Source organism: Crotalus tigris, unplaced genomic scaffold (assembly GCF_016545835.1).
Source record: "Crotalus tigris isolate CLP2741 ecotype Arizona unplaced genomic scaffold, ASM1654583v1 scf7180000018101.4720394464:4744507, whole genome shotgun sequence".
NCBI lineage: Eukaryota > Metazoa > Chordata > Lepidosauria > Squamata > Viperidae > Crotalus > Crotalus tigris.
The window spans coordinates 792,936-858,129 of NW_024096823.1; the positions used below are offsets into that span (position 1 = coordinate 792,936).

A 65,194-nucleotide genomic window follows, 5' to 3' on the forward strand; every position below is an offset into this window, starting at 1 on the left:
CTGTCTCACTTTTAACATCTTCACCCTAAAACCTCTATGATTTAAAATGCCTTTACCCTCTTTGAAAGCAAGTAGGATAGATTTCATAATTAAAGAATACAATTATTTTACAAGAACTATGAGATACGAGTTAGCCCTTGATCTGTTTCACTTTATATCACCACCATTATTTCATTACTATGCCATGAATATGAGATTGAACAGAGCTGGGAGGGAAGAAAATGCAGTCAGCCTAAGAGGAGACAAGAAAGCTGACAAGGCTGGTTTATAGTTCTGGCTAGAGATCAAAGAGGGAGAATCATCCCCTTCTCACTTCAGTCCCTCCCTCCCTCTGTCCTCACCCTTATCCAACGAGATCCTCATCGGAATTACCTGCTGCCTAAAATCAGGAATTCTCCAGCGGTTCTGCTGGCATCTTGCCTTGGACAACAGATATTTGCAGAATCAAGTATGCAAGACCACCAAGTTCTAAGCTACAAACAGCAATTAATATTTTTCAAAAGGATGTGGATTTGGAATGGAAAGCCTAGCATCTAGAGGTTTTACAGAATGATAGATTAAAAGCTTTTACTCGAGGGAAGAAAAAGAGAGACTATATTAATAAGTAAATTTTCATCCCATTTGTCTTTTTTTTTTTTTTAATAAAAGTTTTTTAAGGACAAGCCATTATTTCCCACTCAGAAAATCTCTGGTGCCTGGACAAGATTGAGAAGGAATGTTGGTACACTGATACTGCAGGCTAAAACTATTTTCACCATAATAGAATTCAATACAACTTGTCCTCACAGAAAATATAGCACAGGAAAATTGCAATAAACAACAAGGCCGTCATAAAACAAGTCTGCAAAATGTCTGCAATAAAGGCAGTCATTGCCCGAGAACTATGGATTGGCAATGGTGCTCTGATTAGTGAACCTGAAGCTGCAGAGAGGGGAAGAAAGCCAATATAGAGTGATTACAACGCTAAAAAGAAATTCACAGTCAGCCAGATCCCAGAATGTTGGACAAGCACCATCCCTGCAGGATACTCTGGTTAATAATTGTCTCTTTGTCTCCTGCCCTAGCCCAATAACAGAGATCAAAAATGGATCTATATTTTCTGCTTGTTCCTCAGCAATAGCCAGTGTCCAACTAACATTAGGAAAGCCTAGGATTTCCATAAACTTTTCCTTGGGGTGATATTCTAATCTATTATTTGTCAGAGGAAAACAAGAAATAGCCACTCTTCAGCTTTTCTCATGGTACAGAAGTGCAATAATATGCCATTTTATACTATTAAGAAAAATCTACTTCCCTCTTTTTCTCTCTTTTCCAATAAACTTTTTTTAAAAAAAGAGATGTTGCTATATTTTTCCTTAAAATATTCCCCACAAACAAAATTGCATGTTGCACAGCTATCCTTTGTGCTTCAGGATTTCCGCAAGGTTTATTTTTTGAATTAAACTTAATTCAAAAATGGTGTCTTTTTAAATTTTTCTAAAACTGGGCTGAAAGGAGAATCTGAAATGGAAGGGCTAAAAATCCACCAGCTGGATAAACTAGGTGGGATCAGAAAGTTCAGTCTCACTGCTTGGCCTCTATCTTACAGTAATGGGTTTTTTTTTTTGGTTTTTTTTTAACTGAGGAATCCTTGAAACAAGAGTTGCATCAGTACTACTGGAGATTTAAATTATCCTTCCTCTCTCAGCCTGTAACACCTCCCTAAGACTCTATGGTCTCAGTTTCAAAACTCAAAAGAAATCACTGAATATAGCTCCACATTTTTGTTCCAAGTTCCAGACGAATTTAGCTAGCTATTAAAGTCAACTCCCACTTGGCAAACAAAGGGCTAAAAATTGTCTCTGTGACACCTGGCTTCCGTTGAAAGGTATGTCATTTAAGCAACCATGATCAGGAAGAAGAATGTCGGCAACAAGAGAGACTGATATTTAGATACTTAAGATTTTGCAATAATGAAACAACTACAAACATGTCTTATCATTTGGGAGGCAGAAGAGAAACAACAGTTGTAGACTCGAACACTGGGACAGACTTCTCTGTCTCCCAGCTTCCCCATTCTTTTCCCTTCAAGAGGGACAAACCCTGACCTGCAGCAAATGAGGAAAGTCCATCCCACACCCGCTCAGTCTGTGCAAGGCTAAGATAAAACTTCTGCATCCGTTCTTTTCTTGCAAACTCCCTTCCTGCTACTGATTAATAAGACAGCACAGTTCATGCATAACCCCAACCTTGCAAGGCTCCTGGGCCTTGAAGATTCACAGATATCTGGCTTTGATCAGGTGTTCCTGTTTAAACCAGAACAAAGCTGCCAACCCACAAATTCCAATATCAGATAGAAAGATGAGGGAGTTCTCTCCCTACATACCACCTTCCTATCAGCAGCTAAACTCAGGCAGCAAGTTCCAAGGCGGCATCTCATCTGAGCTAGAGTGGGAAAGAAACATAAGGAATTGTGTGGACATTTAACACAAACAATACATCCTTGTTTGGACATGTCTGGCTTGAGAGGTTGTCCTAAAGGAATTATTTGAGTCCCAACATCAACCTATTGATACATTTTATTACTAATTACTGCGTTTATATTTCACCTTTCCTCTTCAGAGCTTAAGGTAGCATATGGAATATCCCTGCCTTCCATATTATCCTCAGGATAACCCTGTGAAGTAGGATGGGCTGTGAGAGAATGACCAACCCAAAGTCAAATTCTGTAATAGAAAGGATGTGAGGAAAGGACAAGCTAGCAAGGTGGGGGGAAAGTGTATGGCCGTTTTGAAAATACCTACCAAGTGAAACCAACCAGCTGGCAAGGAAAATGGACTGCCCACAATTTCTTATAACAAAAGGGTGAGAGAAATACCGTAAATGCCGGCGTATAAGACGACTTCTGCGAGCGCTGAAATCGGCGCCAAAGACGGGGGCCGTCTTATACGCCAAGTCGTCTTATACGCCAGAAATACTGGTAGTTTCCGGCGTATAAGACGATGTTCTAGGAATGCGGCCCGGCTATAAAGACGGGGGTCGTCTTATACGCCGGGTCGCCTAATACACCAGCATATACGGTAAATTCACAATTTAAACTTTAGTAAGGTGACCAACCGTTCTCCTTTAGGGAGGACAGTCGTCCTTTTGTGAGTTCTGTCCTCCCTTGAAAAGTGTCCTCCTACATGTCCTCCTTTTCAATATTTGAAGACTAATCTGCAGGGCTTTTTTTTTCTTAATAGAACGCTCAGAACGGCGTTCCGGCACCTTTTTTTTGATGTTTGTTTTTTTTCAACTTTTGCATGAGCTGTGCTACTCCCCCTATTGGCTTTCGAAAGCCAATAGGAATTGCTGCTGAGCGCGCCAAAACACCCAGCCAGCAAACTTCGCACATGTAAGTTGTCTACAGTGAAGGCGAATTGGCAGGAACTTTGCACTCCTCCATGCTACCCAATTAATCTCCTAGTTAGTCCCGAAGTTACCTGGAGGAGACTGGAGCGATGACGCCACGGTAACTTTCTCTTGATCTTCATCCCTGCCAAGATAATAATGGCTGCGGGCGCAAGAGGCAGGGATGGCAGGGCTGCTGCAGATGGGGGTGTGAGGGGTGGTGGTGGCTGGCTGCCCCCCATGCTGTAGGAGTCACGGGGCCTGCTCTACACGGGGCTGCGCAGGGCAGCTGCAAGCAGGGTGTGTTGACGGTGGGCTGCCCCCCGGGGCTGGAGCTGGCACAGCTGGTGCTTTGGGAGCCGCAGCACCCGCTCTACATAGTGGGGCAGCAGTGCTGGCGGGGCGGCTGCAGGCAGGGCGCAGCATGTAAGCATAATTACAATATAAAATGTTATTGTTACAAATGTTTATTATGCATTTATCATATTATAGTGTATTCTGTATTATTGTTGCAATGAATAAAATGTTTCTTTTATTTACGATATTTTTTTCTTCAATTTATTTGTGTTCTCTTTTTCATTGTAAAAAAGTTGGTCACCTTAACTTTAGGGAGCTCTTTTAGAAAACCAAGCACTTACCTTCCTGTCAGAGCATCATATTCCTAGAGCGGCCTTTCTCAGTGAGCAAGGCCACCTCTGTCTCAGAGCTCATCCTATCATTTCCCTAACTCAGCGGTTCTCAACCTGTGGGTCGGGACCCCATTTGGGGTCGAACGACCATTTCACGGGGGCAGTCCGCCATTTTTCCCCCTTTTCCTTAGCTGTGCTACTCCCTTTCAAAAGCCAATATGAATTGTCCAGGCTGTCTCTGCTTTGCTGAGCCCGCCAAAAGTCCCATTCTCCAAACGGTGCTGCAAGTTGCCTGCAGCGAAGGCGAGCTGTCTGGAAGTTTCCACCCCTCCCTGCTGAGCAACTACTAAAAATGTAAGTAAAAGAAGGCCCAGGGGTGGGAGGTGGGAGGCCGGCGGGCGCCGGGAGGGTTGCTGGCACACGTGGGGCCCGACGGGTGGCTTACCTCCCTTGGGCTGGGCCAGCTGGTGGCCCAGCCGGTGGTCGGCCTGCTCCTTCTCTGCCGCTTGCCAGCTACGCCTCGGCCGGCGCAGAGGGCAGCACCACGCATGCGTGGTGCTCCCGGGCAGGGAAAGTCCTCGACTTACGACCGGTTGGGTAGTCCTCAACTTATGACCAGTTTAGTCGACTTATGACTGGTTGAGTAGTCCTCAACTTATGACCGGTTGGTGATCGCGGCATTAAAAAGGTTGAGAACCACTGCCCTAACTGTAAACCCTGGTAATTTTCTTTATACAACAGGCCTTCACAATGTTACCTTTGTTTCATCCCCAGCTCTTGCCTGAGGAAACTTAAAATTGTCTTCAGCTGTGAAATTTTAGTTTTTGCTTTTCTCCCAACACAATTTTTGCCATTTATGCAATTGAGCACACTTTATTGACCATGTGGCTAATGACACATTGGGATTGGGATCTGCCTGATTCTTTTGGTAATTTTGGGCTGCTGCAAATATGATCCCTCAACTCTAGTGCTGGGCACTTCCCTCCACAACCATTTTGACTAGGCTGCAAGAGAAATGAGACATCAAACTTCCCTAGAGGCATCTGCCCATGTAATGGCTGACTTTGCTTTCCAAAGATCTGCCAGAACTGCTGTTTCCTTGCAACATTATTTGAGAGAATTCACTCATTATATTGGTTGCTTCTATGTATGGCCTTCCTGGGTAACTGTTGTAGACTCAGCCTGAAGAAGGAGCATAACATGAAGACATGCTTATTGTAAGAATGGATGGTTGCTTGCTTTACAAGAAATAGGGGCCCCAAGAAATGGGGAAGCAAACGTTTTATAGAAATTGAGAGTTACAAGACAGGATATCCTGGGGATCTGATTTGCTGGCCAATTTACTGAAGCTAGGCTTCAGTTCCTATACTTGGGTTTACTTCTATCATTAGGCAAAGTGGGCTTTTCAAGAGGGCAGCAGTGCTGAGGAACTTCATTGTTAAAGATGATGAGACTTTGAGGTGTGATTGAGGATAGAATACTTACGTTGCAGTTCCATTATAAGGGCTGCCCTTGGGATGTGCTGTGAGCTGGTGAGGCCTTTATTCTTTGGTTTAGATGGGGTCACAGGAGAGAGTTGTCTGGGGACAGAGGGGATCAATTTAGAGCTGATAGGATTAGGCAAAGTTATGAACCAAGTTTGACCCAGATCATATCTGAAAGGAGGGAAAAGAGTGAAACTTCCATTTTGTTTGTTAGATTTATTTTTTTCACACTATACCTGTGATTGTATCAAGTGCTTTTCGGATACAGATTTAGTGCCTACCTATCTCTCCCTATCCCAGTTAAGGAGACTGACTGGTAACACTTTGTGAGAGTGGAAGCCAAATCAAAGGAACTCACCAGTTATTTTCCATAACTTTTCCCGCCTTAAAATGGTAAGCACAACACGTCTTGGAAGCTTCCCCCTTTCCCTAATGCAAGGAGTGCCCTCTGCTGATGTGCAAAGACCAGGGCCTCCAGGACTAGAAATATAGGTAGTCCTCAGTTTACGATCACAATTGGGGGCAGAGTTGTTAAGTCTTGCCCGATTTTTTTGAGGTGGTTGTTAAGCAAATCATGCAGTTGTTAAGTGAATCTGGCTCCCCCCCACTGACTTTGCAGAGCAGAGGCTGGCTGAGATGGGCACAAATGGTGATCGTCATTTGTGGGGGGACATTGCAAGTGTCATAAATACCTGCCAGTTGACAAGTACCCACACTTTGATTGCATGATCTTGGGGATGCTACGATGATCGAAAGTACACGGACCGGTTATAAGTCACTTTTTTTCCCCAGTAGTATTGTAACTTCTAATGTTCACTAAATGAATGGTTATAAGTCAAAGACTACCTGTAAGGCTCTTGTCCCTTCACCTCCAGCAGATACCCATGGGTCTATTAGTTTGCAGTGGTATCATGCTGATTTTTATGCTTTTATGATGAATAGCTTGGTGTCACTTTCTGAATCCAGGGGTATGTAAACAAACAGATAAATGAATAAATAAAGAATATAAAAATAGGATATTCAGACTCATGTCAACTTAAAAAAAGGCATGACGGTCTTTGTGTTCACCACAGCCATTGAGAAGATAGTCATTACTTCGCAACGTTTGACTATTACAGAAATTACCTTCCACCTTTGGAAGCCATTGGCTGAATTTCTGCAATAGAATTTGTCACTGCCTTTCCAATTTTATGTGGCAATATAGGAAGTACCATATGGATTTTATTCTGTCCTGCAGAAAGAGCTCTGCTCAAGATGCTAAAATGGCTTGGTCGTATTTGATAGGTTACTGCAGGATATTCTCTTTAAAGCTTATCCCTCCTCTTATAGCTGGAAATGAATAGAAAAAGGTGGTCAAATTGATAATATATTGCCAATAACTCTTCCTCCCCAAGAATGAAAGTTCATAGTCCACTGGCTTGTCTAACGATACTTCCAAAATTGAGCCCAATTCTTAAGAATTGATTACAGCTTAAGCCCCAACTCACATTAAGCCTTCAAATAATATTTGGTAGGCATATAATGCCACAGCGTAATAACTTCTCTTATTTCAGACTGTTGACCTGGTAGTCCTAGCACCAATGAACAAACACAGGCCTGTGCCTGCTGGAGGAATCCAGCTATTCTACCCTGGCATTCTGCTTCTGATGGCGTGCTGGCTACGCCCTTTTCTTGTGCTTGAAAAGGTAACATTACCAAACAGCTGCTTGAAATATCTTAGGCCACCCAGTAGTTGCTAAGCTATATCTGCAAGTCTCACAGGACAAGTTGGAGCAGTTCATGCTAACAAAAGTTAGCAACACCTCTGTGGGTGCTTCACAGACAGTGTTCAACCCAGTTCGTCCCTCGTCACTCCCAACTTGCATCAGAAGGAAGATGAGGTTGGGGCTGTTTCATGTAGGTCATGTTTCCTCCTTGGCAGGTTTAGAAAGAGAGTCATCTCATATGCATAATGAACTGCAGTGATTAGTTGATCTTTGCTAGTTCTGAGCAAGGAAGAGGTCACTCCCTTGCTATGCCATTATAGGACCGAGAAAAGCAAATTTAGAATTTCTTTATATAAGGACCTGGAGGTAGGAAACTGAAAACATCTTGAATGTATTAATGAAAATTCCAGCTCTACTGTGACTTTCTTAGCTGTCTTCTATGGTTTTCTCCACATGTTGCCTGAGCACATAGAAAGGGAGAGCAGAATTGTGCCTATCAGCTCCATCTGCAAACCCCTTTGTAGGCAGTGGGAGGAGATATGCCTTCAAACACGTGGTGTCTCTTTCTACCTTTTGCTACAGGCACAAGGAACAACAATGATGAGCAGACATAATCCTCCATGTATTAAGCCAAGGCATGTTTTTATAGCCATGTTGTCGGTCTACTTTTGCACAGATTTGTTCTACAGGAAGCAGAGAAAATTACCACTAATGCTCCTAGTTCAATACCGCTTTCGTAGACTAAAACATTTTCTGCTGGAGAGCACATTTGGCATACTATGGAGAATCATATAAATCAGGGGTGTCAAACTCACAATGTCACATGACGTGTTGCGACGTATCGTGACTTTTTTTCCATTGCCGGCAATGGGGTGGGCCGGCAGTTTGACACACTTGACATAAACTGTTTGCCATGGGTGGAGCCACTAACAAAATGGCTCCAATCCAGTGGAGAACATAACTAGTTGCAAAGCTTCAGGATCCCAGAACATTCCCTATCCTCCATCAAGCTCTCTATTCCCAGGAATGGTCATGTTTGGGGGTTTTTTTTCTGGGTAGGCAAAATCGAAAAACTCAGGAGCATTTTTGAAATAATAATAACAACAACAACAACAACAACAACAACAACTGGTGGGATCATAAAATAGAGAAAGTCATAGAAAATGATAAAATTAAACTGCTCTGGGACTTCAGAATTCAAACAGACAAGCACCTGCAACCTAACACCCCAGACTTAACAATTGTCGATAAGAAAGACAAAAAAGTCTGGATAGTGGACGTGGCAGTGCCTGGAGATAGCAGAATAGAAGAGAAAGAACTGGAGAAGATAACAAAATACAAAGACCTACAAATAGAAATAGAAAGACTGTGGCAAAAGCAAGCAAGGGTAGTACCAATAGTCATAGGCTCCTTGGGTGCAATCCCAAAACAACTGGAGCACCACTTGAACACCATTGGCATTGACAAATTTGCTATTAGTCAATTGCAAAAGGCGGCCTTATTAGGAACTGCTTCCATCCTGCGACGATACCTGTAATACCATCAAACATCCACATCTGCCTATCCCAGGTCCTGGGTAAGGACTCGATAGGTAGACAAAATGCCAAATCCAGTCTGAACATCTGGCTGACTGTGCGATGATCAATAATAATAATAATAATAATAATAATAATAATAATAATAATAATAATAATAAAGTTGGAAAGGACCTTGGAAGACATCTAATCCAACCCCCTGCTTAGGCAGGAAACCCTATACCATTTTGGACAAAGGTTAGGCTGGAAACTGCTTTGCTTTGCAGCATTCAATGTCCTTATTCCATTTTTTTTTTTAATTAAAGAGCCACTTTGGTGTGATGGTAAAGATGCTACATAGAAACCAGGAGATTGTGAGTTCTAGTCCTGCTTTAGGCATGAAAGCCAGCTGGATGACATTGGGCCAGTCACTCTCTCTCAGCCCAGTCTACCTCATAGGGTGATTGTTGGGAAAGTAGGAGGAGGAAGGAGTATTATGTACGTTCACCACCTTGAGTTACTTATAAAATAATAAATGTGGAATAAAAATTAAATAAATAGACAAGAAATCGAGTGGGCTCAGAGGCATCTATGAGCACACTGGAATTCCCAAGATTACCTGTTTCCAGGAAGGAAGGAGTTTTTCACAGCTTTACTAGGAAATCATATGAAAAGCTTTCCTTGATGTTGTTACATATCACACTTACATGTAAAACTGCCTAATAGGGCCAATTGGATGGCATCACAAAATTGATTTTTTCCCCCTAGATTATTTCCTGGGAAAGAACCTAAAAAGTGTCTCCACTCACATGATTGAGAGCCAATAAATTGCTAGAGCAATTTATAAAATGTTCTAAAGGACAGTTTATATAAAAACATTTCCAGTGTTTTTACAATTCACATGTACATGTTCTTCTAGTCTCAGGCTTCCAAGTGGGAAGAATGGTAACCTATTTTACAGATCAGTGAGGAAAAGGAACTTTATCCATTTATTTATATATTTTAAAATGCATATGCTGCCTTTCAAAATTGAATTTTCCCAAGGTTTTTTTGTAATACATTTAAATTCACAACATACAAGCCCTGAATCATTAATATGCATAATTAAAATAAACTTAAATACTTCATCTCCTGTGTTCATCATCTTTTATGATTATCTTTAAAAAGAAAGGTAACGTATCTGTTCTAAAATAAATGACTATGCAGAAATCAGTAACATAAACATGGCTAAACTAAAATATTATAATTTCAGCACAATTAGGATAAAATTCTACATATTTACTAGAAAACAAGACAAAATGAACTTAATGGGACTTACTTCTGAAAAGCAATGTTTAGAGTGCTGCTATGGGAACACAATTGAAATTGGGATAAAATAAACTTCTAATTAAATATAGATTTTGGTTCATACAATTTCACTGTAATTTAGCATAACTGTATGCAACTGCTTGGATTGATTGGATTCAAGAATTACAAAATAAGTCTCTTTCTTGTCCCCATGGAAATGAACAGGATATGGTTCTATTTCCATTCCTTTTTCACAAACTATATCCTTCCTCTCTCCCCAATTATAATTATTTAATGCAATAATAACAGAGGAAGGCATCTTAACTCTGTTCTGTCGCCCCAGGGAGATATAATTGTTGTAAAAGATGTTAGGTAAAATCTGTACTTTTAGTAAACAGGCAATTATTTGCAATTATGACTCAATAACTTCAGACTAGTCAAATGCTTCTGAACAGCCATCTAGTTGACAAAATCTGTGGTGAGCCAAACCCTGCTGTTGCCAAACTAGAACTGGAAACAAGCAGCAGTTCTAGATGGATTGGCAGATCCAGATCTACAGATCATACTTGGATCTTCCAGAGGCAGTTTCTACTTACTCCAACTATTCTTTCTCATACTTGTCTACTTAAGTAGACATTTTGCAGTAGTCAACAAGACAGAGCTTGGATTAAGGTTACTTTTGAGTTATTACCATGTCCAATCCAGTTTTAGCTTGCAAGCTCTTAAAAGCAATTCCAAACTACAAATCTGGAGATTGGTTCCAAGAATCTGCAAGGCAACCGACAAAGGTCCTACAGTACTCTCTTTTTCAAAGAAGGGGAGGAGCAAGTGCTTATTTCCCCCCCCCCCTTGTTTTTCTGGGAGTGACCTCTGCCTTTATAAACTTCACAACTAAAACTATTTCCTGAAAGAGATGCAATACAGTAGCTGGAATTGCTTCATCTGCTGATGGTTTGGCTGAATTGTAAATATTGCCACAAAACAGCCATTTTTTTTAGGGAATGCAATCCCGCCAGCCACTGGTAGCTCAGTCAGAGAGCTCTTCTACAAGGCAACATCAAAACAGAGCTCTCCAGTGCAGGAGACAGTAAAAGGTATGCACTGACCACACTGCCAAACTGTTCTGCCTCAGGGGTGAAGCGAAAGAGGGCCCCTGTTCATGCAAGAGGCAGAAGGGAGGAGAAAGGGAGGCCAGGCATGTCTTCTCTGGTGCCAGTTACTGGAAGCAGATGATTGCCATGTTTTCCGCTGTCACTTTTCCAGCCCCACACACTGATCATTCAGACATGCATAAGAGAACTGGCAGCCAGAGTGGTTCTCTGGCAGCTTTATCCCCCACTCCACGCAAAGGGAACCAAGTCTGTTTGGTGCTAGCTCTTCCAGTTCCTGAAGGATGGGGGGGGGGGAGTTTTATTATGTGAAGTAAAGAGCCGGTTCCCCCTTTCCTCAATAGTCCTCCGATCTCACAGAGCATATCAATCAGATTGGAGAACTGGGGTACAGCGATGTAGCAAATGAAATGGGAGAGAGGGCTCTTTTCACAGTGGGAGAACCCTGGTTGAAAAAAAGCAAGTGGCCAGGCACTAAAGGTAAAGTTTACTGAAGTTTACTGATCCATGTGTCAGAAAGAAAAAACAGGTCCTGTTCCAAGCCGGGAAGACACTGTAGAAATTAGTTGAAGGCGGGCATTTTGGAAAGGAGGTCTCTTTATTTAGTTGCCAGCAACTTCAGTGATAGCAGCATGTTTCTGGGGTGCCTGACCAAATGGAGTTGAGAGTGGGTGGGCTTTTATACCTTTTTTGGGCTTTGTTATTGAGGTGCCTGTTGACCTGAGCTTGAGTGTGCCCTTTTGGTATTCTAATGGCGATGGGTTAATCCTATTATGTCCTAAAGGTCATGTCCTGTCCTTGGATTTTGGGTTGGGGAATGTAAATTCTTAATCCCATCAACTGTGGAGGCTGATGGCATTTTGCTAATGAATAGTGTGCACCAATCTTTCTGAATGGATTACCAAATCTGCATTTCTAAAGAATGGCCTCCTTGGGTTTCTGCCTGGGGAAAGGGAGACTGGGGGCTTTTTCTGCCTAAGATTTTACCTTCATTTCTCCTTCAGGGGAAATATTCTATCTTGCCTTTTTAAAATATTCCCCAAAATATTTCACTCTCGGGGGGGGGGTGCTGACTCCCTACACATATATACCTACAAATTATACTGGATCAGCTCTGCACATCCTAATTGCCATGAAGATTCTTTGGCCTGTTTTTGGAAAGGATTTGATATCTTTTATGGAAGATGGCATTGCTTAATAGATGGAACGTGGAACATGTCAAATCTGTCAGATCTTACAGGATGGGTAGGAACAATGAGGAAAAACAAACCTTCAAACAGTCAGGCCCTGTACCATAAAGAGCTTTGTGGATGACAACCATCATCTTGCACCACACATAGAAGCTTGCCAGTAACAAGTCCAGCTTGCTGAGCAACAAAGGTTACATTGGCATACAGATGCATACCTGCAACTGCTCATGCTGCTGCATTCTGGATCAACTATAATTTTCAAATGTTCTTCAACAGGAGCCCCACTTAAAGTGTGTTGCAATAAGGTATAGGAAGAAAAGGGAACGTGTTCCAGATGGATCATATGAACAAAGGGCCTTCTGACTTTTCAGGTAAAACAAACTGAAATACGGTTACTGATCCAAAGTTATCCCAAGTTTCATTAGGGAATTCTGAACCTGGATCTCCACACTTAACTCTGACATTTAACTACTGTACTGAAAACACTGCAATTACAATCCTAGTTTATATGGCACAGGGCCAGCACGTTTCCCCATGTACTGTATTATGGAAAAATTCCCAACCGACCTATGTACTACCTATACTGGCAGGTTATTGCTTTTCCTATTAAATATGTAAACTTTTTTTGAAGCTGTGTAGCCACCTACCATCTATTTTCTAAGAAGCCCTTTGAGATCTATGAGGGCTCATAAAACATTATTGGAAATACAGGATAGGCTTCCGGAGAATGCTTTGTTTGTAGCATTCTAAGTTCCTATTCACTTTAAAACAAAAACAAAAACAGGGCAGGAGTTTGGTTTGAAAAGTGTCAGCAGGCACACTTTTCTGAGGCTAAAGGAACAGTGGTCTTAAACCAGAGTTCCCCAACATTTCTGGCTTTGTGGACTGGCAAGGGAGGGGATGGTTCACGCAAGCGCCCGGTAAGCAACCACACAGCTTGATTTGCATGAGTGGTGTGCATAGGTGCCTGCCGCTCACGCAAATGGAGCACACGCACGTGTACGCTGCTTATGTGAGGATGCACATGCATGCGTGCATGCTCACCGGCCGTTTCTGCGGCCAAGTTACAAACCCCTTGCAGCCCAAACCCCTTGCAGGCCAGGGCACACAGGTTGGGGACCCCATCTTAAACCACAGTACGTCAGGCTGCATTCAGCATCCAAAATCATTTTCTGTAACTTAAAGTAGTACTTTGTAGGCACTGAATTTGAAAAAGTATTATATAGCTATTGCTAGAACCAATATTAAAATATTGGTAATCTGGTTAATGGAAAATGTACACATATATAGCAAGGCAACTATTGAGCTAGTACATTTGGGAAGATTTTGCCATCTGATTTATAGCATTTATATCCGGATAGATAGATAGATAGATAGATAGATAGATAGATAGATAGATAGATAGATAGATAGATAGACAGACAGACAGAACAGACCTTTATTGTCATTTTTTACTGTGGGCACAATGGCACACATTAAAAATGAAATTTAGTCGCTTGCTCTCCAAGTGTACATATACATAACACACATTTAAACATACGTATAGACCTACAACCTTACATGTAAGTAACATATAAATATTAATCACTGTCTATCTTGAACACATAACGGAAGGAGGAACCTTTAAAGTTCACAAGGTTAATACTATACTGTTATGGAACAAAATTGTGACTGAAACTGAGTGTTCTGCTTCTGATACCAGAGCCTCCTCCCAGAAGGTAACAAGGAAAACAGGTCATGAAGAGGATTGTCCCAATCTTACAGACCCTGCTCAAGCAATGCTTATCTGTTATGTCCTGGACCTGGATAGAAGGGGGGGAATTGCCAATGATCTTTTCAGCTATTCTCATCACTGCACCGCCTTCCTGTCTGAAGCAGATGCTTCTAAACCAGACTGTGATGCTGTATAACAATCTGTTGTGTATCAGTGAACAAGAGGGAGAGAGGGTGTGTTTAGGGCTAGCATTTATTTCCAACTAGCCTAGAGCCAATATGGAGCCAATAATGCTGAAGTACTACAGAAAAGAAGTGGGACCTATTTCTCAACGGATTTGTTAGAATTACGGTGCCATTGTACCGTAATCAAATAGGATCGTGCACCTTAAAAGTTTTCATTTTTAAAAAATGAACTGTAGTGGCAGCGAATGACGCATTAAACAGTATCTTCCAAAATGTGGAAAGTGCCCCTTCAAGAGACATTGTTTTTCTGAAAATGTATGCTTTACTGACAGAAGCAAGCAAAAGCTTCAGTATTGTATACGCCAATCGCTTTTTTTTACACCTTTCTTGCACTGACAGGTACGAGAGGGAAATTCTAGCGAAACCACTGAATCGGTGGCCTGATGCCAACCCCATTTCACCAATTCCCAGAAAAAAGCTCAAGCGTCACTAGCCGTTACACAACACCTTCATTAAATGGAGGCAAAAGCGGAACCTCGCTTTTCACATCCGAGCTAAAATGGCACCACATCCGTCACTTTTTGCTAAGGCCCACGAGCTTCGTCATCCCCATTGGCCAATTTAAGGCCGCCCGCGTCCCTCATTGGAGTAGGCAGGTTTCCGCCTCCCTGTTGTTGCTGCCCTTCAGCTCAACGCTTAATCACTCCGAAAGGCATCTTTCCCTCACTACTTGATTGCGCATGTAATTTCCTGCCCTGTCTCCGCCTTCTTTTCTTTCATGGAAACCTCGCGCGGCCTTCTTGAGCTCTGATTGGGTTACAAGCAGGTCGGTCACGAGTCAAATTGGACGATTTCATCATACGCGTGAAGCTTCCGAAAACTTCGCGCGACAGCCGATTGGCAGACCGCGACGTCAGTTATTCCTGTCTCTTCGTCCTTTCCTCGCCCGTGTTACTCGAACTCTCGGTCAAAAGCTCCACCTCTCTCCATTGGGTGGAGCATCCCTCAGAGGCGTTTCCTGGAAGGGGTGCCACCACCGAACTCTTCGTAATCTGTTTCAATTTTCTTCACCCCCCCCATCATTCCTGCGCCAAACCCCGCCTTGCTTTGCTTGAATAGTCGGAGGACACATCATTCACTGGCAGTACGGCCTTCCGGAGTTTCCTTCGGGCTTCGCGATTGGGCAGAACGGCAGGAGGCGTGTTCCTGGGCTTGGGCCGTGTCGGCACAGCTCCCTCCCTTCGCCAACCCTTTGGCGGTCACCGGTGGGGTTAGGCTGCCTCGTCACCGACTTCGCTGCCCCCGCCCCGCCCACCCCTCCGGCACCACTTAGGTTAGCCTTCCCCGTCAGCCAACATGAGCGGTAAGGAAGGGACCATCGTGGCCGGGCGGGGGGCGCCGCCTTCTTTCCCTTTTCCCGCCCCGCCCCGCCCAGCCCCCCGGGCGGGGGGATCCGAACGGGGGAGGGGTAACGATTCTGGGGAGGGGAAGCCAGCCAGGAGCCGTGGTAGGGGAAGCCTTTGGGGGGAGGGGCCCCGAGGAGGGGAGCGGGGCTTGCGATGGAGGGTGGAGGAAGCGGCCATGGGAGGGCAAGTCGCCTCAGGGAGGAGGAGGATCGGGCGGGACCAGGTGGGGGCTGGAATTTCTCCGCTGGAAAGAAGCGGCGGAGCCGGATGGATCCTCCGTCTACCTCTCTCGGGTGGCGCTGCCCGAGGTTGGGAGGGAAACGCAGGCGATGCCGGAGAAGGAGGCAGGAGAGAAAGTAGCAAGTTAAAAAGAAAAGCCCCTGTGTGTGTGTATGTATGTATGTGTCCCTATTCCACGACTCCCCCCTCCTCCCCACTCTTGAAATCCTTGCTCCATCGCCTCAAAGCTTCCAAAAGGCCAAGGAGAGAGAGCTTCGGGCCATATGCAAAGTGCCTTTCTCCCGGCTGAACCTGGTTAAGCCGTCAACTACATGTGGCGGGGGGGGGGGAGGGGAAGGGGCGAAATTCGTAGTTCCGGAGAGCCGTGGCGCTTCCAGGAAGGCCGGAGGCAGTTCTGAGAAACGATAAAAGTAAGGCCTTGTTTGGTACCATGCCCCAAAATATGAAGAAACCCACTTTTCCGTAGGTTTGCCTCTGCTCTTAGGGAAAAAAGAAGGAAAAAGGCAAACCCCCCCCTTAGGGGCAACAACTCCAGATTTGCTAGGCCTCTTTCCTCCCTCTCCGGGATTCTCTCAGATTCCGACGCAAAGGGAGGCGGGCTACGTTTTTGTGAACATTGGCGCGTGGGAGGCTGGAAACTAGTTAAAGAGTCCTTAAACTTAAGAGGAATTTAAACTCGGAAATCGTTATGTTTGGCAGGCCTTGCTTTGTGTACATTTGGTGCAGAGCTCCGTATTGAACCAGCTGCAAGTCAGAAGTTTGCATACTCCTACGCCCCTTGGGAGTGACTCATGTAACTACTTCCCCTTTCCTCCCAGCAATCCGATGCGTTTTGCATTGCTTTTACCCAGAGAGCCCCTTTCATAGCCCCGGACTGCTCTGTCATGCAGAGATGGAGTTATAAAAGAGAGCTGCCGAAGTGGAGCTGTTTTTGTTGTTGTTGTTGTTTAATAATAGCAACGCTTCAGAGAAAACCTAGTATTTTCATGACATAGGTTTTTAAAGACGTCTAGCCACTTCTACCACAGAAAGACACTTGTTAGGGACACTGCAAACAAAAAAAAAGTTGTAAACAGATCTCGGGTATTTCTGAACCTTGAAATCCGGTTGGTTTTGCATCATGGGTGAGGAAGTGGCGCCAAGGCGGTGCAGGGTGAGGGAAGAGGCTGTAAATATGATGCAATACCCATATCCGCCTAGTAGCAGTAGTTTTGATCAGTACCTTCCTTCTCCCGGGGTGTTTTCTTTTTATGAATGTTGTGAATGTATATAGTAGCAATTAATAGTAAAATCTGATTTGTTCATAAGAGACCCTCTTTTGATATTTTATTCCTAGTCTTAACAACTCTTGATGGTCACACTGCCCCATTTTATTTTTATTTGTTGATGTGCAGTGCCTACAGTTTATCCGGTATGCTAATGCAAAGTTGTTCTTTACATTTTAATCATAGTTTTTGTTGTACTTACCGTATATCTTGGCCTTTAGATTGGAGAGTGGTATATCTTTTCTCATTCTTTAAACAGTTATGTAAGATGGCTTGGCTTGTTCACTATTTATTAAAAATGTGAGCGTAGGATTTTTGTAGGTACATTTGAATTGCTCATTGGATTACAGTGTCTTTATTGACACTTTTAATTTTTGTTTTCTCTTTACCACTTTTCCTCTTAGAGATCTTAACTTTGGTGTAGTTCATTATGGTGCTAGATTTACTTTAAAGACAAATTCTAAATGCAATATGTGTATATGTATATTTTGTGTGTGTGTATGTATATGTGTGTGTATCTGTGTATATATATGTGTGTGTGTGTATCTCCAAAGGCTATCACTAAGTGCATAATCTATAATCACAATGCTTTACTTGGTATTATCAGTAATACCACTTGGCAATACCACTTTACTTAGCGTCTGCTGAAGGCCTTCATTTTTAAATCTGTATTTTTAAATAAATCAAAAATGCTGGCGATCTCTTGCTGAACAGTATGTTACATAGCATGGGAGGATCTAATGCTAAATTAGTTCTGTGCCTTTCTCCTGCTTCTTGAAAAACTACATGCTTTATATTATTTATTTAACTCTTTTTTATTCTTTTTTCTTGTCCTCTAATTTCTATGCAGATCATGATATTTCAGAAGGCATGGTTGTTATCAAGACTGAGAAGGTGGATGAAAGCTGCAGTAATGATGGAGGAAACTGCGAGGCCCAGGTAAGTAAGAATTCTGAGAAGAAGAGATGGGTTGGGGGGGGGGAATCACATTTTGCAGTAGAAAGATACCTTTGGTTTTTAATATATGTGGTGATGCAACGTTCTCTTCTCTTTGAAAAAGGTGGATTACTTATTTTTGCAGTTTTAAAAAATCTTCAGTATTTTTGCAACCCTCTATAATTAAAGTCACACTTGGAAAGTGATAATAATAATCTTATGGTTCTTGAGTTAAAGGGGTGAGTAAATTCAAAACAGGTTAGATTATGGGTTCATCAAAATTTTATTAGTATTTCTGTGAGTAGTGTTGGAATTTGTATTTCCTCCTGAAAGATAGTTAGAGTGTAAAATTGTTTAACCCAAGTTCAAAGTAAACATTTCTGAGTAAAATAGTCTAACCTGAGTGATGAGGAATGTATTTCATTAGACGTTGGTTGTTGATGTCTTATGTTGGTTAGACCAGAGTGTACAATCCCTGCTGTAGGAGATTGGCAAATCATCTATTAATTGGCTGCTTTCTTGTGCTCCTTGTTCTTGTTTTGTAAGGTCATCTGGGATGGCCAGATGCTTGACTCCTCCTCTCTTATTGTTTATTTCCTGACAGGAGTCTCAGCCTTCTCCTCTGGCCCTGCTAGCAGCCACATGCAGCAGGATTGAATCTCCCAATGAGAACTCTGATGGTTTACAGGGGCAACAGGGAGGCTCAGGTGAACTGGACCTTGCTGCTGCAACTCAAATCTCCCAAAATGCAAATGGCTGGCAAATAATTTCCACTGCTTCTGGAGCTTCCGATTCTCCCAAAGATCTGGGGAATAACAGCAATGAAGAGAACGATTCATCATCCAAAAACCGAGCTGCCACCACTGGGCAGTATGTGGTTGCTGCCAACCCAAATATGCAGAACCAGCAAGTTCTGACAGGGTTATCAGGGATGTTGCCTAATATTCAGTATCAGGTGATTCCCCAGTTTCAAACTGTGGATGGTCAACAGTTGCAGTTTGCCACTGCTCCCACTCAAGTTAGTGTCCAGCAAGATGCCTCTGGCCAGCTGCAAATAATTCCAGGAACTAACCAGCAGCTCATTACAAACAGGTCTGGCACAGGCAATATCTTGGCTGCCATGCCAAATCTTTTGCAGCAGGCCGTCCCCATTCAGGGAGTAAATACTCTCTCAGGGCAAACACAATATGTCACTAACGTCCCACTGGCTTTGAACGGCAATATCACCTTATTGCCTGTTAACAGCCTTGCTGCCAGTTTGGCCCCCACGTCTCAGTCAGTCACTCTAAGCAATTCTAGCTCTCCAGAGAATAACTCTCAACCAGTTTCAATCAGTTCCTCCAGCGTGGCCGCGACTCAAGCCAGTACTGTCTCTTTTTTCACCAATGCTAACAACTACAGCACCACTACCACCACAAGTAATTTGGGCATCATGAATTTTTCTACTAGCGGCAGCGTGGGAACAAATGTTCAGGTGCAGACACCACAGAGGACGAACAGCAATCAGAATGCCGACGCCGTGCAGGTTGCAGGGGTTGCGGTCCAACAAGGACAACAGAAAGATATTGATCAAAACCAACACCAGCACCAACAGCAGATCCTGGTGCAGCCTCAACTTGTTCAGGGAGGGCAAGGCAGCCAGACCTTTACCCAAGATGCTCTGCAGAACCTGCAGATCCAGGCACTCCCCAACACTGGTCCAATCTTTATTCGAACGCCCACTGTAGGGCCAAATGGACAGGTCAGCTGGCAAACTATTCAACTTCAGAATCTTCAGGTCCAGAATCCGCAAGCTCAGACAATCGCTTTGGCTCCCGTACAGGGGGTGTCCCTGGGGCAAACTGGGAGCACCAGCACAACACTCACACCAATAGCTTCCGCCTCTCTACCCAGCGGCACAGTCACTGTAAATGCTGCTCAGCTATCTTCCGTACCAGGCCTTCAGACCATCAACCTTGGGGCCCTGGGATCTGGCATCCAGGTTCACCAGCTGCAAGGGCTTCCTCTCACCATAGCCAATGCCACTGGTAAGTAGGAGGTTTCCGTAGTGCCTGTTGTTGGTTTCCATGTATGTTGTTCACTTTAAATTGCTATTAAAACAAAAGTTTTCATCACGGAAGGAATAAATTGGAAGATAAAGAATGCATACTGAAGGCTAGACATGAAAAAAACAAGCTAAAACCCGCATTTCTGGTTCTTAAAATTTTCGTGTCAAATAACAGGCTTTTCAGATTTTTCTTTTAAGGTTATATGAATCTGTCAAAAGCTGAAGGGACTGCCTTAAGAACTTTAAAAGTATAGGTAGTCCTTGACTTACAACTGTTCGTTTAGTGACCATTTAAAATTACAACGACACTGAAAAAAGTGACTTGTGACCATTTTTCACACTTATGACCTTTGCAGTGTCCCCATGATCATGTGATCAAAATTCAGATGCTAGACAGTTGGTTCATACTTAACGATTGTTGCCGTGTCTCAAGGTCATGTGATCACTTTTTGCAACCTTTTGACCAGAAAAATCAATGGGGAAGCCAGATTCACTTTACAACCATATTACTAACTTATCAGCTGCAAGTGATTCACTTAGCGATTGTGGCAAGAAAATCGTAAAATGGGGGCAAAACTCACTTAACAAATGTCTCACTTAACAACAGAAATGTTGGTCGTAAGTCAAGGACTACCTGTATAGTGAAGAGATATATCTGTAATAGCTACTGTATTTTTTTTAAAAAAATAATTCTTTTTAAAAAAATTCTTTTTAAAAAAAAAAATTCTTCAAGAACTGTCAGTTATAATATTATATGCTCCTGTTGGGTCCTTAGAGCAGAAGTAGGGGAAAAAAAACCTGTGCTCTATTTTACTAGGAAATAATGTTCAAGCTGGATTTAGATGGCCATTCACGGTATGAATGGTAACTGACTGTCACTGTGTTCTATTTATCACTTATGTGAAGAGTTAGTCATCTAGCATGATTAGGTACTGTATGTAGAAAAGCTAATTGATCCCAGAACCATTTTGAAATAAGGTCTTGTGCCAATGTGCCAGAAGGCTCCCACTTTGCTTGTCTTGGGGTAATTCCATGAGATTTTGGCCACTTCAAAGAAAATGTTTAAATATTAAATTTTCATAAAGGTTTAGGATCCTATCAACGTCAACTGGTGGAGGGACCACGTACAGTATACTATGGCAACCTTGTGCACTGTGTGGCCAATCCCCGATTTATGTATGGAGCCTCAAAATTCATTTGGTGTAGTGTGTGTAGTAACCTGCATAGAGGGCTAGATTGGCATCTGCTAATCTAACTGTCATACACCTTCCCAGTTGGATGAAACATATGGAACAAATTTTAAGGCTGTAACGTTGTGACACATATTATTGCAGCCATATAGAATAAGGCCCGTTAGGCAGCAGCTTCTATACATTTGCCTCCCATATGTGAATATCTGAAAGGATTGCGTGAATGGTGGATGTGAGAAATTGAAAAAACAGGTCCTCTGGGATCTGTTGTAGCCTTTCTTAACTAGTTATCTTCCAAATGTATTGGAATTACGACTTTCAGAATCCCTATCTGGCAAATCCCTTGGAGTCAAAGTCATAACACCAGGGACATCAGAGTAAAGAAGACTGAACAAAATATATTATGTCTGTAGGGTCTTATGGTGTTGTATTCTCCCAAATGTCAAGTGATTGGATCTGCAAAATGTTCATTAATCATATGAGGTCTTTTTTCCCCCCTTCTGGTCTTTATTATTGCATAGTGTAACACAAGATGATTAAACCATTAGAGATCATTGAGTTCATAGTTTGCACAGTTCAGTTGAAATAGTTTATGCTTTGCTGATTCCCTAATTCAGTAATTCTGGGGGTGGAAGAGTAAACACAAGTAAAACTCTTGTGATTTGAGGATTGCACATACAAAATGGGAAAAAAAGATAGGAAAATGCAAGAAATAATTTAAATCAGGGGTTCTCAACCTTGGCAACTTTAAGACTTGTGGACTTCAATTCCCAGAATTCCTCAGGGAGTTAAAGTCCACAAGTCTTAAAGTTGCCAAGGTTGAGAACCCCTGATTTAAATGAAGTAGGGAAATAACGCATACACATTGACTCAAAAGAGCCATTGATCTCAGGGTAATTTCTGGATAGGCAACCTAAGTTTTTATTCTACAATGCTAAATTGGAACTCCCACTGATGCTAGATAATTAAAATAAGATGAATTTAATGGCTAAAAACATCTCTTAATGTTAAGAAATTATTGACCCGTGAAAGTGGTACAGAATGTGCTTTTAAATCATTGTGTGTTGTACTGAAAATGTTTGAAGTGGGGTGACTGAAAGGCTAGGCATCCCTTCACTGTGTTGCAGATTTTGCGTGGATGAGGATAACAGAATAAAGTTGCCTTTCAGAACAAAATGGGGTGTGGGCAGGAAGATATTTAATTTATATTGTTGATCAGAGTATTTGATACTCAGATAGTCAACGATTTATACAATTAAGCAAATGTAATGTTATATGGGCTTCTCATTTTCACCATGTATAGAATTTTGGACTTTTTCATTGCAATGTATTTGTTGCAGGGATGTGGCTACTAGTTCTATTGCTTCTGTGAATGTAGGGATGAAATTCAGTATGGTGTCATTCATTCTTGCTTACTTGCTTACTTTATAGCAGTTTCCAAACCGACCAGCCTGGATAAGAATTAGTGAATGAGAAATCCAATAAATACTGAGAAGATGAGGGTCAGGAAGCTTGCTATTACATTATAGTTGTTACATTGTGAGCTTCAGCTATGAATTTTTGTGTGTGAGGCATCAAACTATATAGTTTTGGAATCTAGTGACTTTTATTTGTGGTGAATTCTACATTTTTAAAATGGAGGAAAAAATATTCTAAGCCTTCTAATTTTTAGAAAACGTTTTGTAATCAGACTTGGAAACCAGAAAGTGTTGGCTTGTAAGGTCTTCTGAAGTATAAGGTTTCCCAGTTACAGCCACATCATCCACAAAGGCCTGGCTGAAGCCCCAATATGCCTGTAGTTGCCACCAAATGGTTATTTTTAATTTGAGTTACTCTTTGTAGAAAAGCCACTTTAGTGCAGTAGTCATTTGTAGCATCAGGCTACAACCCCCCCCCCAAAAAAAAACAACAACCCACTAGATCAAAACCAGCTGGGGGATTTTGGGCCAGTCCCTGTCTCTCAGCCCTAAGAAGCAAGTAATGGCAAATCCTTTCAGAAAAGCCTTGCCAAGAAAACTGCGGCAACTAGTTCAGGCAGTTGCTAGGAGACAACACTGACTTGAAGGCAGACATACAACTCCCTATCATATTATTCAATAAGTTTTCAGCAATCTTTGATCTCACCCACTTTATTATGGACCTACCCATTTTGGAGAGAGTGGTTGATGGCATATCAGTTAAATGCCAGGTGCAGTGCTCAGTTTGAAAAGTATGTGCATTTTTGTGAATGTCTTATGTTTTTGGCCTAGGTCGGGTGTCAATCTGGCAGCCTGCGGGCCAGATGCGTCACGCGCAGGCCATGCCCACCCCAGCTCCACAAAAGCAAAAAAGGCGTTATACGTCATGCTACATCACGTAACATCATCGCGTTTGACACCCGTGGCCTAAGTCCTGCAATTTTTCTCCTTTCCTTAAGGACCACTAATAATTCTGTAATTGTACCAGTATTAAATGCTGATGATCCCTATAGCACTAATTGTTTTAACTCAGCAATAGAGGGCATGCATAATTTTAAATAAATAGTTAAAACATGGGACAGCTATGATCTTATTTTTGAAATGTCTTTAACATTCAGAGTAGCGTAAAGATTTACCCTTTAAAATAGCTACAAGTAGTCCTCGACTTAAAACAGTTCATTTAGTGACCATTTAAAGTTACAACATCACTGAAACAAGGGACTCATGATGGTTACTCACACTTATGACCACTGCAACATCCCCATGGTCATGTGAACAAAATTCAGAAATTTGGCAACTGAGCAACTGACTCACATTTATGACGGTTGCTGTGTCCTGCAGTCATGTGATACCCTTTTGCGACCTACTGACGAGCAAATTCAGTGGGGAAGCTAGATTTAGTTAACAACCCCATTATTCCCTTGACAACTGCAGTGATTCACTTAACAGCTATGGCAAGAAAGGTAAAATGGGGCAAAACTCACTTAGCAACTGTCTCACTTAGCAACAGAAATGTGAGGCTCAATTGTAGTCCTAAATTGAGGACTATCTGTATTTGTGAGTAGAAAGTATACTTTGTTGCAAACACTCCACATTTAAGATATAAAGAATGATGCAATAGATTTGTGTCATTGTTCTTTAAAAGTAGCTCTTGGCCAGACATGTCAAACTCGTGACGTCACGCAACGTATCTGAGCTTTTCCCCCATTGCCGGCAGTGGGTTGGGCGCGGTTTCGTGGTGACACGTCCGGCCCGTGGGCCAGCAGTTTGACACCCCTGCTTTTGGCACTTAAAACCTGGTGCTGTTTTTTAAAAAGAGATTTGATAAAGACCGTGAAAATAATTCTGTTTGGAAAGCCTGTTTTGTTTGTTTTAATTTCTACTTTACATTCATTTTGGGGGATACTTAAATATTATGTTCTCCAACTGCACTTGAGAACTTTAGAGTTGATGGTTAAATATTGCCTGACTTAAGTTACTGTTTTCTCCAGAAAGAATAGTTATTTTTAAGAATCGTGTTTTGTAGTGTGATATTTATAAGTGGTTTTTGGTTTTGAAATCTCTTGACAAAGCTGACGGTAGACAAATATACGCCTTGTTAATGATTTTGGATTAATCAATTCTCTGATTTTTTTTTTCCAGGACACTGGTATCAGGTTTTCAAGTTGAGAAGTTAAAAGTGATATAATTACAAGTTTATTAGTTATTTGTGATTTTTTTAAAAAAAAATCATTTGAGGGTTGAAATAGTCCAGTTTCTTAATCAAAAGTGAAATTCTCTAGCCCCTATTAATTCCACGTTTGTGGGTTTAAAGTTATATTTAAAATTAAAGTTATATTTATCTAATTCTAGCAGATCAAGAATAAGAGAAAAAAACAATTAAAAGTAAAGATTTCAGAAATCTTATCACAAGGTATTTAAACTTATTATTTAAAATATAAAAATGAAATATAAAACCTGTGATTTCTTTTCAAAAATATCTTTTTCAAAGTCTTCTGTATTCTTTAGCATTGCATTCATATAGCCTTGAACTTTGCTTTCTATATTTAAGCCTATGAGGCCAATACATACATTATATTTTGGATTGTAACTTGCCACATGGCCCAAATTTCCACATTAGAGCAACTTTTAATGGTTCATTTAAATATCCCTTCTGTATTTTCCACTGAAGGTAGCAGTGGCTCTTCCGTGTTCCAAAATTTTAATAAAATTAAATGTTCAAGCATGTCTATAGTACTAAGTGATTCAATCATTATACCCTCGCTTCCCTACACCCTCAGGATCTGTTTTTTTCCGGGGGGGGGGGGTAGAATAAAAACAGGGTGGTGGCACATAATTCCAGTTATCTGGGAATAATTGGGAGGAATTCAAACATTTATCTTTACCGTGTAGCTGTAATCTCTAATATAGGAACTTGTAGTCTGTAATGCTCAAATCCATTTTTCACAGTTCCCGAAGCCAATTCTACTATGTTCTAAAGCAAGCATAAAACACATAACAATATGTATATTTAAATCTCAGTTCCCTTGAAGTGGAATATATAAAATATGTTTGTGTAAAATCTTATTGGATGAAATGGGCCTTTTGTTTTACTTGGCTCACTTTTTTTTTTTTTTTTTTTTGCACAATGACCGATGAGGAACCTTTGAGTAATTGAACTGAAGTAAGGGGCACTTTCTGTTACAATAAATCGTTGATTTATCTGACTTAGTGGTAGGGTTATTGTTAAAGCAAAAGGTTGATTAACAATTGAAGCCAAAGTAAAGTTTGGGTTTGGTCAGGGGACTAGAAGCAGCTGGAGGCCTGTGTTTTTATATATTTCAGCAACCCATAGCTAACTTAGTAACTTTGGGCCCAGTTGCACTCCATCAGCCCACATATCTCACAGGGCTACTGTTGTCGGAACAAATAAGGGATGGGATGGGAGCATTAGTTATGCTTCTATATAAAAGCAGGATATTGATCTAATAAGTGGATAATAAATGTAATAAATTTCACAGCTAGTCATATACTCTCTGAAGAAGTATTTTGTCTATTCTAAAGCTCCTGCGTAGGATGACCCCGGGTTCTGATATTTTGAGAAAGAGTTCTTCCTGTCTACTTTTCCATAGTAATATAAAGTACTATTGTAGTTAGCTTTTTTCTAAGTTAAAGAATCTCACAATTTACTAGTATTTTCTCCTAAGGGAAGGCATTTAAACTTTCCTGTACTTTATCCTATATCAGTGATGGTGAACCTTTTAGAGACCGAGTGCCCAAACTGCAACCCAAAACCCACTTATGCATCGTCGGGTGCCGGGTGGGTGTGGCCCATTGGGTGGGCATGGCTGCAGTGATAACAGCAGATTGTGTGGTACTAAAAATTTCAATCAATCAATCAATTCCAACTTTGCAAGATCTTTTTTTTCCCTGCGAGAAGTTGAAATTGACTGATTGATTGAACCTTTTTTTTGTACCTGGCGGCGGAGGCCTAAAGCGAAAAGGTTTTATAAAACCCAGCTGAAGGCCTAGGACTGGGGCAATGGTGCGCGTGCCCATAGAGAGGGCTCTGACTGCCGCCTCTGGTACCCGTGCCATAGGTTCGCCACCACTGTCCTATATCTTTACTAAGTTATAGTGAAGGCCCCAATCAGCATATGAGTGAAATTAGGATTTTTTGTCCCAATTTACATCAATTATTTAACTTGAATGTCATATTCAGTTTGGTTTTTCATTCACTTAGTTTTAAAAGCTTAAGACAGGGGTGTCAAACTCAATTCCATTGAGGGCCGCATCAGCATTGCAGTTGCCCTCAGGGGGCTGGGTGGGTGTAACCTACTGGGTGGACGTGGCCAGCTCTACATCGTTTGCGTCAAGGGTGCCTGTGGGGGTCTGGGCAGGAGTGGGACAGATCTGAGGGTCTCTGGCAGAAGAGGGTGGGACCAGGACAAGTGCCAAGGCATGGTCCACTGGAGGAGCCTCACTGTTCCTCTCAGGCCATGCGGGGGGGCTGGATGGTGGTGCGGGCTGCCCAGAGCCCTGAGCAGCAGAGGTCAAACACCTAGCCTGGCCCTCGAGCACCCGCAGCACCAAGCCTAGTCCCACTTCCCCAAGGGGCGCCCAGGTGCACTTACCTCCTCATCAAGGCTGCTGCTGCTGCTGCTGTGCTTGCTCTCCTTAGCCAGGTGGCTCATGATGGGTACGAGGGCAAAGTCAGAGGGAGCCCATTCCCTCTCCATGGGAGGAGATCCGGCTTTGTATCCAAAGCTTCCTTAGCAATAGAATGGGGGACCCCCAGGATAGGCCAGGAAGAGGGGGCAAGGGGATGGTGAAAGGGCAGCAGGGCAGGACTAAGGTAGGACTTCCCTCAGACCCTCCCTCTCTTTTCCTTCCTTCTTTCCTAAGTACAAAGTGGTGGGAAAATATTTGAGATGAGGGAGGAAGAGAAACAGGCAAGAAACGCAGCTGGGGAGGTGTCGCCCTTGGTGAGGAATGAAGAAATTCACCATCGCCTGGAAGTGGCCAGCTGCGATGGTGCATGTCTTCATTCCTCACAAAGGTGATACCTCCTCAGTAGGCACCCAGGGGACGGGGGGCGACGTGGCAGGGGCTGGTTCCTCGCTGTTTCCAGATGGCCTTGTGGAGCTAAGACTGAATGCGTTTCAGCATAGATGGCCACCATAAAATTGTACATTGGGTCCCGGCCAGCCTGGGCCAGGGCCAAGGCAACAGGGGCCGTTCCCTCACCGTTTCCAGGATGGCTTCGCGGGCCACATGAAACCACTTCGCGGGCCACATCTGGCCCCCCCGGGCCTTGTGTTTGACATATCTGGCTTAAGAGTTTAAAGAGCTACCATGTGCTGATAAACCCTGATTTAATGATACAGCTAGAATAATTTTTTTAGATGGATTGGGTATTTTCTTGCCTTTTGTCCTTTTTAATTGTTAGGAAAGAGACATTGGTAGAACAGAGATATACGCACATTCAAGACTTTGTTGTATGTATTGTTGTATACATTATTATGTATTAATTATTAAATATAGAGATTAAAGAATATTTCTAGATAATTTCATGTTAAGTTATCTAGTTTTTAGGTTACACGTGATTATAGTACCTAAAGTTAATGACTGATCCTTTAAATTGAGTTTGACTGATTCTATCCCATTTTATAAGTTCTCATTCGAGTGTAAATATTATTTTGGCTTTCCCTTTGAATTGGAGTTCAGCCTGCTTAGCTGTTTAAGCTTTTTCTGGTTTGTACTATAATAAATGAGAAGAGGAGCAATCCCAATAAAAGGCAAACCTGAACTGAACAAATAAATACAAATGGTTTGTAGTAGAAACTTGTTTGGTATTTTTGATCAGTCTGTTAATAAGAAAAAACATTCACTGAGTAATGAGCAAAGGTCCTGGGTAACTACATGTCTTGGAAATGTATAATTGGTATTTTATCAACAGAAGCAGTTAAATATGGGCAGGGAGACCATAAATGTTCTGTATTTCCCTCTACCATCAACTTACGTCTATATAACTTATTTTTTTAAAAAACTCTTTTGCTCCATGAAATAAATGTTGAAATATGCAATTTCTACATACCTCATGAATCTAGCAATGCAAAGGAGTTATGATTCCCCTTGATGATTCTTTCTAGCACTCCAATTTGTAGAAATTCATTGGCGGAGTCTCGTTTTGAAAAATATTTAACCTGTAAATGCAGATATGTTTGGTGAAGGGATGACCAATTTTGTTGTTTTACTTTTTGGTGAGATGCTGGGTTCTTGCCTCCCCTTAATGCACAAGACGCTTGTGCGTGTAAAAAGAGTTAAGAGTATTTGTGTATGGAACTAGTCTAGCCTCCTAGACAGCTTTGCTCTCTCAGTTCTTTGTACAAATATTCAGTATGATGTTCAGCAGAAGTTGTATCATTATGCTCATAGCAAAAACACTTAGATAAAGCCACGCTGTTTTGCATATTTAATGTTTGTATTTGGACGTTTGATTCCTTTAATGTTGAAGTTTGGTTTTGAAAGCTAAAGTGGCATTTGAATGTGAACCTTGGGTGCAATTAAGTGTTTCTCTAGTGCAGCGGTTCTCAACGTTTGTGTGACGGCGACCCCCGTCACACAAACGTTCTGCGCATGCGCGGCACCGCCCCCGTGCACAGCGCGCATGCGCGGCGCCACCCCCTGAACGGACAAAATGGCGGATCGCCTTCTTTGGCGACCCCTGAAAAATGGTCGATCGACTCCAAATGGGGTCGCGACCCATAGGTTGAGAACCGCTGCTCTAATGGATACAATTATGTCCCCTAATAAAGTTGTTAGTCCAGATTTTCTGGAGAAGAAGAGTGAGAAAAAGCTTCAAGCTACCACTTTGGCTAAGAGAAAAGAAAACAAGTAGTGTTGTTGTGTAGGGTGGTTTTTTTGCATCTATTATAGCTTTTCTTGAACCGATGTCCTCAGGTTCTGTTGAACTAGAATTCCTATAGTTCCCTAGTCATACTGGTTTAGAATGATTGGAACTGTAGATCAACGTACCAAGAGAACAACATTAAAAAATGCTAAACCTTGTCGTGTTTCCTTGTTGTACAAACTGAACTAAACATGAAACTATTGTGCCCCTCCATAATCACCCCTTTACTGATAATTTACACCAAGTTCTATGTGGTAAAAATTGTTTACTCGAGTCAGACACATCACAATTAAAATAAGGCATACTATACAACATAACATTTAAAATATAAAATACAAAATTAAAATATGTATAAGTTGAACAAATCTTGCCCAGAAACTAGCAACATTGTCTTCTCTCCTGCTGCCATGAGGTCCTCAAGTGTACACTGGACACAAACAGCAAATATATATATGTGTTGTTGTCCGCATGTCACCATAATTGCAAAGGGCAGAAGACACCAGATAGCCCCATTTGTTCAGGGTGTCTCTGGATCTTGTTGTACCCGTGCAACAATGATTTCAATATTTCCCAGCTTTCATCAGACCCAGGTGCCAGCTTTCTCCATTGATTTCATCCAATGTTAGTTCTTCGTTACTTTCCATAGGGCCACTCTGCTTTCAAATTCTTCGAAGTCTTCCGTCGACCTAAGGAAGTTTTTCCTGGATTTTAATCTCTGATGAGCTGGTTGTAGGCCAGTTATGGCGAACCTTTTAGAGACTGAGTGCCCAAAAACTGGCCCTGCCCCTGCTCCACTCCCTGCCATGCCCCCACACCGTCCCCCCTGCCCCCAGGGCTCGCCACAGATTGCCCAGCAGTGCCATGGCCACGGCCTCTGCCCGCGCCCTGCAGCATCAACTGTGCATGATGGGGCGTGAGGACAGAGTCTTGTTTACACTGCCTGGCTGCCATGTCCTTGGCTCCGCTGCTCCGCATTGGCCACAGTCAGGGGAGACTCCTCCAGGGGGGCTACTGGTGAGGGGGTTGTCGGGGGAGGCGAGGCTGGGGCAATGGCATGTATGCCCACAAAGAGAGCTCCGAGTGCCGCCTCTGGCAGGCGTGCCATAGGTTCACCATCACTGTTATAGGTCATAGAGAGGTTGTTGCCTAGGTAATAGATGATTTAAGCCTCTCTGTGTAGGCTGCTGCTTCTCTGTGAACAGCAAATGGAGCAATGCTGGCTAGGTGGTAGATTTTACCTAGTGAGGTAGATTTAAAGCATCCAGTAATAATTCTACTAGCCCAGGCATGTCAAACTGCTGGCTTGCGGGCTGGACGCATCATGCCGAAGCCGTGCCTACCCCATTGGTGGCAGTGGCGAAAAAGTCGTGATACATTGCACGATGTCACATGACATTGCAAGTTTGACATGCCTGTACTAGCTTCTTTTAGAGCAATATCTACTTTCCCAGTGAGGGCTGATTCATACCAGACTGGGCAGGCGTATTCTGCTGAGTAGCAAAGAGCCAGAGCTATTGTCCTAAGGACCCTTGGTATGGCACCCCAGGTAGAGCTCACTCATTTCCTGAGGATGTTATTTCATCCACTGACCTCCAGCTTAGTGTTGGTACAATGGTGCTTATATGATAGGGCCCTATCTAGTGTGATCACCTAAATTCTTAGGGCTGTGGCAATGCTCCAGTAATGTCCCTTTCCATATAATATGCAGCTTTATATCAGTCTGCTTATTGCAAAGATGGAAGGCAGTACCTGAGTTTTTGCTGGATTTGGTCTTAACTGGTTATCACAATAGCATCGATCCAGCTCTGTTGTTCAACCTCCTCAAATGTTTCTCCCTTGTACAGCCATTGCTCAGTTGTCAGCATACATGTACTTGTTATTACCTTCATGGTGCGGCTAATCATTGGTGTAAATATTAAAAGAGTTGGAGCCAATACTCTAAACCTGTGGCAAAGCCGTTCCTTGGGTTCCTCCATCTATTTCGCCTTCCCTGGAACTCTACAAAATGCATACAGCTCTGAAGCAGATTCCTGATGGTGTTTGTAATTTAAAATCTTTAGTCATATCATAAACTTCCTGCTTCAGTCTTCTAAGGTAGATGATACCATGTGGCCGTGAGATCTATGAAAGATAGTTCCTGTTACATTGTCCTTTTGGGATCCATCTTTGATATACCAAGTTAAATTCAGGATCTGTGTGGTACAACTTTTTCAGGGTGAAATTCAGCCTGTTGCAGTACGAGAAGGGGCGTTGTCTTACCTGAACGCCTTTTCTCAGCACGGAGATGGAGAATCCACCAATGGGTTTGCTCTGTCTTCTTGCCCTTGAGACCAAGTCAGCCAAACTTGTCATGCCCCCTGCTGGGCTAGGAGAACCCAGTCTTGACGAGGGTGAAAGCAGCTGACGACAGTCCAAGGTGTTGGCTCTCAGACCCCTAACCCTGGCATTACGGACCTAAGGGTGGGAGTGGATTCTCCATCTCCGTACTGAGAAAAGGCGTTCAGGTAAGACAACTACCCTTCTCCAGTACAGGAGATGGAGAATCCACCAATGGGACATACCAAAGCCTCACTGTCCCAATGGGAGGGAAACAGATAAGGCCGGGTCCGCATCCCCAGACACCACTTGCTGAAGGACCCTCCGACCAAAGGAGGCATCCGCGGAAACAAAGCAGTCTATTTTATAATGTTTAACAAATGGGGAAGGTGAAGACCATGTCGCAGCCCTACAAATCTCTTCGATGGATGCCTGAGTGGCCCGTGCCGCAGAGGTCACAGCACTGCGAGTGGGATGAGCCATGACACGACTTGGAGCTGGCAGGGAAAACAACTGGTATGCCTCTGCAATGCAGGCCCTGACCCACCTGCCTATAGTGGAGGCAGACACTTATGTCCCAGGGAGGCAGTGTGAAAAGAAACGAAGAGGGCCTCGGACTTGCGAAAGGATGCCGTTCGCTTGATGTATCAGCGTAGTGCCTTGTGGACGTCCAGTGTGTGCCACTGCCGCTCCAAGTCATGGGAAGAATTGGGACAAAAGTCCGGCAAAACAATCTCCTGGGCCCTATGAAAAAGAGAGTTGACCTTGGGGAAGAATGTGGATCCAATCAAAGGACCACCCGGTCCTGGTGGAAGATACAGAGGTCATCCCTGACCGAAAGTGCGCCAGCTCAGAAATGCGCCTGGCTGACGTGATAGCGACCAGGAAGGCGACCTTGTGGGATAAGGACCGTAGAGCACTAGTTGTGAGAGGCTCAAATGGTCTGGTGAGGGCCCGTAGGACCCGAGGTAATTCCCAAGAGGGATACCTGTGTGGTGGCTTAGTGTTGGTGGCGCCCTTGAGAAAGCCGCATATCCTGGGATGCTGGGCAAAGGGACCGAATTGGCACAGGTAAGTAAGGTTGATAAGGCCGCAACCTGCCTATGGATGGTATTAGGGGCTAAGCCCTTATCAAGGCCATCTAGGAAGTATTCTAAGATCTGTGGAATTGCCAAATCCGAGATAAGCAGTTGCTGCCTTTTGCACCAATGGCAAAAATTCCTCCATGTGGAGTCATAGATGTGATTGGTCGCCGGCTGGCGAGATGCCTGAATCATGGAAATCACTCTAGCCGAGAACAACTCCTGGGTCATGATCCGCCGTTCAAGTGCTAGGCGGCTAACTGTTGCCATTGGGGTTCCGGGTGTCATAGAACCCCCTGGTGGAGAGATGCACGATCCGGTGGGATCTTCCAAGGGGGAGAGTGGGAGAGGTTCACCAGGTCGGCGAACCAGGGTCTCCAAGGCCAGTACAGGGCCACGAAGATTACCTCCGCTCGTTCTTGTAGCAGTTTGCGAATGACTGCTTGGATCAGCGGGAGAGCAGAAAATGTGTAGAGCAGACACACCCCCGGCCATGGGGCTCAAAGGGCATCCGCTCCCTCTGCCCTTGGAGATGGGAACTGGGAAAAGAATCTCGGGAGTTGGGCATTCGCTGGCGAAGCGAACAAAACGAGGACCGGTTGTCCGAATCGTTGCGACATCTCTGCGAAGAGATCCGGATGCAGGCTCCATTCGGAGTGATCCACGGTCGACCTGCTTAGAAAGTCCGCTTGTCGGTTTGCCTCCCCCGAGATGTGCTTGGCCCTGAGGGAGGAAAGATTGGTCCCTGCCCAGGAGCCCAGTAACTGGGCCTCAGCCCTGAGGGACCTGGACCGGGTACCGCTTGCCGATTCATGTGGGCTTTTGCTGCCACATTGTCCGCCACTTCCTTGTTGCGGAAGTGGCAGAGGGCCAGGTGTATGGCTCTGAGCTCCAACCAGTTGATGTTGTGTCTCACATCTGCGCAGGACCAACAGCCTTGCGCGAACTGAGACCGGAAGTGCACTCCCCAGCCAAACATACTGGTGTCCGTTGTAAGTGTAAGATGGACGGGTTCCTTGAATAGTGACCCTCTGGTTACCAATGGCGAGAACCACCAACGGAGGGATTTCAGGGTTTGAGCAGGAACCTTTACCTGTTGGTTGGACGAGCTAACGCCCAACCACTGGAAAGGGAGTAGAAACCATTGAAGATTCCTTGAATGGAGTCTGGGCCAAGGGACTACGGCAGTGCAAGAAACCATCTTCCCCAGGAGCTGGGAAAGTAGGGCCAGTGATACGATGCGGTCCCTGCACACCTTGAGTGCTAGGTCCCGGATACTGTCCCGACGCTCTTGGGATAGATAGATCAGACAATTGACCGTGTTTATGATGGCACCCAGGTGTGAGAGCTGGGTCGAGGGAATTGTCTGACTCTTTAGGAAGTTCACCGAGAACCCGTGCTGTTGGAGGACCTGGATTGACAAGCTCAGGTCCGACTGGGCCGCCCGAAAGGAGGACAACTGGATAAGAATGTCGTCCAGGTAGCATTGAATGCGTACTGGCACCAGCCTTAGGTGTTCAGCGAGCACCGCAAGGATCTTGGTGAACACCCTGGGAGCCGAGAAGAGGCCAAATGGGAGGGTCCTGTACTGGAAGTGACAGCCTATATAACAGAACCTGAGATACCGCCAGTGGTCAGGAAGAATGGGGATGTGGAGATATGCTTCCGTGAGGTCTATGGACATCAGGAAGTCTCCTTTCCTGATGCTCCCTAAGGTGGACTGGAGCGTTTGCATTTTGAATTTCCAGTATGCAATGTGGGAATTAGGACCCTTGAGGTCTAGAATCGCCCTCCATCCTCCCGAGGCCTTGGGAACTACAAAGAGGATGGAGTAGAATCCCCCTCCCTGCTGACCAGTCAGCACCGGTTCTATGGCCCTGATATATAGAAGATGATGTATGGCCTCTTACCTGAGACTCCGTTTGATTGAATTCTGTGACTGGGGATAGGGGACGAAGCACCCTGGTGGGCTGGACCCAAATTCCAGGGACAGGCCGAATTGGATGGTTTGTAGGATCCAGGAGTCTGTGGTGGTGAGCTCCCACTGATGGAAGAAGAGGGATAGCCTGCCACCTATGGGAGGGACAGCCCGAGAGTCACTTAGATCTCCTGAAGGGGCGACCTCCCCCTCAAAAGGGCCATTTGTTCTGGTGTTGCCTGGGTCTGAAATCTGATGTGTCGTACAGACGGTCCTGTCTGGCCGCGAAGGGACGGGGAGGCTGTGAGGCTCCTGAGCCTGTTCCTGGTCGAAAGGACTGCATGTGGGTGTATGGGTTAGCGCGCCTGTCAGTCCACCTGTTGAGGTGAGTCATGACCTTCTGCTTGTCCTTATTTTCTGTCTAATAAGGATCCAGGGCCTCTCCAAATAGGTGGCTTCCTTGATAAGGGGCCGCAGCCAGACGCCGCTTGGATTTGGCGTTGGCTTGCCAATGTTTAAGCCATAGCATCTGACGTGCTGTGACATTGGATACTAAGGACCTGAGGAAAATCTGGCCGACTGCAAGGTTGCGTCAGAGAACATACTCTGTCGCTGCAACCAGCTTACTCAGATCTTGGTGAGTTCGTATGTCCTCTGGAGGGAGCCTGGCCTGAAGTTGGCGGAGCCAGAGGAGAGAGATCCTGACAAAGAAGGAAGCGCAAGTGGCCATTTTTATCGCCCACGCGCCGCCTGGTGAGTTCTGCGGAAGGTCAGTTCCCATCTCCTGTCCTCTGTCTGTAGCGCCTCAGCCATATTTTCTGATACTGCAGACGAGGACAGGAAAGGAGCCGAGGCTTCGTCCACCTTTGATACGGCCAGGGCATTGGTCAAATCTGGTGCAGTACTGAATAGTCAAAGTCAAGACTGGGTTCTCCTACCCAGCAAGGGGGTGTGACAAGTTTGGCTGATTTGATCTCAAGGGCAGGAAGACAGAGCAAACCCATTGGTGGATTCTCCATTTCCTGTGCTGGAGAAGGGGTTCTACAGCTACACTGAGGCGATTTTATATCATTCTTTCAAAGATTTTGTAGGTATGGCGTAAGAGAGAAATTGGATGGTCGTTCTTTAGGGTTATTGGCCTCTTTACCTGGTTTTAAAACTGCTATCACCTTAGCCTTTCGCCAGACACTAGGAATCTTACATTGTTCCAAACATTCCTTAAACGTTTCTAGTTGCCATTATCTTGCTTTGAGTCCAAATTGCTTTATCTATTCAAGAAGGTTGTCATCCAAATCAGCAGCTTTTTGTGGCTGCCTCTTATAGCCTCTCAGTTTTCCATAATAAAGGAGGAAGATAAGTTAGTGGTTACATCCTCCTCATTTCTGTTGATCTTAATCTTGTGTGTGGGTGACCTTTAATCTGGGTTGCCATTCTTAAGAAGCTGACTGGCTATTACCATCACCAGTGGTAAAAATGAAGGGCTGTCTGGAGAGGATAGCAAATATCTTGGCTCCCCAAAGTGGTAGCACCACAGTGCAACAGTATGCACAATTCTTGGCACTCACCAAACTCTCTTCAAATGTTTTTGAATGTTTTTTTAAACACAAAACATACTACTGGAAAGTGAGTAAAGCATCGGGCTCAAGCATAATCTGTATTTCCAGCAATTCATCTGTATCATACCTAAATCACAATGCTATTTTTAAAAAATGATTTGTATCTAATAACTACATTTATTACTGACTGGAAACCCCTTATGGACTTTTTGCTGGGGAAAAAAAGTGATTTATGTGTTTGATGATTAGAAAGGGTAGACTATGGAGGGAAGAAAATTATAATGTAACCTGAAGGTAAAATACAAATATGGCTGTTGTTAAGACCAGAAGCCTTGCCCTTTTTTTTCTTTCTTTGCTGTTTTTTCACCTATTACTTTTCTTTTTCTTTTTTAAAATTTGTATTTTTTTTTTAAAAAAAGTTTTAATAAAACTGTATGCAAGTGTATCTCTTAGTACTGATTTTGCCTGTGGTATAGGATATTTTGTGGTCAGCCATATCCATTCTGGAAGCACCCATTTTTTGGGAATGCCCCGCACAAAGGTTTAGATCAGTGGTTCTCAACCTTTTTAATGCCGCGACCCCCAACCGGTCGTAAGTTGAGGACTACCCAACCGGTCGTAAGTCGAGGACTTTCCCTGCCCGGGAGCACCGCGCATGCGTGGTGCCGTCCCCTGCGGTGGCTGAGGCGTAGCTGGCAAGCAGCAGAGACGGCGCAGGCTGACTACCGGCTGGGCCACCAGGTGGCCCAGCCCAAGGGAGGTAAGGCACCCGCTGGGCCCCACGCGCACCAGCAACCCTCCCTGCGCCCGCCGGCCTCCCACCTCCCACCCCTGGCCCTCTTTTACTGACATTTTTAGTAGTTGCTCAGCAGGGAAACTTCCAGACAGCTCGCCTTCGCTGCAGACAACTTGCAGCACCGTTTGCAGAATGGAACTTTTGGCGGGCTCAGCAGGGCAGAGACAGCCTGGACAATTCCTATTGGCTTTTGAAAGCCAATAGAATTAGACTCTATCCAAAAGAGTCTATTCTATTGGCTTTCAAAAGCCAATAGAATAAAAGGGAGTAGCACAGCTAAGGAAAAGGGGAAAAAATGGCGGACTGTGTTGTTTGGCGACCCCCGTGAAATGGTCGTTTGACCCCAAATGGGGTCCCGACCCACAGGTTGAGAGCCGCTGGTTTAGATTTTGAAAGAGGCTATTGGCCCAGATGTACCCATTGTTTGGGCTTTTTGTCTTGTAATTTAGTTTATGAAAGGGGATGGCTTATAGTTGAGGTGACTAGTAGTTATTTAACTGATGCAAATGACATCAATAATAAAGCTGTGCAACATTTCAGATTTGAAGGAAGAAAGGGACTTTGAACCTTCTGAAGCCAAACATTTCCCATATTGTGCAACTGCTGTGGAGGGCCAAGCCCCTAATCCTGGGGAAAAAGCATTTTTGATTTAAGATGCTGCAGACATCTTTGTGTTTCTACCAGAGTGCTCCAGTTCAGCTTTTTACTTTCAAAATTCACACTGCTGCACATCCTAGTTCAGGGGTAGACAACCTTGACTCTCTTATGACTCGTGGACTTCAACTCCCAGAATTCCTGAGCCAGCATGGCTCAGCATGGAAACCTCTCCCTTTCCCCTCAGCATGGCTGGTTCAGGAATTCTGGGAGTTGGAGTCCACGAGTCATAAAAGGGCCAAGGTTGCCTACCCTGTCCTAGTTGATACTTTGGGATTGTGAATGGGGTTCTCCCCACCCCCATTAATCAGTTTACTTACAAAATGATTGTACAAAAATTGTTATTTAATAAGTTAATTCAGCACAGAGATTTTTGTTCAATATTAAAAGCATGAGCATTAGATTGGATTTTTACTCCCAGCTTATTAAATATAAGGGGGCTCTCCATGTTTTGGAAATAATTTGGAAGAAGAGCTTCAGCTTCAACATCAGCCTACTACTCTCCTCTCTTTATTAAAACATTTTTTTTCTGTTCAAGCCTGTACAAGCTTTAAGAGTTTGTAATAAAGATCTGCTATTTTAAAGATTTGATTAATTAAAGTAGCTTTTTTTTTAGAGCTTGCACAGAAGTGTAACCAAAGGTGTGAACCTTTAATGAATAGCAGAGGTATTCTGAATCATTTTGTAAGCCTGCACAGCTCTATTAAATATTAGCACTTAACAAGATCAGTTTCTTATATTGATTTAGCCAAAAAAGAAATAAAAGTATCTTACTTAATTAAATATTCTGGTTATCCAGCCTCAGTCCCTTTTCTTGGCTGCTTTTTAGCATGATCTTCCTCAGTTGAAGTATAATTTTCATTCTGTCGTACAAGGATGCTCTCATTGTGTTATTTTCCACCTGAGCTCCAATGCATTTTAATCCAGCTGCAGACCAGAGAACCAGTCAGTAGTTCATAGTCTGGGCTCACTGGCACATTAATGGCCCCAAACCTCTCTCAGTGATATAGTTGTGTGGAGAAATGATAAAGCATACATTCGTTAGTGACCATTCAAATTTAGAACAGCGCCGAAAAAAAAATAGCTTCCAGCTGGCCATCACACTTAGGACTGTCACAACATCCCCATGGTAACATAATGCAAATTCAAGTGTGTGGTGATTGGCATGTATTTATGACTGTTGCAGCACCCTGGGGTCATGTGATCACTATTTGCAAACTTCCCAGCCAGTTTCTGACAAGCAAAGTCAATAGGGGAATTTGAATTCACTTATTGACTACGTGATTCACTTAACAACTTCAGCGATTCTTTTAAAATTGTGCCCCCCCCCCCAAAAAAATCAGGCATGTCTCACTTAACCTTGTTTAATAATGGCAAATAAGAGATGAAAAATATTCCTTACTTTCATTTATATGACATTATTGGGAATAGGAATAAGATATGTGGTGGTTTGTATAGATAGCACAATTCATTTGTTGTTTGTTTCTTGCCCCTGTATTTTGGTAAGTGTGCAGCAGTCGACAAGTGATATCCTGCAGTAAGAAAGAGCAGGGCTTTTTTTTCTGATAGAATGCCCAGAACGGAGTTCCGGTACCTTTTTTGGATGGAACCTTATAGAGTAGGGAAGGCGGGTTGTATGACGTGTGTGAGTTCCGGCACCCTTTTTTTTTTTTTTAAAGAAAAAAAAGCACTGAGAAAGACTATACGTCTTCCAAGATAATGTGGGGTGTTGGCCTAGAAACCAGGAGACTGAGTTTTAATCCTGCTTTAGGTATGAAAGCTATCTGGGTGACTTTTGTCCAGTCACTCTCAGCCCAACTCACCTGACAGGATGTTGTCCAGGAGGAAATAGGAGGAGGAAGGAGTATTAGGCATGCTTGCCACCTTGATTTGTTTATGAAAAAGGTGGGTTAAAAATCTTTTTAAAAATAGAAATGCAGTTTAGGAGTAAAAAGAATCCTAAGATTCTTTTAACTATGATGTTAGCAATATAGATTACTTCTTAGTAACATCACAACTTTATCTGTAAGGAAATTAAAATAAACAGGTTTTTAAAGATATACTTGCTGTAAAGAAACAAGGAAGATCTCTGCCTGAGCTATATCATAATGCAGAGCTTGAAAACTAAACCTAGCCCTTCACATAGATAAAATGCCCAGTAACTAAATCAAAAGATTGCATTCCTGAACTGAGTCAACCATATTTGTTGTATTTGAAAACAAAGATGACTCGTGGTATAACACCTACTGCCACTCCTTGCAAAGAAAAGTTGATAGCATTTATGTATTTAAGCAAACAACTGAACAAATGGGAATTTGAGCTAAACCATTTGAGGACTGCTTCAGATCTGCTTGTGTCTCATAGGATGAACATGAATCTGTGTGACTAGTTTTGAATAGACTAGAGCTGGAAGGGACCTTGGAGGTCTTCTAGTCCAGCCCCCCACTCAAGCAGGAGAACCTATATCATCTCAGGCAAGTGACTGTCTAGCCTCTTCTTAAAAATCTCTAGTGATGAGGTGCTCATGATTTCTGGAGGCAAGCTGTTCCACTGGTTAATTGTCCTCACTGTCAGGAAGTTTCTCCTTAATTCCAGGTTGCTTCTCTCTTTTACTCTTTCACAGATCATGCCAAATTGTGGCTTCATCCTAATGTGTAAAGGTTGCGACCCCCTCCCCGCTGACTAGTTGAACTTGTCAAAATCAGACTAATTGTTCTCTAATTCCCTTTTCTCTTTTGTACACAATCTAATATTCCTGAAATGCACGCTGCAAGTGAGCAGTACTTTTAAACTGAGCAAAGCATGCAGGTGACATGCCATAGAATTGCGTAGTTAATGGTTTTAGCCAACAATCTTACTACTTTTATAAAGATGATTCATGTATTTATTATTAGAATTCATTTGTTTGTCATCTCTGAGCTCTTCAGAGCATAGCACAAATATTAAACTATCTAAATAAATATCACCAAGTCTGGAGGGAACAACCAAAATAAATATTCTCTCTGCAGGAGGCAGCAATTTCAACACATAATAACTGAAGGCTCACCAAAAAAGAGGTATTTTCACCATGCCAAGAAAATTGGCACCAAGATGATCTCCAGTGTAAAGTTATTCCAGGAAAGAGAGGCAGTGACTGACAATGTCTGTTGCAGATGACATTCTGTAGAGATAGGAACCCAAATGGAGCCTTTTCTTCACAGTGCTAGCACTTACTTGGGTCTTAAGCCATGTTGACCTTTAATGGTAACATCCAACAACTTTAGTTGTACCCAGTCCTGTGTCTGGTGATAGCAGGATAAAGGCAGAGGTGGAGCTGCAAGCATTATCCATGATAGCCCAAGGTCTTAGCATCAAAGAACTATACAAACTGATCTGAGTATCAAACTGAGGTTTGAGTGCAAAGCAAGGGTCAAGAATGACAGGAACATGGGTCCAGAGTCAGAGATGTATAAAGGCCCCAAAACTGTTCTTACATAGCCCAGGTGCTGGTACAGCAGGTGTGCTGTTTTACCTTTGCTCCACTGCTATATTCTTGGGCTAGGTGCCCTGCCACAATCTATCCTCTCATGATTTGAATCAGGTCCCACCTGCTCAAGCTTATTACCTCCCAAAGCTGCCTGAAGCTTCTGTTTGCCTTCTGGCTCTTCAGGTTAACGCTGCGTCTCTTTAGCCTCTCGTTCAAAAGATTCAGAGAGCGCAATAATACACCTGCAAGCAAACCAGGGCAGCTCTCAAAGCAGCAGTTTATGCAGAATCATCAAGCAGCGTCCCAAAGTGCTGCCTTCTGGATCAGCTGGAGTTTTTAGGTGGTCTTCGTGAACAGCCAAAGGTAGAGTCCATTGCTGTAGTTCAAACAAGAGATGACCAAAGCATGGTGAAAGTGAGCAGGGCCTTCTAATCTAGGAAAGGCATAATTGGTATACAAGATAGAGCTGTGTAGAGCAGTGTTTCTCAACCTTGACAATTTTAAGGCATGTGGACTTCAGCTCCCAGAACTGTGGAATTCTGGGAGCTGAAGTCCACATGCCTTAAAATTGTCAAGGTTGAGAAACACTGGGGTAGAGGCTCTATGCCAGCGGTCCCCAACCCCTGGGCTTCAGCCCACTACCGGGCCACCACCTGTTTGAAACTGGGCCATGGGAGAAATGGGCAAGCCCGCACACATGAAGCTCCACTCACGCGAGTGGCAGACAAGCATGGACGCCAAGCTCCACTGAAGTTCCATTTGTTTGAGTGGAGGGTGCGCGCCCCCATGCACCTCTTGCACAAATGGAGCTGAGCGTGCGCATGCACCTGCTTCTGACACACCCACACCAGACCAGGCCGGTAAAGGTTGGGGACCGCTGCTCTACAGAGCAAACCTTTTTAGGATTTAGCTTCTTGATTTGTTGGCTGAAATCAAGAGTAAACAAAAAGCACGGTGTACTTTTTAACGACATCAGTTGGTTGTTCTAGCTTTTCTTAAACATCATGAACATTCAGAAGTGTAGATTGCCACGCTTCCCCTCTGAAATGATACAATCCAGTCCCCCATCTTATTTCCATTTTATTCTACTATTTGAGGAATCAAGTGAAATTCATTTGGAGACTGATCTGAGGCCATATCAGAATCTATCTCGATGCTAGTTGAAGGTGATGTCGCAGTTTGAACTAGGCTACTGCTTTGGTTACATTTGATTTCTCTGGGAATGGTTTAGAACAGTGGTTCTCAACCTGTTTAATGCCGCGACCCCCAACTGGTTGTAAGTCGAGGACTACTCAGCCGGTCGTAAGTCAAGGACTACTCAACTGGTGCAGCACCGTTTGCAGAATACGGCTTTTGGCGGGCTCAGCAGGGCAGAGATAGCCTGGACAATTCCTATTGGCTTTTGAAAGCCAATAGAATTAGACTCAATTCAAGAGAGTCTATTCTATTGGCTTTCAAAAGCCAATAGAATAAAAGGGAGTAGCACAGCTAAGGAAAAGGGGGGAAAAATGGCAGACTGCGTTGTTTAGCGACCCCCGTGAAATGGTCATTCGACCCCAAATGGGGTCCCGACCCACAGGTTGAGAACCACTGGTTTAGAACCAAGGTTAACGTTTTGAATGTGTGGGACTTCAGTAATATTTCTCTTTCTTCTATCCACAATTGCACCTTTAGTTTGTGATTACATTTGGACTCTTTTGTCTCAATTAAAATTGAGTATCCAGAAAGGTGAAACTTTAGTATCTGTGAACATGAACAGCTGCCAGGATTTTGTTCCTATTATTTGGTCAAAAATCATTAGTGCTTGGCACAAAAATCAAGAAACTTATCATTTATGTGAATCTAGCACAAAAAGATCAGAATCTGTTGTTCTTTTTATAAGTTTCACTTAAAACTGAAGCTTTCTGTGGAGATCTAAATCACTAGAATAAAAGTTGAAATTTTATATACTTTACAATTCATGCATGTTTAAATGTTACAGTTTTAGTGCTTGTTTAGCATCGGACTTCCTTATTTAAAATTGTTGATGCAAAGTTCATAGTTGTTATCGAGGAGGCCATGTTTATTACTCAGCTGTAATGAAGCACAACAGGATATGCTGTTGATTTGTCTAAATTCTCCTTTAGGAATTGATGGGGAGTACAGGTATTATATGTTTCCTCTCTCCTTGAAGCAAACAATTGAACGTAAAGCTTTCTAAAGACTTTATTTCCAATTGTTTGGAAATATTCTGGAAGATTTCCACAGTTAATCTGTACAGTTGGTGGTGTTCACAAGATAAAGGAGAGAAAATATATGTAAATATACAGAGTTGTAAAGAATTATCTTCTTTGGATGGCCCTCGTTTGCCCCATTCACTTTTATGGGGAAAATATTTATTTCTGTTTGTAATTATATCAATTGGTTGGCATGTAGATTGCCAGGAACATGTGTCCAATCACATGTTTGTACTTGTACATGTTACCAGATCATCAGGTAACAGCATGTATGCCACTACAAGTCATTTTATTAATTAATTCCAAAAGGATGCCGGAGGAAGGATGTTGTGATTTGGAGTTTTGCCTGCCAGTTAAATAGTGGTTTAGTATGGCAACAGAAAGGATCAATTGGAAGTAAAGAAGTCATCAGTTTAAATCACACCTTGGCCATCTCTTTTGCAAAGAGCATCATCATAGGATAGCCTTTACTGTGTACGTGTTACTCTAAGCTTCTTAAGATAAGTTATATAAGATATTGTCAGCAGTATAAAAGGCTTTATAAGAACACTTATGTGGAATCAAGGCTTGTGATGAATGCAGGCTTTAGTTCCTTGTCACCAACGTCTTCTATGAATCATTCACCTGTTAAAAAATATTCTGTGTTTTATCTTGTGCTTGGAGTGCTGGCATGCATGGAATGTGTGTTGCAAGCTCCATGAGAGCACTGGCTTTAAGAACTTAAGTCTTCTTTTAAATGGAAACCACGCTGTCTGAGCTATGAAGCACTCTTGAAGATGGTTCATATCCCTTAGTTCAATTGAAATGTACTTGGCATATGCTAATTTCCTCAAAAAGCAGATTGCTTGGCCTGCTGAGTTTTACATCTCTTACAATATGTGTCACGTTTTCCCCCATGCAAGAAAATAATCAAGCCATGAAAACTTGTAGAAGAACAAACTAATTTGGGAAGGTGAGGTGGGAGTTGTAGAAAAAGCAATTAGATGACAGCCTGAGCCTGGACCAATAAAATGGGAAGAAAAATTGATAGGCTTCAGAGCTTACCATTCCGCCTGGGCTCCCCTCCCTTTAAGAAATGTTTTATATATTGCAGTTGAAAACTCACCAGCACTGAGCTATAATTTCTGTGGTTTTTGTAATTGGATATTAGCTTTCAGGAAGGAAGAAGAGAGAACACCGTGGTACAGAAGTTAACAGATGATTTTTCAAGTTTATATCCTTTCTGAAATCACCGTAATTAGCCAGCTAGCAGGCTCCAAAGAAATTTCTCTGAATATCTTTCTTAGAAGTATTGTTGCGTTATTCCCTGCCCTTATTTTATCATCGGGTTAGTTCGCATCTGCTTTGCAGATTTGCTTTCTTGGTTTTTGCTGCAATCATTTCCAGCTAAATGGAAATGCTACTTTAAAAAAAGCTTTTTGTTAAGTCCAGCATTTTGCAAGTTCCAAAATAAATTCCCAACAATACAATGAGCATACAGAGACATGCATGCATACAGAAAAAGTCTCAGAAACTCACAGCATGAATCAAACATTCGACATGTTGAAATATTGAAATACATTTCAGACTATTAATAAGAATGGATATCTTTGTCTATTGCAATGTCTGCATGCAATAGACAAAAGATATCAACTGTCATCTAGAGGGCCACAGCTGCCTTTGTATGGCATCACTGGGGCCATGTTTCAAAAGTGGAAAGGAATCGGGTCATTTGGGGGAAGGATTCAGAGATTTTAAGAGCAGATTAAGGTATATCCAAGGATTAAGCCGCTCATTTTGCCCCTAAACACTCCAAAATACTAAAGATGACCTAAATGTTCCCCCACTTCCCCTGGAAGCCAAAGAAGAGATTCTACTTCTTGGTGAAACCCCAGCGGGTCTGTACAACTATTAGGGTTGTAGCAATCCCCATCATATCTAGTTGTGAGAGGTTTTGGAGTATTAATTTTAGTTCAAAATGTCATTCGAGTCTGAGGAAGTGTGGTTAATTTAAAAGTTGATAAGTTTGTGACTAGGCTAGTTTCAAAGCATGATTTATGAAATTTTTATCTGTAAACTGCCTAGATTCACTTGGACGGTAAGATGGGTGGCTCTAAATTTGATAAATAAGTTCCTTGTTTCAACAAATTTAAGATGCCTCTTCCCCTTTCTCAAATTTTAAATTTAAATATTACACTGCATAGTCTGGAAGTTGAGTGATGGCAACTGGACTTCTTCTCTTTTTTTGGTTTGAAACATTTCGCTGCTTATCCAAGTAGTTTCTTCAGTGATTATACTGAGTTTTATCATTGTATCTATTATCATACATTTTATCTATTATCATCACGCTTGCTCAAAAATTTGAAGTGCAAAGGCAAGAATGAAGCATGCAAGCCTGAGGCATGCATAAAGCTGATCATGGCATCAGGATGCTGAGAAACCTAATTTCATATATGACACCAGACTATGAGAATAATTTAATTAAAACAATTATACACAAGCATTGACCCCAAAGTATGGCTGTGTTCTTTTCTTTTGTCTGCTTGTAAAACATATCACCCGGAGAATTTTAAGACATTATTTTAAAAGTTAAAATGTAAAACAAACTAGGAGAAAAACAGAAAGGAAGTGAAAGGAAAATTGGGAATAACATTTAGAACAACTTCTGTACAAATGATAATATAATTGATATGTGTTCTTATGTTTGGATATAGTCATTCTTTATGTTGACTTTCAGGTAGTGAAATTATATAGGTGCTTAAATATAACTGATTTGGTGAAAGATGACTTTTTGGCTTTTAAGATAGTAAAAATCCCAGTTTATTCTACAGGTGATCATAGTACCCACCTTAGCCTCCATGGTACTACTGGTGATGGTTTGGCCGATGATGGAACAGCTTTGGAAGAAGGGGAAGCTAGTCCGGATGCCCAGCCACAGCAAGTCCGAAGGATGCGCAGAGAAGCCTGCACTTGTCCTTATTGCAAAGACAATGATGGGAGGTAAGCTTGTGCTGTAAATTTTGAGTGGACTCTGATGCAAAGGTCAATGAATAAATGAAGGGATTGCCATAGACTCCTGCTTTAGTTCTTTAGAAGTAGAATTTCCAGTTTGGGAAGCATGTTCCGTTGGGAATACAAGCTTTAAGTCAGAAACCCTAACATGTATGAAGTTCAGCTCTCTTGTGTATATTGTCCTGCAAGGTAAAAAGGTTCCCCAAATCATGTAATTTGACAAAGTTGGCACTGTTTGCTTGCTTGCAATGTTAATAGCTGATTACAGCAGGCTGAAAGTGGTTTACAATATGTAAGATCCATAAAGACATAACATTAAATCAGTGTTTCCCAAACTTGACAATTTTAAGGCATGTGGACTTCAACTCCCAGAATTCCACAGCCAGCGTTGCTTAAAATTGTCAAGTTTGGGAAACACTGCATTAAATAATTTCTGTGCTGTATAGATTGTGGGAAAGGGATTACATCTAGAAACGTGTAACAGTTGATTCAATATTTACTTTGTTCCATGCTAAGTAGCTACCAAATTTGTGCAAGTATACATCACTCTCTTTTTCCTCTGTGTTAGCAGAGCATTATCTTTCTGAAAACAGTTGCATCTTGCTTTTCCTGAACTATCTGTGCTTTTTCAGGAGATGTAAATAGCTGCTGTAGGGATATGTAACTTATAGACGCTTTCAAAATATGAGAGAACAAGCATTGCGGAGACAATAACGTGTGATTTAAAGATTGTCCAGTGTGTCTTGATAAAGTGTCTTCCTTGTCTTATTCTGGCATTCTAGATCTTAGTTTTGGATTTGTACTCCTTTAATAGTTACTTTGTTATTATTAAAGGACTACAAATCCAAAACCACCCATTTTGCCCCCATTATATTACTGGAGAGTTTGTGATTAGATTTCCGTGGAGGGCAGTGACTTCAATTCTAGTGTTCATGGCAACCACCAAGAAGATGATGGATAATTCTATGTTAATAGTAGCTCTTCTTTTTTTGCCATGGGGCAAAACAAATGGTAAGCAAACCAATTTACCTGATTAACTCTTTTATACGTCACCCTTTTTAGGGGCTCTGGGGACCCCGGCAAAAAGAAGCAACACATCTGCCATATCCCAGGCTGTGGGAAAGTGTATGGAAAGACATCTCATCTGCGAGCTCATCTTCGATGGCATACTGGTGAACGGCCATTTGTTTGCTCATGGACGTATTGTGGCAAGCGTTTCACACGCAGTGATGAGCTACAACGACACAAGCGAACACACACTGGTAAGCGCAAGGAGTTCCTGGGCCTGAGCAACAAGTACTGTGGTAGCCTGAGGTGAGGGAGAGGTTTCAAAAGAGTTTTGTGTTGGGCTCTTCTTTGTTAACACAGCTATATAAGTAGAGCAACATCTTAGTTATTCAGAATAAATTGGAACATTTAAGTAAAGCGTATGACACCTTCTTGGTTTACTGCATGTAAAAGTGCTCCCTAGCACATAAAGTTTTTGCATCATGGGTGTAATGTCAGACTTTGTCTACAGTTACAGCTACTATATGCAGCATTGCTGCTTTTAAAAAATGCAGTGGTAGTTTTGGAACAAATACCTCCTTGCCTTAGACGTTTTCAAAAGGAAATAACATTGCTATAAAAATGCAGTGGGGATGTGGAAACAGAAAGTGCTTTGAAAATAAAGTTTCCGGAATGTATTTGCATTATTCGAAACAACTCACTGTAATTGTATATATAAAACTGCAAATTTAAAAGTATTACTTAGAAACAAAACAAAATAACCCAGCTGGCAAAAGCTTATGTATGATTATAAAACAGAAATAAATATTATTTTATTTTATTTGCTCTTTATTTTAAGGGTTTGTAAACGAGCCTTGAATTGAATAATAGTAATAATAATAATAATAATAATAATAATAATAATAATAATAATAATAATCCGCACTAGATATTGGAGTTCCTGGATATCTGGTGAAAAATGGGTTACAGGACTCAGGACTGTTGGCTGAGCAACCAGGGCCAGCAGCTGCAGAACTACTGGAAGAAAAGGTGTTTACCCGTCGCAGATACACAGGGATGGAAAACAAAGAAATAATGATCTGTTACTACAGATCAAGTCCAACAAGACGAGGATATCTAAAACGAATGCACGAATTCTGGAAAGACCAACATCCAGAATCAGAAATAACAGAACAGAGACTAGCAGATCAACGCCGATTTATAACACGAAATAAAGTATTTACAGAAACAGAATTGGACGAACTGCAAAGGTTTACCCAGGGCAAAGAAATCCAAGCCTTACAAGAAGTAATTCAGAATGTAGAGGCAAACCAGGGGGAGTTGGCAGTGAAAGAATCCAGTAGAGATATACAACTGTTCTCATTTGGAAACCAGGCACCTCTTCCTCAGGAAGAACAAAACCCTCTAACTAAAGAAATAAAAGAATTGAAACAAAGAATAACTGAGCATCTAGAACAGCACAAAAACAACAGAATAAGGCTGCCTGCATTGAAGCTTGTTCCAAAGAAACAGCTAGCACAAGCATTAAAAGATGCAAATACTGCAATATCAAGTATAAGCACCAATTCACTGCAAGAAACAAACCAACTAATGTACAGCACAGCTGCAGTTATAACAGAATACCTGGGATGCAAAATCAACAAAGAAGAAAAACAAACAAACAGTGCACCAGAAAAATGGAAGGTTAGACTAGAAAATAAGATCAGCAAGTTAAGATCACATGCAAGCAAGCTAGAACAGATGAAAGAAAAGAAGCTGAAGAACAAGAAGACCAAGAATACCTAATCAAGAAATACCACTTAGAAACAAGGAAGATCAAGGAAGCACTGGAAATAATAAAGCAACAAATAACAGCTATAGCCAGGAAAATCAGTAGATATGAAGCTCGAATTGCAAACTATAGGCAAACCTCCAATTTCAATCCAATCAGAAACGTTTCTACCAATCCATCAATGGAGAAACTGCAAGGAATCAGTCAGTACCTGACAAGGAAGAAACAGTGCAATTCTGGAAGCAGGTATGGGATAACCCAAAGAAATACAACAAGGATGCGCTTGGTTAAAAGAAGTGGATGCAAATAAAACAGAAGTTGAAATGAAAGAACTAGTAATAACAACAAAAATGGTAGAAAAAAGAGCAAAGAAAATCAAAAATTGGTCAGCACCAGGTGAAGATGAACTGCATGGGTTTTGGTTGAAACATCTAACTGTTATACACCCACTCATTGCCAAGCAGTTCAACAATATACTACAAGGAGGAGAAATTGAAAAGTGGCTAACAACTGGGAAAACCTACCTAATAATGAAAAATCCAGCAAAAGGGGCAACACCAGGTAACTACAGGCCAATTACCTGCTTACCAACAACTTTCAAATTACTAACTGGTGTAGTAGCTGATGCAGTGCAACAGCATCTAGTTGAAAACAATCTCTTTCCACCTGAGCAGAAAGGAAACCGCCCCAACAGCAGAGGAACAAAAGATCAACTCCTAATAGACAAAATGATCTTGGAAAACTGCAAGAAAAGGAAGACCAACCTGAATGTGGCATGGATTGACTACAAAAAGGCATTTGACTCTCTGCCACATGACTGGATAATCAAGTGCCTAGAAATAACAGGAGTCAGTAGAAACATCAGAAAATTTGTGCAAAGATCGATGGCACAATGGAAGACACAGTTGCAGATCAATGGTGAGAAGCTGGGAGAGGTTAATATCAAGAGAGGAATATTTCAAGGAGATTCATTATCACCATTACTATTTGTTATTGCACTGTTTCCTCTGTCAACAATACTAAATAACTCAGGACATGGTTATCAAACATCAAAAACTCTGCTAGACTATCCCACCTCCTTTATATGGATGATCTGAAGCTGTATGGAAAAACATCATCTGAAATAGAATCGCTGCTCAACACTGGTCCGTATATATAGCCAAGATATTGTAATGGAGTTTGGCTTGGACAAATGTGCCACACTTACTATCAAACAAGGAAAAATAGTGAAAACTGAAGGAATCAAGATGCCCCACGAAAATAACATTAAGAGTCTGGATGAGGAAGAGTACTACAAATACTTGGGTATCCTTCAAGCTGACAACATCAAGCACACTGAAGTCAAGAAAAAGATTAGAGGTGAATACATCAAGAGAGTGAAGAAGATCTTAAAATCCAAACTCAATGGAGGAAATACCATAAAGGCAATCAACACCTGGGCAATCCCAGTCATTAGGTACACAGCTGGAATAGTGGACTGGACTCAAGCAGAACTAAAAGCAATGGATAGGCAGACCAGAAAAATAATGACAATGAATCATGCCCTTCATCCACGCAGTGACATTGATAGACTTTATCTACCAAGGCAAATAGGTGGGCGTGGAATGCTACAAGTACATCAGATGGTTGAAGAAGAAAAAATGGCTTTGGAAGAATATCTGAAGAACAATGATGAAGATGCACTGAAATTAGTATATCAGGAAAGCTTACTAACTACTGGATAGACCAAACTGGCCTACAAGAAAGACCAAATGAAGAACAGAATAGAGGCATGGGAAGACAAAGCACTACATGGCCAATACATGAAAAAAATAGCTGGGAAAGCAGATAATAATAAAACCTGGCAATGGCTAAGAGCAGGAAAATTGAAGAAAGAGACCGAGGGACTAATTCTGGCTGCACAAGACCAAGCCTTAAGGACAAATGCATACAAAGTCAAAATTGAGAAGACAGCAACAGACAGTAAGTGCGCCTATGCAAAGAAGCTGAAGAAACAGTGGACCATTGGTAAGCTGTTGCAAGAAGATTGCACAGACTGATTACAAGCAGCGGCATGACAAAGTAGCAACAATGGTGCATTGGAAGATCTGCAAAAAATATCATTTGCCTGTAAGCAAAAACTGGTGGGATCATAAAATAGAGAAAGTCATAGAAAATGATAAAATTAAACTGCTCTGGGACTTCAGAATTCAAACAGACAAGCACCTGCAACATAACACCCCAGACTTAACAATTGTCGATAAGAAAGACAAAAAAGTCTGGATAGTGGACGTGGCAGTGCCTGGAGATAGCAGAATAGAAGAGAAAGAACTGGAGAAGATAACAAAATACAAAGACCTACAAATAGAAATAGAAAGACTGTGGCAAAAGCAAGCAAGGGTAGTACCAATAGTCATAGGCTCCTTGGGTGCAATCCCAAAACAACTGGAGCACCACTTGAACACCATTGGCATTGACAAATTCGCTATTAGTCAATTGCAAAAGGCGGCCTTATTAGGAACTGCTTCCATCCTGCGACGATATCTGTAATACCATCAAACATCCACATCTGCCTATCCCAGGTCCTGGGTAAGGACTCGATAGGTAGACAAAATGCCAAATCCAGTCTGAACATCTGGCTGACTGTGCGATGATCGATAATAATAAAAAGTTGGAAGGGACCTTGGAGGTCATCTAGTCCCACCCCCTGCTCAGGCAGGAAACCCTATACTATTTCAGACAAATGGCTGTCCGGTCTCTTCTTAAAAACTTCCAGTGTTGGAGCATTCACCACTTCTGGAGGCAGGTTGTTCCACTGGTTAATTGTTTTAACTGTCAGGAAGAATAATTAACCAGGATATAAAACAAGAGTCATATGAATGGGCAAATAATGGCCAGAATCATGTGGGAACATTCAATTCAGTAAAAATTTCACCAAATCAATAATAAAACTGGACCTTTTTCAAATTGAAACCTAAGAATTGGTTTTTAATTTTGTATCTACTGTTGTTAATATTGTAATATCTATGATTTTTATTGTAAGCCGCCCAGAGTCACTTTGCAGTGTGGGGGGCATATAAATTTAATGAATAAATAAATAAATAAAATAAAATAAACTATGCAAGGACGTGGCATTTAAAATGTCTCTCTTATTTTTAGAGGTTACTTTGTAAAAACTTATTTGGATGCCTAATATTTGTTGAAGGTAACAAAACTGAAATATTTTCATAGAATGGGGAAAAGCAAGTGTTTAATAGGCATATGACTGGTATAGTTGGATAGTATAAGACAGATGTCTCTAAGGAAATCTACTCTCCAAAAAGAAGCCAGAGCAAAATAGGCTCCCACATAGGGCATTGTTATTAATTTTTGTATATAGATGTCCCTGAAGATCTTAAGAAGAGGCTTATATGGATAAAAGCTTCTCTTGATATAAATAAGGCTCTAAAAATAATAAGGTTTGTACTGCTCTGAGAAAGAAATAGAACTGGAATAGGTGTCATTGAGTTTGCCCTTCGTAAGTATTTTCTCTAAGTAGGGTCCTGCATAGGCCCAATTCAGTAACCTAAACTGGAGGTTACAAGAGTGTGAACGATACCAAGTCTGCTTGTGGTTTGATACACTTTTTGCCGATTCTCTAAAAAGAGGACGCGGTTCCTGATGGGAAGATGGTGGGCTACCATGTTTTAATGAAACGGAATGGCTTCATGACTGTTTTCTTTCTTCAGGAGAGAAAAAGTTTGCCTGTCCCGAGTGTCCCAAGCGCTTCATGAGGAGCGATCATCTTTCCAAGCACATCAAGACCCACCAAAACAAGAAGGCAGGCGCACCCAACAGCGTGGCTATGGACGTCTCTGCCGTCTCCATCGATGCAAACGCCTCTACGGAGAGCGCCGGTGGAGCAGCCCCTTCAGCCCTCATTGCAACCAATATGGTGGCCATGGAAGCCATCTGCCCAGAAGGCATCGCACGCCTTGCCAGCAGTGGCATCAATGTCATGCAAGTGGCCGATCTCCAGTCGATCAACATCAGTGGCAATGGATTTTGAGGATCTGTCTGATAGTGTACAAACGTGGGATTCTCAAGGTCCAAGAGATGCCTTTCAGGTGACGGAAGATGGGGACTCAGCTGCCACATCTAGCTTTCAGATACCTTTTCTGTCTCCCGGGAATATTGTGTGCAGAATAGGGTCTGCTTGCTGTATAGTTCAGCCTGGTGATGCCTAGAGTGAATACTTGGGAAAAGGGGATGGCCCAGAACTGATTGATTGATTAATTTTGTTTTGCTTTTTCTTCCCCTCCCCCCATTAGGTCTCTTCACCTTTATTAGGTACCCCAAAGCCATCATGCCTTGGTTCTAAATGTATATGATCATTGAAATACTTTTTAGCAGAAAAAAAATCTATATTATTATTGTTATTATTATTGTAATTATATAAAATTATAAAATATGTTCTTTTGGATGAAAGAGATTAAAAAGTGCTGCAACCAAAGTCTTTGGTTGTAGTTCAGATGCCTTAACTTGGAACTTATTGAGCTGTTAAACGGCGTTCAGGCTTATGTTCAGATGCTATATTGCATTTTAATTGTAAGTATAAAAATATAAATTTAGCTTTTCTTGTGCTTAACTTTTAGGTTTCTCTCTCCCCCCCCCCCCAATGTTCTCTTCCCTTATTTGATTAGACTCTCATACCTAAAAGTTACTTCCTGATAATTTCCACTTTTCTCTATTTGGAGAAAAGAGTGTCTATTTAAGGTCCCTGTCATCATTTTTTTCTACCCAAAGTGATAGGGTCCATGACCCACTGTGTGTTCTGAACTTGCAAGGGAAACTGACCCTAAGGAAAGATGAAGACATGACATACAATTTTATGTTCCTCGCCTTCCAAATGCATGAATTCAACTTTTGGCCGAAGGGGAATTCTTTTTAGTTCCTAGCATGAAGCAGTGAATCTTCTTTGTTTAAAGTATTTGTGCTCTAAGAACACCAGGAATCTTAAGGGTGTGGTGGAGAGATCTTTATATATGTTATGGTTCAACTCAAGCCATTGTACTGTAGCGCAAGTTGGAACTATAGTATTGGACTCTGTTGTTCTTTTGTTTAAGATCTTGACAAATGCTACAGCCATGTAGTTAAAGGAGAAATGTACGTTTGGGTTCTTTTATCTTGAGATACTGCATTGCTGTGAAACACTTAAGGGACTTGCCCAGTTCTTTCCAAATTGACAAATGGCCCAATATTTGGCTCAGTTGCTGGGTGCTCCATTGAGAATAAATTCTGAATTGGCTTTTTTTTATCTCCTATTTGTAACTTTTTAGCAATTTAGTGCTTGCTAGCCAGCCTGCTCCCTTTACGAGGTTACATACATCCTTATGAGAACAATTATTATGAGGAAATTGCAACAAAGGGAACTAAAGTGGTTCAAATACCACAGAAATGAAGTGAAGACCAGTGCTTATGAGATAAAAAGAGACGGGGAGGAAAAGGGAGGCTTGAAAGTAGTTAAAGAATCTCTGTTAAGGAACGGAGCCTTATGACCCTCAACCTCCCATCCCAGTAAGTCTTCAGACAGTTTAGGCATCATTCCTAAAACCTCTTCTGTTTAGTGTGAACCATTTAGACATGTCTGTTTAGTACCTTACCAGATCACTCGGCTGATCGGTCCTATGTCCTTTCCCCTCTGCTAATTAAAAACAAGGTAGCATGACAGATTTTTTTTTTTTTACTAAGTATTGAGGGAAATCTTCAATTGTCACATAGCCTTCATGAAGCTCCTGCCTCTTGCATACTTCAGTACTTGTCATGTGCAAGGTAAATTGCTATGTCCCAGAAAGTTCACAAAAGGGTCCATGAATTGTTGCTGGGGTATTTATAGCTGGCCATTCTTTGTGGTTTTCCGTTGCTTTGCTCTGAAGTTCTGTCATCACTTCACTCCTCAGTAGCATATAAAACCAGTTTATTGTTTTTCTCTGCCTTCAATATAAAGTGTTGTGTTGGTAACATTTGGATGCCCCTCTTGCCATGTCCTGTTCTATTTTCCTTTTATTATGTTATCTGGAGCCGTACCAGAATCATATGAGATATATATATGATGAGATATATATATGATGTGATATGATATATATAATATGATATATATACACTCATATATTGCAGTGGTTTAGCAGAGCTGAATTATGACATCACTTTTGTCAGGGACAGGGGAAAAGATCATTTTTCCTTCCTCAGGACAACGCTAGAGTTAAGATTAACCGTCCCCACAATTGTCCAGGTGTTTGCACCTGCAGATCCTTGGAGTCCCTTGCCTGGAGTTGGATAGCGCTTTCCCAGTCTTTTATTGAGTTTTTAAAAAGAATATTCTTGTTTCACAAATGCTGTTTGTTGAGCTGAGAGAGGATGGAAACAAGACCAAAAAGCATGAGCATTTTAACACATGTCAAAAATAAGAAAGCCATGGTGTAAATATTTGACTTCTGTAGTGCTTGTGAATTGTTTGTACTGATGAATTGATGATTTTGCTCAATTTACTTTGGCTGAGGTGAAATTATCACTCCTTGCTTAGCCTTTTCCCTTTTTCTCAGTGATTTCTCTCTTCATTTTGATGGATTGGAAAGGACAGACTTATACCAGGAATGTAAGAAACGTACAACAGATATAAAGTAACGTACCACCAGGAGGACTGAGTAAGTAGCTGTAACTCAAGCATTTTTATTAAGAAAGAATTTCCTTGTCACAGTAGTAGGGATTTGTGGTCTTCCAGGTACTGCTGTTAGATCAGAGGTAAAGCAGATTGTATTTCTAATATGGTGCAAACTCAATATTGCTTCAAAAGCAAGAGAAGGTTTTAGGGTCTTGAAGTTGGATATTCCAGAGACTCAAGGATTGTAATCATCTTGATAGAAGATGATTTTTACTATGATAGATTTCAAGTACTGCAATACTCTTAACTAAATTAATTGGATTATTATTTGCCATAGTGAAGGGAAGCTTGATGTTCTAGATAATTTAGTCCCATACAGTATGCAGCAATAAATAAACTGCCTCATACCTCAAGTTGCTGGCTTATTCCTGCTATTTTAAACCCCCTGCTTCAAGAATGTCTTAGTTGCAGTAATTGTTTTGGGCTGGGGGGTGGGGAGCAGTATGATATCTGTGATGCCATAAGTTATCGTCTGATTTTCAAATTTGGGAAAGTAGAAACATGGTGGCTTTTTTTTTTAAGAAAAAAAATTAAAATGCTACAGAACTCATTGACATCTTTGTTTACACACACAAACTTACTATACACACATACAACATGTATATGCTTATGAAAGATTGCAGGATAGTTCCCACTATCTGAATGGATAGCTGATTTTTTTTCCCCCTTTAAACTTCTCTATAATGCCAGATTTGTGCTTGTTAATAGCATCCATTCTCAAGTATCTGTTTTCTTAGCAGATGTGGTGTTAATGGAAATGCTGTTATGATCTAATCATTTTTTTTCTGCTACAGAAAATACCAGTAGCATTTTTTTTCAAGTGCTACATTTGAAAAAGCCTGTCTATTCATATTTACACACTTTTGCCAATGAGAAAACGGCATCCTTTAAAAAAAAAAAAACTTGCACCAGGCAGTTTTGTTATTTTGGACGTTACTTTCCCACTCAGTTCAATGTGACTTGTAGAAGGAATCCATCTATAAATCTGTAAATGAAACTTTTTAGTTTACAGCTATTGCTACAAGTCAGGAAGCCAGAAGTAGGGTTTCCAGTTAGTGATAGAAACCCAATAAATCTCTGAAGTATGAACACCTTAGGAAGGGAAGATGCTGTTATAAATCTCATTACTTTTGAGGGGGGGGGTGAGCATTTTTGTTAGTAATAACCTAAATCTTAAAAGTAGGCTGGGAGCATGGAAGAATTCTGTTTGGGGAATACTGGGGATTTTAGGTCCTTTGGTAGATTGCCGTATTTATTTCTCCCTAAGTGGTGTATCTCATTGCAGTACCCGGTGACAATTGCAATTGTGCCTTTTCGTCATACGCTTTTTTCTGAGCTTCTGCTAGAATCAAAGGTATTCTCTGCAATGTCCAAAGTAAATATATGCTTGGTATATGCCAAATATTTAGCAGAGTATTGAGGAAAGTGGTCTTTACAAAGATTATATTGCATAGTAGCATTGAATTCCTTACGTATGTGTCCCTCTTTTTTCCCACCCTCCACTCTGACCTAAAAATGCTCTTTTGGTCTTCAGCCAAGGAGAAATTTTCAACTCAGGTCATATTTTTTTCTTCTTTCGTGTGTAAATAATATTGTCTGAAATAGGCTCTTATGTATACTATCACTGAACATAATAGCAGTTACAGAAAAATTTACAGAAAAACATGCAGTAAGTGCCTTTCCTGGAACTCAAAAAAAAAAAAGTTAAAATCAAAAGTTTTCTATGGAAATTATCATTGACTTGACCACCTCGTTTGTCTCCTTGACTCCTTCAGTAGCACTGTGTTGAAGTTCGAATTTTGCATTCCATCTAAACTCCTGTTTAGTTTTTATTTTATGTGCTGGGGCATGAATTGCCACCCGTATCATAGCATCACTTATATTTCTCTTCTGTCGCAAAAGAGCTTTGCTTGCATCATTTAGTTTTATCTCTCAATAAGACAAGAACTCAGATCTTTAAAGTCTTAACGTAACCATGACTGTTTATTATGTCTGCTTGCATGCACAAGAGATGCATACTACTACCATTTGAAATAGTGCCCTGGGAAAATTTTGATCTCTCTGTGTGTGAGTAGCCATGTAGGAAAGTCTTTGGTGCAGGAAGATCTGGCCTCTACCTTCTGTTTCCCTTTGGAGTGTTTATCATTTTAGATTTTAAGAAAAGAGTTGTCCACACTTTTAAGCGACAGCGCGTCCCCCATTTGGTCCCACCTTCCCCTCATTTTCAGTTTTGTTTTATAACATTGTCTGCAGTGACCGTTCTTGTGATCCGGTCAGAATGATAGCATGATCCTTGGTTATCTGCTTGGGTTGAGAATGTCTGTTGCTTCCAAAAGATGGCCTCTGCTTACAAAGGCACCGTTCAGTTTTACACATACAAAAGCTAAAATAACATTCTTTGCTGTGTGTGTATGCTCAAAACAAAGCTCAGTTATTTGTATGATCAGCACTATTGGCAGACTTGAGTTGTGTTTGAAAAAAGAGAGAGAGAGAAAGAGCATCCCTTTCCGGAGGTTATTTTTTTTAGGGTGAGGTTTGTTGTCTTATTGAATACTTTCCCATCATAGATGGAAGGGCTTCATGAATTTTGAAAGTGACTGTCCAGTGAGAGAGGGCAGGGTAGCCATTATTTGGATGTATGCTGCATGTGTGAATGTGTCTCAATTCCAAGAACGTTATTAATTGAAGATCATTTAAACATGTAGTTGCAAGCTGGGTCTGGGAAAAGCTTTCCTGAGCCTCTGTTTATGTAAACTGGCCTTAACATAAAATGTGTACAGAAAAGGAACGCCCCTCTTCCAGATGGTAAAGCCTGTTTAATTTTTATATTATCTTAAAATTACTTGCAATGCTGTTTTTTGGACTAAAATGTGCCTTGCCTTTTATAAACAAGAATTGTATATAGTTAAGCCAATGCCATCAGCCTTAAGAGATCTCTGTAGCATTTTGTGCCTTTAGCCAGACTTTTCTATATTAAATCTTGTCACAGTCCAGTTTAAATGGGCCACTAGAGTCCAATAATTAATTTAATTTTCCTAATCCACTGGGAAAAAGATGAGCACTTGCTTTCCCCGTGCTTTGTGATGGTAGTTGAGCAGGAGGGAATTTCAGCTCAGATTCCATTCAATAATGCATGTACTCTGATAATCTTTAACAACAATTTTACATTATCTCCAACAGCTTGTAATTCTCTTCCATAGTAACATCGCTGCCTCTACATTTGTTCCCAGGAAGTGGGGAGGTGAGAAGTGATCTAAGGTGGATGCGTGTTTTTTTTTTTTAATTTTTGTTTTTCTGGTGCTTATAGCACAGCTCTGCAGTCACTTAAGCCAACCTGTAACACTGGCAATAAAATAATTTTGTCTATTCTATGTAAAAGACTGTTTGTTTTATCTTGTAATAATGTATATGCTTTTTTTAAAAAAAAATCCAATTACCTATGTAATGATGTCTGAAACACTTTTAAAAAGTGCTATTTTTGTACAAAGATTAAAATAGTTTGCCTCCTTTGTATACTGATTACATTTTTTAAATGAAAGGAATAAACAAGTATCTACAGAGTTTGTATTTAATCTGGCTGGCCATATGGATTGTGTATGTCTTTACTCTTCTACTTTGCCCCAGTATTTTGCTATAACTCACTGCAAAATCATGATTTCATATTGTTTCATATTTCTGGTTACTTTACATTGCTGGCTTCATATTTTAATATGGACACTGACAGCCAAGTTTTAAACAACTGATAGTGTTCCTTAAACATGTTGATACAGTACTGAACTACAGTATCCTCTACCTTAATTTTCTAATTTTTTAATTTTACAGGATCCACATGAGGCTCAGAGTCCTGGTTGAAAATAAATGAGACGCTGAAGCAACATTGTCTTATGAATACAATTAAAAAGCTAAACTCTTTCACTAGTAAGAAAGTTACACAGTGTAAGAAAAAATTCACATGACAACAGAATGTGGTCAAAATATGTCCCTTTAAAAGTGTTATTACTGGTATATCTTAGGTCGGCAATCAAATTCTTCAGTGCATTTGATAAATCATATGAATATAAACAAAACCATACAATTTGTTTTCTGCTTGATGGCTAATCATTCTGCTTGATTGAACCCTAATTGAGAACTAGCAAGGAGAAAGCCACTTGTCCCCCAATGCTGGCAGAGTAAGCTACAGAGTAAGCAAACCCCACGCTGACTTAGCATTGATGGCGTTACAACAACCAAGCTCGTAGAGTACCAAGGACTCCATAGTTTAATTCTGAGCTACTGTACATTTATTCGCTTCTATTGGTAAAGTCACCTAGCTGGCTTTGTGCCTACGATAGGACTAGAAACTAGAAATCACAAGCTCCTGGTTTCTAGCCTGCTGCCTTAATCACTACACCAAACTGGCCCCATAACAACCTTTGGGTGTGGACTTTCTTCTAAGCGTACCAGAGCGTAGGAATTTTGATTCTTGGAAGCTCTCCCCTTTTCTGCTCTTTCGGGGGTTATGTTTTCCAGTCTCTTACTAAAATACAGTGGTGCCTTGGTACTTGATTGTTTTGAACCTCATTGAATTTGGTACAAATTTGGAGGCGAAAATTTTGTCTCAGTACTCATTGTTAAGTACTCAATGCACAAGCTAGAACTTGTCATTGTCTGCTACCTTGTGACTCACTACATCAGTGTTTCTCAACCTTGACAATTTTAAGGCATGTGGACTTCAACTCCCAGAATTCCACAGCCAGCATTGCTGGCTGTGGAATTCTGGGAGTTGAAGTCCACATGCCTTAAAATTGTCAAGGTTGAGAGATAAATGTTCAGTATTCATTGCTTTTGATACTCCTCACATCTCACGGAACCAATTAATGATATTCTTTGTATTTTCGTTTTAAAGCAGGGCTCCTCAACAGTGGCAACTTTAAGACTTGTGGCCTTCAAAGCTGGCTGTGGAATTCTGGGAGTTGCAGTCCACAAGTCTTAAAGTTGCTAAGGTTGAGGAGCCCTGTTTTAAAGCTATTCCTTTCCTGGTGTTGCTATTTTTTTTTTTTTATTATTATTAAAAAAATTTAAAATTTTACAATAAAAACCCCTTCCCCAATCCCTCCCAACCCACCCCAAAACCCTCCCCCATTCTTCCCAGAGCTGAATACAGGCTTAACTAGAACTTAAAAGAAAAAAAGTTTTAAGCCCAAATAAACCTTAAGCAAATATAATTACACTCAATAAACAAATTGTAAAATACTTTAACTCCATTATATATAAAAAACAAAAAGAGGGAAAAAAAAGAGAAGATAAAAAAATAAAAAAATAAAAAATTAAAGAATAATAATAATTTCACTTCTATATAGTATCTTAAACTTTAAATATAAATTATTCGAAAGCTAGATAATATTTTCTTATATTATACTTATATTGTATAAAATTTATCCATCTTTTCCACACCAAGAGATACTTCTCTTGCGATTGATCTTTCAAGAAAGCCAAAATTTTTGCCATTTCCGCTAAGTAAGAAACTTTAAAAAAACCATTCTTGCAAAGTAGGCAAAAATTCCTTCTTCCAATATTGCCCTATTAACAACCTAGCCGCAGTAATTAAATTTAACATTAAAATAATCTCTTTGTTATCACAATCCGGAACAATACCCAATAAAAACAATTGTGGAGTAAATTTTATCCTTCTTTTAAAAATTCTTTGAATATTCCACCATATCTTAATCCAAAAAGCTTTTATACTTTTACATGACCACCAGATATGATAATAAGTAGCATCCAAGCAACCACATCTCCAACATTTAGGCTGCAGGTTTGGATACATACGAGACTTTTTTTGTGGATCAAGGTGCCATCTATAAAACATTTTACTGGTGTTGCTGATTTTATTATTGCCTGTTGCTGGCTGAGTCCGTAACGGATTAATTTGAATTAGAATTGAGATTCAGATGGACCCCTGGTTGAACCTTGCTACAAGTTTCAGGAAGGAGACTTCACACATTCGGCAAAGAGAAAGATTTTTCTCCCTATCCCCAAGAGGAGAAAATGATGCAATAGTGATCGGAGACTTCCTACATTGTGGCACTGAAGCAACAATATGTTGGCCAAATAGTCTGTTAAGTATCTTATTTTGGGGGACACATAGTCTCTGTACAGATAGCCCTTGTACAATTATTTGTTTAGTGACCCAAGTTATAAATTTTCAGAAAGGACAAATTTTACCTGAGTCATTGGAGAAATAATTATGCCCCCTTGTTCTTCCAGTTCTGGGAGTCCTAGACAAAGTGCCTTCGGATGTTAAGATACTCCACCTTGACTTGCAATTCTTGAATTAATATAATGAGTTGTTTAGTTATGAATCTACACACCAGCCTAAATTCTAAAATCTTTATTGGCTTCTTAAGTGCCTGTCAGTTTTGATGTTATTGACAGTTTCATGTCAATTGGCCAAATTGCTACCGATAGGTTGTTCTGATTTTTTTTTCACTCACTGTTTTATATTTTTCCAAGGGCCTTCCTTTGGTTTGATTTACTGTTTGATTTACTGTTCATTGTTGTTTCTACAGGTAGGACACACCCCTATAGAGATAAGTAGTTTTAAAAAATTTGATCCACGAATCAATAAATAAATTTGCTTGGTAGTGCTGGATGTTCTTTTGGATCAAAGTAAGCTTTAAAAAATGTACCAAATGTTTCTTTTTATTTCCCCTTTGGGAAATCCACAAAATTGTATATAACCAAAAATAATATTAATTGGTTTGGAAATGCTCTTTGTTCAATGGGGGGAAAAACCAAAAAGCAAAGAAGACACCCTCAGTGATTGCTACACACATTATTCCTGACAACATATAAATACATAGCACGTGTTCGTTTTTTTTCAAACATGTAGAGATTTCTGTTTTGTTTTGGGGAACAAGAGCATAGTTAATATTATAAAATGCTCAAATGTTCTTCACCAACTGTGCATGCAAATTTGAGTGTATAATTCTGCTTATTAAACAACACAATATAATAATAAATAATAAGTTGGAAGAGACCTTAGAAGTCATCTAGGCCAATCCCCTGCTCAGGCAGGAAACCTTATACCATTTCAGACAAATGGCTGTCCAGTCTCTTCTTAAAAATTTCCAGTGTTGGAGCATTCACCGCTTCTGGAGGCCGGTTGTTCCACTGGTCAATTGTTCTAACTGTCAGGAAGTTTCTCCTTAGTTCTAGGTTGCTTCTCTCCTTGATTAGTTTCCATCCGTTGCTTCTTGTCCTACCTTCAGGCGCTTTGGAAAATAGCTTGATTCCCTCTTCTTTGTGACAGCCCCTGAGATATTGGAACACTGCTATCATGTCTCCCCTCATCCTTCATTAAACTAGACATACCCAATTCCAGCAACCGTTCCTTATATGTTTTATCCTCCAGTCTCCTAATCATCTTTATTCTTCTCTGTACTCTAGAGTCCCAGCATCTTTTTTACATCGTGGTGGTGAACAAAACTGGATGCAGTATTCCAAGTGTGGCCTTACCAAGGCATTGTAAAGGGGTATTAACACTTCATGTGTTCTTGATTCTATCTCTCTGTTAATGCAGCCTAGCACTGTGTTGGCTTTTTTGACAGCTGCAGCACACTGCTGGCTCATGTTGTTGCTCCAACCCTGCCCCTTCCAGAAAACTCTTAGCTTAATATTTTTGTTGGCCACCGATCTGCAAGATCATATGAAAGAATCGTTTTTGTACAAAGAGATAGTCTGCGTTACTTTACGTGAAAGTAAGGTCTCTCTGAGCACGCTGCAATATCTGTCCTTCTGTCAGGGCCCCAAATCCCTATTGTTTTTCTTGCATATATCCTTTTGTGCTTTTCTCTGACTCGGAGACAGAGGATAATTCTCATATAACAACGATAAAAACAAATCAAATTGTTTTTTTTAAAAAAATATATAAAAATTAAAAGCAACTTCTGACTGGTGCTTCAGGTAGGACTTCCAGCTGAAGGTACGGTAGTGATTCTAATGCAGTGCTTCTCAACGTTTGTGTGATGGCGACCCCCATCAGACAAATGTGCCGCGCATGCGTGGCGGCGCCTCCATGCGAGGCGCGCATGCGCGGTGGTGCCCCCCCGAGGGGGAAAAATGGCAGATCGCCTTATTTGGCGACCCCCGAGAAATGGTCGATTGACCCCAAATGGGGTCGCGACCCATAAGTTGAGAACAGCTGTTCTAATCAGAGGGCTCTGTCCAAAGATGGCTGTTTTTACACTGCAATTAACTCAAGGGGGCAGCATTGCTATGTTGGCTGTAGGAAAGTCATCTTTTCTTTCACCACTGAATAATTTCAGAAACCCAGAATAAAAACTAGGACAAAAAAGTGTATACAGAAGGGGACTGGTATTTTTTTAAAAAAAAAATATTTAGAAAAATATTAGTTGTCGGTACTTGGAGAGAATTTGATAAAGGCCTTGGCTGAAGTGTTAGTTTCAACTCAGATCCAAAGCAAAACCTGTTCGAGACTACCCTGGATAAATTTGTGACTGCTTGTGGCTTGTGTACTACAAATAAAACAGCAGGCTTTATAATCCAGATAATATTCTTGGTTGGAAGCAAGAGATCATTTGTCCTTCCCCCTCCCCCCCCCACAGGGTTTTCTGTCTGCTGTTTGCTAGGATGCATTGAAAGATTTTGAGTATTGATCAAGATACTAATGCCCCTGAGATAACCAAGATTACTTAACAGCTAATTACGATGGGATAGCTAGGCCTTCTGGATTAATCCCATCAATCCCAGCAGCACCAGCCAGGTGAGCAAAGATAACACCTGGAGACCAGTTTCTGTCCCTCTGAGCTGGCATAACTAAGCTCTGCAATTCTGAGATGATTCTTTGTAATTTTACGCCACTTCGTTCGATCTTCAGGATTCTAGTGCAAAGAAAATAAGACACCCATGTCCTTATTTGAAGAATATTTATTGTTTTTAATATGTGCGGATACAGGCAAACGTGGGAAGGACCAGTGTTGAGAACTGAAAAGGGAGGAGTATGCTTTGACTACAGCAAAGTTACTGTATTTATCATCCTAAATATGACAGAGCATTGAGATGATCAGAACAGTAAAGTGAAGCGGAGCCAGTAAATTAATGCATTCCGCAGAAGTGTTTA

The 65,194-nt window shown here is 41.5% G+C and overlaps 1 protein-coding gene across 11 annotated transcripts; it reads left to right on the top strand.

Moving 5' to 3' along the window:
- Positions 1-15,430: 15,430 nt before the first annotated feature.
- On the top strand, positions 15,431-59,645 carry SP1 (Sp1 transcription factor). Of its 11 annotated transcripts, none has more exons than XM_039347759.1 (6): positions 15,431-15,550; positions 17,949-18,037; positions 18,639-20,061; positions 46,435-46,603; positions 47,678-47,877; positions 53,102-59,645. In XM_039347759.1, exons 1-6 carry the CDS (start codon positions 15,544-15,546, stop codon positions 53,419-53,421), a joined length of 2,208 nt encoding a protein of 735 aa, XP_039203693.1. In that variant the 5' UTR covers positions 15,431-15,543; the 3' UTR covers positions 53,422-59,645. The 11 variants fall into 11 exon arrangements, with proteins under 11 accessions (XP_039203693.1, XP_039203698.1, XP_039203688.1 ...); XM_039347764.1 differs by lacking the exon at positions 15,431-15,550 and adding an exon at positions 15,668-15,694; XM_039347754.1 differs by lacking the exon at positions 15,431-15,550 and adding an exon at positions 15,766-15,991.
- The last annotated feature ends 5,549 nt before the right edge of the window (positions 59,646-65,194 follow it).

What these genes read in the sequence shown, in the direction of transcription:
- SP1 (XM_039347754.1), top strand. Translation starts at nt 15,769, where the DNA reads ATGGGAGGGCAAGTCGCCTCAGGGAGGAGGAGGATCGGGCGGGACCAG. An exon ending in CCCTGTGTGTGTGTATGTAT is followed by an intron (nt 15,992 to 17,948) that starts GTATGTGTCCCT and finishes ATTTCTATGCAG; the next exon opens with ATCATGATATTTCAGAAGGC. An exon ending in GAGGAAACTGCGAGGCCCAG is followed by an intron (nt 18,038 to 18,638) that starts GTAAGTAAGAAT and finishes ATTTCCTGACAG; the next exon opens with GAGTCTCAGCCTTCTCCTCT.